At 36.4% G+C, this 72,089-nt stretch overlaps 4 protein-coding genes, 1 long non-coding RNA gene and 3 other non-coding genes across 9 annotated transcripts in view; 5 read left to right on the forward strand and 3 right to left on the reverse strand.

The window, feature by feature from the left end:
• Positions 1 to 4,029: 4,029 nt before the first annotated feature.
• On the reverse strand, positions 4,030 to 5,797 carry LOC130986649 (tubulin beta chain-like). The gene is made up of 3 exons (XM_057910112.1): positions 5,258 to 5,797; positions 4,921 to 5,190; positions 4,030 to 4,849 (listed from the first exon to the last, which is right to left on the reverse strand). The coding sequence occupies exons 1-3, from the start codon at positions 5,649 to 5,651 to the stop codon at positions 4,170 to 4,172; spliced, it is 1,344 nt and encodes a 447-aa protein (XP_057766095.1). The 5' UTR covers positions 5,652 to 5,797; the 3' UTR covers positions 4,030 to 4,169.
• A 2,430-nt stretch (positions 5,798 to 8,227) lies between these two features.
• On the forward strand, positions 8,228 to 12,299 carry LOC131025639 (uncharacterized). Its single transcript, XM_057955437.1, has 2 exons — positions 8,228 to 8,964; positions 9,035 to 12,299. Exons 1-2 carry the CDS (start codon positions 8,228 to 8,230, stop codon positions 12,297 to 12,299), a joined length of 4,002 nt encoding a protein of 1,333 aa, XP_057811420.1.
• Positions 12,300 to 12,708: 409 nt separating this feature from the next.
• On the forward strand, positions 12,709 to 12,809 carry LOC130987253 (small nucleolar RNA Z161/Z228). Its single transcript, XR_009089644.1, has one exon. It is a non-coding gene; the product is annotated as a small nucleolar RNA Z161/Z228 (small nucleolar RNA).
• A 73-nt stretch (positions 12,810 to 12,882) lies between these two features.
• LOC130987242 (small nucleolar RNA Z105) lies at positions 12,883 to 12,956 on the forward strand. The gene has a single exon (XR_009089634.1). It is a non-coding gene; the product is annotated as a small nucleolar RNA Z105 (small nucleolar RNA).
• A 4,017-nt stretch (positions 12,957 to 16,973) lies between these two features.
• Positions 16,974 to 17,076, reverse strand: LOC130987246 (small nucleolar RNA Z279/snoR105/snoR108). Its single transcript, XR_009089638.1, has one exon. It is a non-coding gene; the product is annotated as a small nucleolar RNA Z279/snoR105/snoR108 (small nucleolar RNA).
• A 13,836-nt stretch (positions 17,077 to 30,912) lies between these two features.
• Positions 30,913 to 32,158, forward strand: LOC130986650 (uncharacterized). Its single transcript, XR_009089335.1, has 3 exons — positions 30,913 to 30,988; positions 31,515 to 31,550; positions 31,814 to 32,158. It is a non-coding gene; the product is annotated as an uncharacterized LOC130986650 (long non-coding RNA).
• Positions 32,159 to 65,679: 33,521 nt separating this feature from the next.
• Positions 65,680 to 68,131, forward strand: LOC130986652 (thaumatin-like protein 1). Its single transcript, XM_057910116.1, has 3 exons — positions 65,680 to 65,918; positions 66,009 to 66,684; positions 67,775 to 68,131. Exons 1-3 carry the CDS (start codon positions 65,852 to 65,854, stop codon positions 67,989 to 67,991), a joined length of 960 nt encoding a protein of 319 aa, XP_057766099.1. The 5' UTR covers positions 65,680 to 65,851; the 3' UTR covers positions 67,992 to 68,131.
• Positions 68,132 to 71,172: 3,041 nt separating this feature from the next.
• The window catches only part of LOC130986651 (endoplasmin homolog), a 5,227-nt gene continuing 4,310 nt past the window's right edge, over positions 71,173 to 72,089 (reverse strand). For both annotated transcript variants that reach the window (XM_057910115.1, XM_057910114.1), the window contains exons 14-15: positions 71,714 to 72,089; positions 71,173 to 71,625 (exon numbers count right to left, since the gene is read on the reverse strand). The exon at positions 71,714 to 72,089 is cut by the window's right edge and continues 29 nt beyond it. In XM_057910115.1, coding sequence (XP_057766098.1) covers positions 71,359 to 71,625; positions 71,714 to 72,089 — 643 coding nt within the window. In that variant the 3' untranslated portion in view covers positions 71,173 to 71,358. The remainder of the gene's footprint in view (positions 71,626 to 71,713) is intronic.

Genomic DNA, 72,089 nt, shown 5'->3' on the forward strand with positions numbered 1-72,089 from the left:
TGCCACCCCCATCGCCGCCGCTGCCTCTCGCCTCTCCGGCCGCCGCCGCCTTTCGCCCATTCGGTCGTCGCCGCCTCTCTCCCTCTCTCTCTCTCGTTACAGATCTCGTGATCTCTCTCTCCCTCCCTCTCACCGTCGCATCCTTGGGCGATTTGGGGGATTCGAAGCTCGCCGCCCAAATGCGTGAGGTCGTGCGCCGATTTGGGGGTTAGGGCTCGCCTGCGCCGATTTGGGTGAGGTCGGCGCATCCTGTGTGCCGATTTGAGGTCGTCGTCCTCCCCCTCTCCCTCTATTCTCTTTCAGATCTAACAGGTTTGGGGGCAAGATCTGGTTTTTGATTTCTGGTGGTGGTGGTTGTTGTTGGCGGCGGTGGTGGTTGTTGGCGACGGTGGTGGTGGTTGTTGGCAGATTTGACGGCGGTGGTGGTTGTTGGCGACGGTGGTGGTGGTTGTTGGCAGATTTGACGGCGGTGGTGGTTGTTGGCGACGGTGGTGGTGGTTGTTGGCAGATTTGACGGCGGTGGTGGTTGTTGGCGACGGTGGTGGTGGTTGTTGGCAGATTTGACGGTGGTGGTGGTTGTTGGCGACGGTGGTGGTGGTTGTTGGCAGATTTGAGGATTGGGAGGGGGACAGAGGGAGACGAGGGTGGCGGCGACTTCGCTGGAGGAGGGGGTGGCTGATGCCGGCGACTTCACCGGAGGTGGGTGGCAGTGGATGAAGAAGAAAGTGAAAGGAGGAAGAAATTATTTTAATTAACTCAATAATTTTGATGGGCCGCATTCAATTAAAACATAACACTCCATTTCTTAATCTCCGTGTCGAAAAGAATGTGGCCACTTATTATGGGACGGAGGGAGTAATATCATTTAGTGACATCATCTTGAAAAAATACAAAATGAACTTCAAAAATTCCGAAATAAAAAGAAAGAAAAAAACAAAGTATTCTAGCTTTCATAGCACTGAACTTAGTTAACAAGAAGTCCTTGTGGACAAAGCTAGTGTCTGTGATAGGTTTATTCAAAAACTTGTTTACATCTACTTATAAAAGGCATGTAAAAATCATAGTTGCTCAGGTAGCCAAAGTTCTGTTCATCAAAATGCGAAAGGCCAAGTGTTGAAAGAGTGCTAGGCCCTTTCTCCAGGTGCACCTGTCAGCCTGAGACAATTCTATGTTATGTTTTTCTTATACTATTACAGTCAAGTTTAATTCTGAAGCTGAATCATAGTTATTGAATAATCCTATAGACATGCAAGGCACGTATTTGAACACAAGGCACAAAAATTTGAAAAATATAAAAGATGATAAATTTACATGGTAAACCATTGTAGACTTTAGAAGTGTTGGTAATAAATTTGAAGTAATCAAATCTTCATTAATTATAGATGCAGGTCAAAGTTAATGAAATCTGCCAAAAAATAAAAAAGTAAATCCAAAGATTGTTATGATGACAGAGTTTGGGATGGATTGATGATCTATTTTTTTGGGAATCTTTACTACAAGATGATTGAATTTGTCAGGGATTGAATTCTATCTTACGGGATCATAACTATAGCCCACTCGTTTTTATTCAGGTCCAAAACTCCAACATGAAGCTTCATACACCTTCACGTTTATTATAGAAAACAAATTTTTTAGGGTCTTATACTCAATATGTCCAACATTGAATGGCCAGGTATTCAAGTTAGTTGGATCTATGTGTTGAACAAATTCTATGTTTTGATTAATGCCAAAATCCAACGGTACAAACCTCGATGGTGACCAAAACACAACTGAAGGATTAGAAAGTTTCCACCGAAAATGCAGTATGCTGAAATCTAAGTCTAAGAAGAAATGACTTAGAAAAAAAGTCTATCAAGAAGTCGAAGGCTGCTGATATCCCAGCTGAAGATCATGCTGAGAAGAAATCCCAGCGAAAGATCCAGCTAATGAGAAGATCCAGACCGATGAAGAGATCTCAGTTCGAAGGATCAGCAGACTACCAAGTTGATCAGGTTCATGCCAAGCCGCTAGCACGAAGATTTCGCTAAGTATGAAACGCTAATTGATGGAAGCATCAGTTTACCCTGACTAACTGAAGGATCCAAAGCTGACACGTGCTCAGACTCATCAACGCTATGTCAACCCTGAAGTTAACAAGTTTAAAGCGAAATCAACCTTGAGAGCTTATCAAGCAATTCCAAACATTTAATGCCATAGATATCGCATTAAATGTAAATCCTGCTTTTAAAAATAATGAAGAGCGAAACAATGGTACTTAAACATAAAATGACGTTGTTTTGTGTAATGTAAGATTAAAAAAAATATATATCTAAATGCATTGTGTCATTCAGCAAGCCATGTCAATTTTCTAATAGTAAGCATAAAATAACATCATTTTTATGCAAGGAACAATATTCACATGTAAGGAAAAAATATCTACCACCAACTTAACAGTTTTATTTAGAGAAAAATAGGGAAAACACAACAAAATAAAGCACGCTAGTGCATAGCAACACGAATATAACCACAGTCGCATCTCATTCATTCTAACAATATCGAGACTTTCATTATTGAAAACTCTTTTGTTTCTGGCTTTCCAAATCTGCTAACAAACACATTGCCAAACGATGTTGCACATCAGACTTCCAAACTTGTTTCCGCCTTTCTCAACGGCCTCATAGAAGTGGTCCATGGTCGACGAAAAAGAAAAAGGGGAACTTTCAACCACTTACAGACATGCTTCCACACTGGATCAGAAAAAGGGCACAATAGAAGGATATGATCAGTGGACTCCAACTGAGAAGAACAGATGGGGCAGTTGTGGTCGCCATTCTCAAGCAAAATTCCTCTCTTCAACAAATTGTCTTGCGTTGGAATTCTGTCTTGAAAAGTTTTCCAGATAAAGGATGGGACTTTGCAAGGGACACATCTTAGCCAAATGTCTTTGAAGACAGCCGGGATGTTGTCCATGGAGAAGAGAGCTTTGTGAATATCTGAATACATCACTTTTGTTGAGAATTTACTTTCATATACCCGAAGATCTTCCCATAATCAAGGGATCTTCTAAACATAGTGGGATCTTCTTAAACCCTTTAATTCGGATCCTTTCGTCATTAAGCGATTTTCCCAACTTTAATGACGACATGCCGAAGGCCCAATGCCCAAGGCGTACGTATCTGCTGGTGGGCTTAGGCCTAAATACTGTGAAATATGTAAAGTGCTTAGCACATTAGAGCATCTCCAATGCATAGGGTCTTAGGGGGTGTCTTAGATGGTGGTCCCCACCTAAGACACACCCCTCACCAATGCATTAGGTCTTAAGGTGTGTCTTAGATCCCCATTTCCCCCAAATTTTCATATTTGTTCAACATTACAATAATTTAAATACAATACAATAAGTAAAAGTATTACAGTAATTTAAAATTAGGTTAAGAAATTAAAAGAAATTAAAAAAATACTAAATTTTAAAATTCAAAAAATAAAAAACAATAAATAAAACAAAAGATATTAAAAATATTAAAAAAAATCAAAATCAAACTTAAAAAGTAGAGCCCACCGCCCCCACGCCCCCCACATATCCTTTTCTTCTTCCCCCATCTTCTTCCTCCAGCCATCTCCAATCTCTCCTGTTTCTAATTTTTTTGAATTTTTTTTAATAAGGGTGGACGCGCTAAATTTCCAAGCTCTTCGCCCCGGGTCTCCACCAAGACACGGCCTCGCACCTGGCAACATCTCCAGCGCAGCCACCCTCCCAGTGACCCGGATTGATCCTCCCTTAGACACGCTGAGTGGAGATGCTCTTAGTCTCGAATATATTTTACTTTTTGGTGTTGTTTATCTTATTGTGGCAGTGTGACTGTGTGAGTAATGATGTAATGGATTGATGATGTACTATATGAGAAATCATTATATGAAGTTTGCTATAATAATAAATCACCAATACAAAACAAATGCAATAATCCATATTAGTACAACAACATACAAATAAATTACCACTAATGCAGAACAAATGTAAGAATCCATATAGTCCAACTACATAATCTGCAAACAACCGGCGAACAATTAAAAACTCATATATATGTCAAACAAAACAAACATAAAACTTGAGACAAACATTATTCAAACAACAACAACAAAGGCAACCAAACTAGCTAGAAAGAGAATAAAAAAACACTGCTACATTTAATGAATTAGTTGTCATCATAATCTTGAGCGGCGGCTCCGTCGTCATAGTCTTCTTCATCGGCGACGGCGTCTTGATACTGCTGGTACTCAGCGACAAGATCGTTCATGTTGCTCTCGGCCTCGGTGAACTCCATCTCGTCCATGCCCTCCCCGGTGTACCAATGTAGGAAGGCCTTGCGACGGAACATGGCGGTGAACTGCTCGCTGACGCGGCGAAACATCTCCTGGATGGAGGTGGAGTTGCCGACGAAGGTGGAGGACATCTTGAGCCCCGTGGGGGGTATGTCGCACACGCTCGACTTGACGTTGTTAGGTATCCACTCCACAAAGTAGGAGGAGTTCTTGTTCTGCACGTGCAGCATCTGCTCGTCCACCTCCTTGGTGCTCATCTTCCCCCGGAACACGGCCGACGCTGTGAGGTAGCGGCCGTTGCGGGGGTCGGCCGCGCACATCATGTTCTTGGCATCCCACATCTGCAGGGACAGCTCCGGCACCGTTAGGGACACGTAGTTCTGGGAGCCCCGGGAGGTGAGCGGGGCGAACCCCACCATGAAGAAGTGGAGCCGCGGGAACGGAATGAGGTTCACCGCCAGCTTCCGCAGGTCTGAGTTGAGCTGCCCTGGAAATCGCAGGCAGCACGTCACCCCGCTCATTGTGGCCGAGATCAGGTGGTTTAGGTCGCCAACTGAAACACAGACACCCCATTGTATTTTATTTTATATATATATAAAGTTAATTTAATTAATTAATACTGACAGCTGGGAGTGGTGAGCTTGAGAGTGCGGAAACAGATGTCGTAGAGAGCTTCGTTGTCGAGGACCATGCATTCGTCCGCATTTTCGACTAGCTGGTGGACGGAGAGGGTGGCATTGTAGGGCTCCACCACGGTGTCCGAGACCTTTGGAGAAGGGAAAACAGAGAAGGTGAGCATCATCCTGTCGGGGAATTCCTCTCTAATCTTTGAGATAAGGAGGGTGCCCATGCCAGACCCTGTGCCGCCGCCTAGTGAGTGGCACACTTGGAATCCTGCCCACATCATTCATATATCAATTAAATTGTCTAATGTAAATCGAGTTAAAATATAAATCCAAACCTTGCATGCAATCACAACTCTCGGCCTCCTTCCTAACAACGTCGAGCACCGAGTCGATGAGCTCAGCGCCCTCCGTGTAATGTCCCTTGGCCCAGTTATTGCCGGCGCCAGACTGCCCGAATACAAAATTGTCGGGCCGAAATATCAGGCCGTAGGGCCCAGCCCGGATAGAATCCATGGTGCCGGGCTCGAGATCCATGAGCACGGCGCGTGGGACGTACCTCCCCTCAGACGCCTCGTTGAAATAGACGTTGATGCGCTCAAGCTGCATGTGGGACCCGCCCTTGTACTTTCCGGTTGTGTCCACATCGTGCTCGTCGCAGATCACCTCCCAGAATTTCGACCCGATCTGATTTCCGCATTGTCCTCCTTGAATATGAAGGATCTCTCTCATCTTTCCTATGTTTTCAGATTTGTTAGCGTTGATGTTTTGATCAAAGGAAAATAATAAGGCGGAGAGGAATGTGAGGGGGGAGGCAGGTGTTGGTTATTTTCTCTTCAATCTCTATACGTTTGGTACATGTGCAAATCTTGAATAGCGGTTCTGAATATTTAAAAAATATTTAATATTCTATTGATATGTGTTTTTATGAATGATAATTTGCTCACCAAATATAGCAACTTTTACTTTATTATATATAGATATATAATCAGATGGGATCATCTGTCCCACTCTTAATTTATCTATTTATAATTATTTTTTATAAAAATAAAAAATATTATTATATTATAAACTCTAATTAATATTTTAAAAATTATATACCCTAACTTTGAATTAATGAACCCAAATTATCAATTATTAATTCAAATAAATATATAAAAAATAATTATAAACCCTAATTGGATGAGTGAACCCTTGTTAATTATCTTTTTATAATATTAAAGCATAATAAATTAAAATTGAAGAAATTATAGTTAAAAATTATAATAAATTAAGAGTGGTACACGATGGTACACACAGAATAGTGGGACAGGGGATCCCATGTGATATATAGGTTTATTTTTTAGCAGTGTTTACATTTACAAGTATTAGTAAAGTTGGAATTAACAAACATATAACTTGGAAAATCATTTGAAGTACTTGCTCAAACAAATACTGCTAATATTAAATAACATTAATACGTGAAAGAAAAGTATATCCCACGTAATTGAAGCCCTTAATTAATTTGGTGGTTGACTAAAATATATGATCAACATTATTTTGTTACTTTAACTGCTTCATGAAACTTATACGTCTAGTTGAACTTAGTTTATTGCAAACATATTCTTACTGTTCTTTCCTTTTTATTATTTATACTAAAACATGTTCATAATCATGGCTCTATAGGATCACTAATCTTTTTTTTTTTTTTTTTTTTTTGCTTTTTAAACTTAGAATTGAGGATCAATCTTCCTCTGAAACCCTCGCCGCCTTGGGGTTTTAGGAGTGCTGTCCTCTTCCGCTGCGGGAAGGTGTTCTCATCCCGTTCTTCTCCGGGAGTGTTGCTGTGTTCTCCTTTTGTTTTCCGGTTCTCTTCTCATGGACCCAGACGAAATTGCGAAACGCGTGGCCGAGATGCGTTTGTCGGCTGGTGAGCAATCAAAATCGGTAAGGATTTCGGCTACTGATGCTGTCAGAGGACAATCTAAGGTTAGAAAGATGATCATGGGGAAAATTTTCTCTGAACGAATAGTTAATCATGAAGCTCTTCGTGATAATCTCCCCAGTCTTCTTAAACCTCGTGGGACTATGGAAATCGAACTTATTGGGCGTAATACCTTTGCAATATCCCTGGATCTCGAATCTGATAGAGATCGCATAACTTATGACGGACCATGGCATTTCTTCAATGAACTTATGATCCTTCAACAAGCAGATCCTTCGAATACGGCAGCAAATACTACTTTTGAGCAAATTCCTTTTTGGGTTCAGTTACACAACATGCCTATCGCCTATATGGATCCCCACATCATACGGCGTATTGGCGAACAAATAGGCCAAGTGTTGGAGATAGATGATAACAGGGGTGGATCCTATGTTGGACGCTTTGCTCGTGTGAAAGTGTTACGCTCTATAAATAATCCCCTTATTCGCTATGTACCCCTAAAGTTTGATGGTGTTCAGGAGGATGGAATGATCTTAGTACTTTATGAAAAGCTCCCGGATCATTTTTGCTTCGCGTGTGGGAAGTTGGGGCACTACTTGAGGAATTGTGGTGTGGATGAGGAGCAGAAACTTAATCCAAAATTCGGTAATTGGCTTAAAGCAGGTCGTGGTATTGATTATCGCAAAGGCAATGCTCCTCGCTATGTGACTAGAATGGATTCGGGGGGGCCCCTGATACCCCCTAAGCAAAGTCGTCTCAGCCCGCGACCCCAACCTCAGAGTCTTGGTGCTGAGAGAATCCTCAATACGGGATCTCAGGAAGAGGAAAATGATGTTGAGGGAACTCTTGCGGAGGATACGGAACTACAGAAAGAGACTGAGGAAGAAGCAAGATAATTGACTATTGTTTTAAATTCGCCTTCTGTGGGCAACATCTCTGCTACTCCGATGGATAATGAGCCTATCTCGGATTTAGCTGTTACTCCTACATATAAATCAAAAAATCTTGAAAAGATCGGGGATGAAATGGTGATTGAAATGAGCCTCAATGCTGTGGACCTGGATATGGCGACTCAAACAGACTGGATATATAAAAGGCAAGCGAAGCGAGATGGAAAATCTGGGCTGATATCACCGGCTAAATCAAAATCAAATCCCAAAAGGAAAGGTTGGAAACGACTGGCGAGGGTTCTTTGTAACTCCTCCGACAACGGGCTTAATGGAGAACAATCCCCACACTTTGGTCAGAAAAGGGTAGGCAGGCTGGAAAATGGGGGGGATCGGAAAAAACTGAAAGCTATCATTTCTCCCCCTGTTTTGCAGACTCAAAATGACTTGAACGATGAGCAAACGGCGGAGGCTGCCGAGCAGCCCCGCCGATCACCATGATTTGCCTAGTTTGGAATGCGCGGGGGTTGGGGAGCTCCCACGCATTCCATGAACTCCGTCGGTTAGTTACCGGCTACTCCCCGCTTGTGCAGTTCATTTGCGAGACAAAAGTCACTACGAAGAAATGTAATTGGTGGCGTTCTGTCCTACATTTTGATGGACAACTGGTCGTTGATTCTAAAGGTGCGAGTGGCGGGCTTATGCTCCTTTGGAATGAACCTTGCGTGGTTAACGTGTCAAGTTTTTCCGACGGACACATTGATTGTGTAATACAAAACAATGATATTTTGTGGAGATTCACGGGTTTTTACGGCAATCCAGATGTGCAAAAGAGACATCATTCCTGGACTCTCATGCAAAGGCTAGCAACTAGTGGAATGCTTAATATTCCTTGGCTCATTGGAGGAGATTTCAATGAGATCACCAACAGAGCTGAAAGTTGTGATAGAAGCAGGCGGCCGTGGGCTCAGATGCGTGATTTCAACAGCGCTATAAAATTTTGTGGCCTTAAAACAATCCCATGTGACGCAGCTTTTTCTTGGTACAATAAGAGAAAAGGCGACGACGCTCGTTTCTTGATGCTTGATCGGTTCCTGTGTAATAGGATGATGGAAGACACTTTTGATTTTGGGGAAGTGAAAGTTCTGGATACACACGGCTCGGATCACAATCCGCTCTTGCTTTCGCTGTCAGTTCGCAATGATCATTTTGAACGGGGGAATGGTTACAAAAGGTTTTTCTTTGAGCAAAAATGGTTGCTAGATAAGAATCTCACGGCTGATTTGTTTGGTAAACTGGAGCAGCCAGGAGTGTCGACCACTTCATGACAGATTGGAGAGGTGTCAAAGTTTCTTGAAAGCTTGGTCCAGGGACAAGTTCGAGTCTCCCACTAAAAAGTTATCTGAACTCCGAAAAAAACGTCTTAAACTTATACAAAGGAGGAACCTTTCAAAGAATTTTGATGTTGAGCTCCAGCAGATTACGAAGGATATTGAGAAGATTACCGAAGCTGAGGAACTTCACTGGAAGCAAAGATCCCGAGCTAATTGGTTGGGCTTGGGAGATAGGAATTCAAAGTATTTCCATGCTTTCGTTAGCAAGCGAAGACAGAAGAATACTATTAAATGTTTGCGCAGGAGCGACGGAACGGAGGTTAGAAAAGAGGGAGAAATGGCAGATGAGATCCATGCTTATTTCAGCACCATCTTTCAGTCCAGTCTGCCAGAGCTCTCTTGTATTGATGAAATCACGAATACCTGCTCTACTTTCTTAGGGGATTCTGCTAAAGCCGAGTTGGCAGCCCCATTTTCTGAGGAAGAAGTTCGCAAAGCGATTTTCCAAATGCATGCTCATAAAGCCCCGGGGCCCGATGGCTACCCACCGTTCTTCTTCCAAAAGTTTTGGGGGGAAATTGGAGATGCCGTGACTAATGAGGTCTTAAATGTACTCAACGGAAATTCTTCTATTCGCCACTGGAATAAGACACACATCGTTCTCATCCCCAAAGTCAAGAAGCCCAAAGATGTTAAAGATTTCAGGCCCATCAGTCTCTGCAATACCTCGTACAAGATGGTGGCAAAAGTTCTTGCAAATCGCCTGAGAACGGTCCTCAATTTGGTGATAGATGAGTCTCAGAGTGCGTTCATCCCGGGCCGTCTAATTTCTGATAACATTATTCTTGGCTACGAGTGTATGCACTGGATCCGAAACAAGAAGTTGGGGCATGAGGCCTTTGCTACAGCCAAACTCGACATGAGTAAGGCGTATGACAGAGTTGAGTGGAGATTTCTGCGAGCGATGATGGTGGTCCTTCGTTTCCCTTTGCATTTGGTGGATTTGGTGATGCAATGTATTTCTACCGTGGAGTTTTCGTTTGTGATCAACTGTAAAGTCTATGGCTCGCTTTTTGCTTCACGAGGATTGAGACAAGGATGCCCACTTTCGCCATTTTTGTTTGTTTTATGTGCTCAGGGCTTCTCTTCTCTTCTCAAAAGCTACGAGAATCAAGGCCTGTTGAGCGGGGTTATCATGGCACGTCATTGCCCGTCTATCACAAATTTGTTCTTTGCTGACGATAGTTTGATTTTCTTCAAGGCGGAAGAAGAGGGAGCACGGTGTTTGGGTACTGTTCTTCAAAAATATGCAAAAGCTTCTGGACAAATCATTAATTATGAGAAATCTACTATTTCTTTCAGTCCCAATATGCGGCCCCCAGATACTGTTTTGGTGACGGAGATTCTTGGGATCAGTGAAACTACCGGCCATGCTTTGTATTTAGGATTGCCTACATTTGTCCCTCGCCAAAAGAAATTACACTTTGATTATCTGAGGGATAGAGTGTATAAAAAACTCAATGGATGGGATCATAAGTTCTTTTCGGCTGGAGGAAAACAAACTTTTATTAAATCAGTTATCCAATCGATCCCCACTTACGCAATGGCGTGTTTCCGTATTCCGGTTGGTATTTGCGCTGATATTGAAAAGGCTTGCAGCCAATTCTGGTGGGGTGATAGTGACAAGGGGAAGAAGATGCACTGGGCTAAATGGGAGCGTTTGTGTCAGCCTAAATCGAGGGGAGGTCTCGGCTTTCGGCAGCTTATTCCTTTCAATCAGGCATTGTTGGCTAAACAGGTATGGCGTCTCATTAAACACCCCAACTCTCTTTTGGCCCGGGTGCTCAAGCAACGTTATTTTCGTGATGAAGACGTCATGACAGCCAAGATCTCTCCAAACTGCTCTTTTGTTTGGAGATCGATTTGTTGGGGAAGAGAGCTTCTTGGTCAAGGCTTAAGGTGGAAAGTGGGGAACGGCAAAAGCATTCGTGCCTTTCATGATAGATGGAATCCCGGCTCTGGTATTTGGGATTCGAGCCTTGGTGAGGAAAACTCTAATCCTATGATGGTTGGGGACTTTGTTTCGACAAATGCGAAGTGGGATTTGGATAAACTGCTTAATTTCTTCCCCCAGTATGTTGTGGATTCTATCTGTTCGATTGAAGGTCTCAATGATCAAAAGATGGACCTTAGGTTTTGGGCTTTTGATGAGAGGGGCAGGTATGTGGTGAAATTCGGTTATTTATGTGCTACTAATTTTTATTCTCCTCATCCCTATTCGCCTTCTTGTGAACTGACTAGTTGGTGGAAGAAATTTTGGGCTCTTAATCTGCCACCCAAGGTTCTTCATTTTGCTTGGCGTATGCTCTTTAACATGATTGCTATGAACGGAAATCTTGTTTCTCATCACGTTCCGACTTTGGGTTTCTGTTTTTGGTGCAAGAAAGAGTGGGGTTCGACATCTCATGGTCTTTTGTGGTGTGATAAGGTGCGGGCAGCTTGGAAGGCGACTGTTTTCTGGGAAGATATTCGCTGCTTTAAACACCTTTCGATGGAGGACTTATGCCGTCTTGTAGCGGATAAAAAAGGGATCGATGGGCTGGAGAGATGGCTGTTTTTGCTGTGGTTTGTGTGGAAATTCCTTTGTGATATCAAACATGAGAACAAATCAGGTGATTCTGAACTGAATCTTTTGGTGGGGGATCGCATGCTAAGCTCGTTCCAGAAAGCTCGTCAACAAGTTTTTGTTGAGCAGCGCCTTTTGCCGAGGGAAGGTTCTCGCCTTTGGCAGCCTCCCCCTCAAGGATTGCTTCGGCTTGATGTGGATGTCTCCTATCACGATGCAGGTAGACGAGTGGGGATGGGTTTTATTCTTCGTGATGCGCTTGGGAAAATTGTTGCAGCTGGATGTCAGAGAATTGGCCATACAGCTACGGTCCTGCTTGGTGAACTTCACGCCCTTCTGCTTGCCATTGGGTTTTGTTTGGAAAATGATACAGGTCCTGTGGTTGTTTATTCGGATTCCTTGCTCGCCATTCACGTTCTTCAAGACTCTCACCATGGTTCGGATTCGCTCTGTGATGATCTTTGGGAAGTTTTTTCTCATGCTAGAACTTTTGTTGTTGTGGATTTTCTTCATGCTCGTCGTGAAGCTAATCGAGCAGCTCATGAGCTTGCTCGTCTTTCTGTTTCTGTCTCTGATGTAATGATCTGGAAGTCCGGTTTTCCCGACTAGCTCTCGGATATTGCTGTTGCTGATTTGGGTTAATATAAAGTATACTTTTCGCTTCAAAAAAACTTAGAATTGAGTCTTATTTTTCCTCAATTTTGATGATCATGTATTTAATCAGCGCAAGGAAATAAAGCCCAATGCTTGCTTTTTAACCTGTAAACCTACGGGCCTATAGGGCTAATAGCCCAAGGACAGGAAAGTAACTTCGCATAGAGGGAAAGTAAACCCTAATTCAACAATTCTCCACCTTTAAATCTGTTGAATTCTGCTACATTATTTAACAACTCTTTGGAGTTTCGATTCCGACGAATTCTTCAGCTTATATCTTATGGTCGTACATATATTTATTTCTTATAATTCCGTTGTTCTTTACATAAATCTTGTTTCACTTTTATGTTTATTCAGTTATTTTTCCCCAAATGATGATTTTGGATTGAAATATCTCACGACGATCGTCTGAGGCACGCTTTGTGTCATCTTTGATGTATTTACGATCCTTTTTTTCTGATGGTTGGCTATCTTTGGTTATTTTTTCCTAGAGAAAAAAAAATAAGATTTCTCGAAATTAGTTTTAAGTTTAAAATGGCTGGCTTAATGAGGATGAACATGAAATTATTCCGATAGTTTATGAATGGATAATTTACCTCCTACTCATTCTGAGAGCCTTCTGCCGTTGTTTTCACAAAATTTATTCTTTATTTTCATACATCCAAGTTTTTTTAACTATTAAAGCATTCTCTAGTATACAATTTATTAATGTTATCTAAGAATTATTGCCTTCATATTTGCTAATTTGGCGATTTGATTTTGAACAAAATTATTTAGTTTTCCTTTTTAAGATTTGATTTGTTTAAATAAATTTTTTGTGCTAATACTGATATAGCACAGCACAATGAAGAAATGCATTTGATGAGATCAGCTACTGATCTTTGAAGTTTTCTAACTATTGCACAAGTCCTTTTCATTCTGAGTGCTATTTCATTGCATTTGTTTATATCTTAATAATTAATGTTGTTTGAAGATGATTTACAATTTCTTTTTCTCAGGTTTCGTCTGTTTCAGTTTTTTGTTGTAAAGTAATAGACATATTCATAAATTTGAGTTCAGTCATTTCATTAAAATCTTGAACCGAAGAATATAATATTTAAAAAAATATATTTGCGGGTATGTCATCTCTTGCGCTAGGGAAAGTTTTCTTGCGGGTATTTTTCATGTTTATAGATTGTTTGGCTCAGTTTGCAATCTGAGTTTTGGACTAGCAATTTTCTGAAGTAGCTTGTTGCTATTAATTGAACCGATGAGCATGAATAAATACGACTTCTGTCTAAAAAGAATGTTTGCAATCTAAAGATTTGGGTGATTGGGGAATTCTTCTAAAAATATTATCCTATACTAACTTCACTATTAAATTATAATTAAGTGGCACCGTTAATTATGGTACAATAAATCTCAGGTTACAGAATTACATTGTTATTTATTGAGGTGTCCCTATACATTCCACCGGCGCCCCATCTCCAGCCACTCACGAGTCATGCTATTAACGCCTCTTGTCACCCAGCACCCGTTGGCGCCTCCTTTGCAACCCCGTTGGCGCACCCTGTCACCCCTATTCCAATCCTGCTAGCCTGCCAGTGCCCTTCTGTTGTTGTGTGGCCTTCTGGTCTCTTTTTTTCACGTCACCATGGTTAAGAGGTAGGGCGAGAGCGAGGAACTTGCGAGCTTCCAGCAGTGCCGTCGTCCTTGTTGGTGGAGGAGGCATTGGCCTTAGGCTTGGAGCGCTTGATTTTGCGGAGAACCCCGCATTTGGTCCAGCAGCAGTGGCAACTCTTGCTCAAGAATGAGATAGAGCTAAGGTTTCTCAAAAGTGGGTTAGTAGTTAATTAAGAAATTAAGTGGGTTATTTTTAATTATTGAGGTGGATGTATGAATAGCAAAATAAAGTAAATATTGAAGTTCATGTATGTACAAAAAGTGAAATGAGACTTTTTTCCATGAAAAAAAAGTAAAGGGGGCTAGTAAGACTTTTTTTCATAGACGGATGAAGTTGTTAAAGAAGTTGTTGATTAGTCTAGGTTTCTGGATTAGAAGTAGTTGTAAATTTATAGGAACTTTGTCATTTCATTCTTAATCAAGTGTCAACACCAAATTTAAAACATATGAAATTTGTATTATATGATCACAATTCATTATTCATAGCATTTTTTTTCCAAGGGGAGAAAATATCTCACCATATAGATAATATTAATAATGATAATTAATTGTATCGTGAGTGAAGAGAGAGTCTCACGCCATGTGATCTAATATAAGTTAATATATGAAAGGTAATATAACGTGGGATAATATTCATAAATAGAATGGAATAATTTTGTGAACATTTCAAGTGATAAAGTAGGAGAGCGAATGTAATAAAAGTGATAAAATAGCAGAGAGAATATAATAAGTGATAAAATAGGAGAGCGAATGTAATAAAAGTGATAAAGTAGGAGAGAGAAAATAATAATTATTATCTTATTTTAAAATGTGTCAAGATTCATGGGACGACCCAAAAAAAAATACATGTCAAGATTCGTGGGACGGAGGGAGTACTACTTTTTTTTGGGACTAAAAGTTTACATGAAGGCGTGCTCGTTGCCTAATGGGAGGCCCAGACTCAGGAAGTGAGTGGGTCAAATTTAGATTGGAATTTGATCCCAAAATTTTAGGCCATCGTTTAAATAATTGAGCCCAATTTTCAGCCTAACTATTTAAATTAAAGCTCATTCACTTATTTTAAGCCCAAGCCCGTTAAAAAAACCTTTCATTGCCTTTTTTTTCTCTCTTTATCTCCTTTCTTTTTCGGTTCCCCCATCCCTTTTGGCGCAGCTCCATTTATTATATTTCTCTTCATATTTCACTTCACACTCCAAGTAGCAAGAAAAGAAGAGAAGGAAATAGCTATTTGACTCATATCTCTCTTTCTTGGCGAACACACACCCCTTTTCTTCACCATCTCACCTCACTACCACTCTCTTGAGATCTTGATCGAGCCAAAACAGCGGGTAGAAAGAGCCAAGTTTGAGCTAGAGATGAGGATTATTAGGCGAAAAGTTAGAATGAAGAGAATAACAATAAGGAGCTTCTTTGCCTCACCTTCTCTTCGATTTTTCATGAACCATATCCCAAATGGTGGCCATGATAGGATGAAGATTAGATGGTGGAGGGAGCCTTGCCGGCTCTACATTTATGTTCAGAAGAAAGAGATTTTTGATGTGTTCATGAACATCTATGTTCCAATACTGTACATATATGAGCTACTCTCTGTATTGGTACGTTGCATACATAAATATAAGGTTTAAATGTGTTTTTGAATGGAAAAAATGGAGCTTAGGGTGCAGCTCAACATTTTCCGAAAGCAATGTTTTGCGAGGCATTTTTAGCAATGTTTTGGAGCTATAAAAGCAATGTTTTGCGAGGCATTTTTAGCTGACCAAATAAGCTCTAAATGTTTTCAAAATTTTACCTTTTAAATTTATGGCTTCTTCAACTTTCTGGAGCTATCGACCTCACTGTTTCTGGATAAGAGGATCGACCAGAAAAAAGTTTTGAAGTAATTTGACGCCCAATGAATCTTCAATTGAGTACTGTTGAGCCCAAAACTGTAGGAAGGAAAGGGGATTGAACCATAACACCTAATATGGGCCCAAAGCTTCATTGTTTTTAGACGGGTCCAAGTGTGTTAGTTTTATCTTTAATTTTGAACTTACCGATCTCATATTCAGTGCAAGCACCACATTTCAAATCTCACTACAGTTAAATCAATTTATGATTTGACATAAATTTTTAATTTACTACTCCCCGTCCCAACGAAATATTCTTTTTTTAATCGTCCCAACGAAAGTGGTGAATTTCTTTTTTTATAATAATTTTACACTTATGAAAGTAAAATTCTAAATTTTAAGTCAAGCTAAAAAAATCAAGGTAAAATCCACAAGTTTGAAGAAATAAGTTAAATCACTGTTTAAATTCAAGCTAAAAGTATTGCAATAGAAATAAAAGTTTGTGTCAATCATCGAAAATTTACAAAATTTAGATTTTGTTGTAAATTATAACAAAATGAAATTATATGTAGTTTCATACCAAAATTAACTACACATTTATAAATTTATAGGTCAATAAAACTATAATATGAAAGATTGTTAAATTTTTTCTGTGCTTTCGTAAATAAAGTGCTAAATCACCAGTATTAGTTAAAAAAATAGAATAAAAATGTAAATATTAATACTGTACTACTACTGTAATTGAGATTTTTTTTTCTCCCATGGAAATATTGGGAAAGTGAATAAAACAAAAATAGAGAAATGAAATAGAAGGAAAATAGAAAAAAGAGCTGGAGAAAATTTACGTTAAAGGAGTTACAGCAGTATTAAAACACTAGCTTTTCTATTAATTTAACTAATCAAACTAATTACAACAAATTACTATTTGCTAATACCAAACTTTTAAGACATGAGCATTTGTTTTAAACTTGGTGCAACTTAAACCAAGCAGGAGATTCATAAAAGGCAAACAAATGCCAAACCTGACATGTACATTTTTGTATTGGAATTGGAGTAATACACATGCACACTAGACAAAGAAAAGCAATAGGAATGGATTATTAAGGGAGAGAAGGGTAAAATAGAGATTTTGCAAGAAAGAGGGATCAGATTGGTTATGATGAGAGTGCCTCATTGTCGTAACAGGCGGAGCGGGCACCCATCTCGCATATTTAATTGCGAGCTTTTACCACTCATCACATCCCTTTCAAAACTTGCCTGAAGGATCATGCTTTACTCATTTCCCTAATTACCCCTTTTATACCACTCCCACCACGCTCTCTCTTCATATCATTCCGATGTGGGACTTTCTCTCTCATTTAATTTATTTTTCAAAAAAAAAAAAAAAATGGGGATGCTACAACAAGTAACAACTTTACTTCCTCAAAAACAAAAACAAAAACAAAATAGCAACTTTACTATTGCTGGGGATGGCTTCGATTTTGTTTTAATCTTTAAGGACTTTTTTATGACATTTGAGATAGTGGCATTTTATCTTTCAATTTATTTTGATTCCCCAGTTGAACCCTTTTTAATTGCTTTTGATAATCTTGTTTACTTTCTTATTTCTATAGGTAAAATAAAGTGGCATTATTAAAAAGTGGAATCATACATTTTATGAATTGAAACTTTTTATATGATCTTCATACGTATCAAATAATATATTTAATACATTTTATCAAACATGATATTAGTATGACATGATGATAAAAGAAATTGACAATCAAACATAACACATCTTATCTCATACCACGTAACACATCTTATGCTCATAAAAAAAAGTTTGTTTCTTTTGAAACTCACTGAATCCTTGTCCCAAATAAATAAGGGGGAATAATATTGTTAACACAAAAACGTCCCAACAGAGACATTGTAACGTCTAGCGTTTTCATCACTTAGAATCATTGACCTAAATTCACCAAATTTTATATATAGGAGTAGACTGGTACGGTATTGTCGAATTTTTTCGTCATACCGTATACTGTAAATTATGGTACCGTTGTCATATCGAACTCTTCAATATACTGAAGTTCGGCATACCAAAAATTTTAGTATGAACTTTTGTCATTCTGATGTCGTACCGATAGTGTGGTCTAACGTGTCAAAAGTTGGTATACCGTTCTTTACGATATACCAAAATTATTGGTATACTATTTCATGCATAAACAAAAATATTATTGTACACTGTCTATTTGTACATATAGAAATTATATTAAATAAATATAAATAACTTTATAATAATTAAAGTCCAAGTCTCAAACAATGCAACAATCAAACTCTTCAGCACAACAGAGAATAGAAAAAAAAAACGATACAATCATGTCCTAGCAAATATTAGAAAATCACTATAAGTCTAAAGCAACAAGTTCATAAACATAAATAAAATTTTCAAGTATTCAGAAAGTAAATACATTTAAATTTGCATGAACTCAACACTAAGTACTCAATTTGTTTACGTGTTTTAACTATTAATATATAGTATTTTTTAAGTTGTCAATAATTTTCAAAATAATTATGAACAAAAATTAATAATTTATCACTAATTACCAAATTTTCGATATTTATATTTTTTTTGATACAGTAAGTATGATATACCAATTTTCAGTATTTTGATCCACCCTAATTATATACTGTCCCAAATCCCGAAAAGAAATTTTATTATGTGAACTATAAAAGAGTAAGATGGTGTTTGGCTAAACTTATTTTAAAAAGTTTATAAATTCTTGGAGCTTATAAGATATATAGTTTCTTAAGAGCTTATAAGTTGTTAGAGTGTTTTGGGTAATTGAGCTTATAAGTTAGAGAGAGAAATTTTTAGTTAGTGAAAAATTGGAAAAAAAAATAAATTAAAATGATATATGGTGAAAATAAAAAATCATAATTGAGTTTTTTTTGTAAAATGAATGTTGCTTATAAGATAATGAAAAAATAAGTTATTAGAGAGCTTACGGCTTATAAACTCAGCTAAACACCCTCTAAATAGCATCGATGCAAGTTTTTCATGGAATTTAATTTTTTTCCTTTTATAGGAACCCCATCCAAGTTACCCAAACATAAATAGAATTCAATTTATAATTTAGTATTTCCACGCATCGATGCAAGTTTTTCATGGAATTTAATTTTTTTCCTTTTATAGGAACCCCATCCAAGTTACCCAAACATAAATAGAATTCAATTTATAATTTAGTATTTCCACATGCTGGCATATCACTATGAGGGTTTAATTCGTTCAATTTCTTTTATTTCTAAAATCTGATTTGGTTCGATTCGTCGAGAATTTCAATAATGGAAAAGGTCGATTGGATTTAAAATTCAACGAAAACGTAATACTCCGATTTTTTTCCTAAAAATAAATTTCAGAAGAAATATTTTGAATTTAGATTATTAAGTAGTTTCACGAAATAAAATATTACTTTTGAAATCCTAATATTTTTTTTTTATGTTTTACTAATTAAATTTATTTGATGTTGTATGCTTTGCATATTAATTTGAAAACGTTGAATGATTATGTGTTTTTTCTTACTTTAGATATAACTTTTTTTATCCTTATGATATTGGTGTTAGACTTTTTATTAACCAAATTGTATGACTAAGAATTTTGACCCGTATATAAAGAAAGAAAGAAAATATTACCAGCTGAAATTAAAGGCCAATTTTCTTTTGAATGAAACGCGTCTGCTAATTAATTTACAATACAAGGTAGAGCCGTATTTTTAGTTGTGGGCCTGTAGAATGTAATTTAAGCCCAAGAGGTATTAAGAGCTTTGGGCCTATAGTTACCGGGCCGATTTCTAAAGCCCGTATGTATTTTAATTTTCTACAGCCCAATGCCCGCACATCAGAATCCTTTCATGATTTCATCATCACCAAATCACCATTCACCAGCATTAAGTATTTTTCACATTAATCAAAATAACCAGTTCATGGCCAACAATTGAACCATGTAACCTCATTTTCTCTATTTATTCATCTTCACTCTTCAGTCACAGAAGGTGATATCTTCTTTTCCCATTTATAATCCAATTTGTTTCTCAACAAGCTTTAACTACTTGATTTATTTTATTTCATTTTCGAGCAATGTAACAACAACCAAAAAAATTCTGCAGCATCAAACTCAAAGGTGTTACTTTCGCCCAATACAACTTTTTGCACAACATATATATACCAACACAAGTTTCATATACATAACACAATGGTTATTTACTGTAAACTCATAAGCAAACATACTACATTTGTGTTATAATTTTCTGTAGTAGACCAAAATATTGCAAATGAGCATTCATATCTGCTTTTAAGAACGCCATCAAACTTGTGAGATATCACCACCGCTAACACTAACACACACAATCCTTAAAATGCATTATTTGTGATGTGTTTACTTGGACTAAAGTAGCATAACATAATAATCATAACACAAATTTGAAAAGAAGCAAGAAACTTCAACTTTGTTTCGAGTGTTGCTTGAAACTGTAGAGTAGATTTTGGGCGACGGAAGGGGCTCGGTTTTGTGGGTTGGGCTTTTATTAAATTGAGTTTTGGGCTTATAACACAATAAGGTTATGGGTAAAAGATTTGAGTTGGATTATATTTCTTATGGTTAATTTATTTAAGTAATGAGCTTGCTTAATTATTAATTGTGCTTTAATATTAGTTGAATAATTTAGAGATTTAATTATGTTGATTAAGTATATAATGAGAATCATTAGATTATTAAGTGATCTTTATTATTGAAAAATCGTAATCAATTTAGATTGGATACAAATTATTGTTCCAAGAATAATAATTACTTTTTATAAATTGATCAATGAAATTGCATCATAAATTTTAGAAACAATAGGGCCGAATGTTGAATTCGGCCCTATTCAACATACAACATCAAATTTTGTCCACAATTTGAAAAAATATAAAATTTGGCCATTTTTTGTATGTCATGACTATTCTACCATTCTCTCTCTCTTTCTCATCTCCATTTCTCTCTCTCTCCAGCGGCTGCTGCTCTCTCCTCTCTCTTTCTCATCTCCCTCTATCTCGCTCCAGCGACTGCCGCTCTCTCCTCTCTCTTTCTCATCTCCCTCTCTCTCTCTCTCTCCAGCGGCTGCGCGGCAGCGGCGCCGAGCATAAGTCACTGGAGCTCTCGCGGCTTGGGCAAAATTCGTCAGAGTAGAGGATGAGGCAGCGGCGATGGAGGAGATCCGGTCCTCTGAAATCGGCGGCGTGGAGGAGGGACTGGTCAGGTAGCGGAGGATGAGGCGACGGCGGCGGCGGATCTGATATGATGAGGCGGCGGCGGTGGATCTGATCTGATCGTTGCGCCGCCTCCTCCATCGGCAGATCTTATCTACGCAGCTGTCACTTCCTTCGATTTCAGCCATCAGCATATCTGATCTGATCTGTATTTGTGCTGCACGTATGGCACTTATGGCACTATTAGTGCCATAAGTGCCAAAAAGACCATTTTAAACACTTCCCCCTAGGGTTTAGATATTCCATTTAGGGTTTAGATTATTCATTTGGGGTTTAGATGTTCCATTTAGGGTTTATATATTCCATTTAGAGTTTAAATGATATTGTTGTTTCTGTATTTGTGCTGCACGTATGACACTTATGCCCAAATGACCATTTTACTTAGTTATATTTTGAATTTCCGTTGGCACTTGTGGCACTAAATAGTGTCATAAGTGCCAAAAAAGACCATTTTACTTTGTTTTATTTTGAATTTTCGTTGGCACTTATGGCACTATTAGTGCCATAAGTGCCAACGAAAATTCAAAATAAAACAAAGTAAAATCTTGGCACTTATGGCACTAATAGTGCCATAAATGCCTAACTCGACCCGACACGCGACTCGCGTGTCTGATCCTACCCGATCCGCCTCATTAAGGGTAAAAACGTCCAAATTTGTAAAATATGGCCAGAATTTAAGTTTTTTCAAAAAGTGGCCATAAGTTGATTTCCATGATTCATTTTGGCTATCTCAAAATTTTTCTCTAAATTTTATTATGTCTCTGAAAGAATAACTACATATGTATTGAACTCATTTTCATAATTGAGTTGATTTTTCAAGAGAAGTTAAACAAGGGTATTGTACTATTGTTGGCACCCTTAAACGAAAATTTAATTTCCATGATTTCTAATTAAGTGAATTTTAAAAACTCAGGCATAGCGAATAAAAAATTAGTAGCCTTATTTTACTTTTAACTACAACCAGTGTTACAAGACCTATTAAGATTAAAATATATTGCAGGCTCAGTTGATTGAGGTGTTTACTGACTTATTGTTGCTTACTTGAGATGAGTTTCCACATTCTATCCTTGAACTTAACTTATCTAGGTGGGCTTTATGTTTGAAAGTTATGTTTGAGTAATATAATCTTATAAATATTTTATGAACTGCTTACTATCCATTAAAATATTTTCTATGCATGTTTCTACCGGTTTAAGGCTCTTTCTTAATCGATTGAGATTCTCAAACTAACCAAAAACATCACGGGAGAATTGTGTGCACTTGGTTAGTATTAACTAGCTTAGAAGAGTTATTAGGGTGTTTGTTTGGATGTGCTCTAAAGCACATTTATGATTATGATCTATCAGGTGCATCCCATGATCAATAAATGGGGAAAACAACGATCCGACAGTGTCTAGAGGTCAGAGATCATAAAGAGTAATTCTAAAATGCGATATCATACGAATAATATTAATTTATATTTTGGTATGCATAGAAGTTGCTTTACTTTTAAAACCTTCTAAGTTATATTGTTCTAAGATTGGCGTCGCTCAAAGCCTTCCATTTTTATTCTCCAAAATATGAATACCAATTTTTAGGGTAAATTATATTAATATTTATCCAACTTCGTCAAGTTTCCCATTATATTCTGTTTTTTTTTTTTTTTACTATTGGGAAACTGGGGTATGGTAGAAGAACACACCATGCACATGTATAGTATATCATGATAAAACAATTATCAGGATTCAAGTGATAACTTGTATCAGAGCCTAAAATCCCTTATTCGTTTGAGTTTATGTTCTAGTTATTTGCTTTGCTAAAGATTGTGAGTGTTGAAAGTTTAAGTCTGTAGTGATTCTGATTGTTGGTGCGTAACCAGTGTGAGTCTTTAGGTATTTATGAGTGCAATCCTGAATAATTTCGTAAAATTCCTTTCTTTTTAGACTGCTAACACTCCGTAGCTTACTTGTGTATACTTCTTACAATAAACCTAACGTTGGAGTAGGATAAGGTGTAGAAGTGGGTTCCAACTAATAGGTAATATGCTACAATGAATAATAATATCTAAAGATTAGATACTCATTCTAGGTTTATAATGAAGAATGAAGAACACTTAGAATTTGTGGGAAACAATTGTAGTATTCAAGTAACTTGTATACGAGCCTCAAATCCCTTAAACGTTTGAGTTTATCTTCTAGTTCCTTGCACTACTAAAGATTGTGAATGTTGAGAGTGAAAGGTTGAGAGTTTAAGTCTGCAGCGATTCTGATAACTAATGAGTAACCAATGTGAGTCTTCAAGTATTTATTGTTGTGATCCTAAATAGTTATGTTTGAGAAAACTTCTTCAAAAATTTGAGCCTTGAGTCATGAAAATCATCTTGTTTGACTCAAACTACATTGCTTTTAGCATCTGCAACATCATGCTATGACATTCTGAAAACATTGTACTTGTTCTCCGTGTGTCAGAAGATATTGCGAATACGCTTAATTTTGTCTTCACTAAAGTATAGCTTGGTCTAAGGTTGAGTCAGTGTAAGTTCAGCAGATGTTGGTTTGCCGCATTTCTTTAGTAGACCTTCCTAGCTGATCAACTTTAGTTGATGCGGTAGATTGACTTATTCCTCAACTTTTAATCTCCACTTGATATTTTATCTTTAGGTGACCTTGAACCGAAACACCTCAATCGATTTATTTGTGATCAGTGGACTTCTGATAACATTCACTTTTCCATAGTTTCTAATGTTCCTATGATGTCAATATTGTAGGGAATTAAGTGTTTGATAATTGTTATGTGCTAATTATATTGATTTTATTTTGTGAAATATGATATTTGCTAGAACTTTGATGAAATTTACAGATTGATTAAAGCTGAATTTTGAAGCATGGTCTGAAATGAAGTTGTAGATCATCTTGATACAAGTTCGTGGGTGCAAACGGATCACAAACCAAAGTTTGGACGAGGAAGATATGGCCGAAATAAGAAAGTCGCATGCAACAGCGAAATGCCGATGACCCCGCGGTGATCATATGGCGACTGCCGACTCAAGAAGGATTTTTGGTTGGAGGTGGTGACCCGGTGGCGGTCGTCGGCCGTGGTCTCTGAACTCGTTGTTTGCTCCGTGTTTTTGTGAATATTTGGGCTTTTATCAGTATTTTCGAGTTTTGTACTGTGTTTTTCTCATGTGGCTATATCTAGGTCTTTTTTGACCTATTAAATACCTCTATTCTCTCTCCCTTTTTCATATTTTGCAATTTATAGACTTATAACTTTATTATTTTAATATATTAATTTTTTTTTTCTGCAAGATTGATGATTCCAACTGTTCATCCTAAATTCTTTTTGGGTTTTATTTATTTCAGTCTTTTCAATTGCTTTCTTTTAATTACGTCTTTCATTTATTTATTTATGTCTGACTAAGTTCTTTATCTAATTCTAGGTTTTGTACATAGTTGATTGAATATGTGTATTTGATTTATTGATATCATTTTTTCCTTCAGTTAGCTTGTGATTCGTGATTCCTGGTGCTTGATCTCTTGTGAATTATCTGGCCAATAATTTACATGTTTAACTGTTCAGTTTGAGGCTCTAATGTGATAATTGTTCAGCCGATTCAGGAATGTGTGATATGATTTTAACCTTGAGATATAGCGGATAGGGGTGGGAAGATAGGGTTCGGGTATAGGGTACCCGATTACCCGACCCGAAAAAATCGGGTATCGGGTACCCTATACCCGAAAATTTCGGGTTCGGGGTCGGTATCGGGTATTTTGGGTACTAAAATATCGGGTATCGGGTATACCCGATCGGGTATCGGGTATACCCGAAAATACCCGATTTTTTCAATTAATTAATAATTATATATTAAATTATTTAATTAATTAAATTAATTTCAAAACACTTTCCCACCCAGCCCTAGACTTCATTCCTTCTTCCTTCTTGCTGCCCGCCTCCCTCTGTTCCAAACTTGAAACCTCCAAGTTCTAAACTTTCCTTGCCCTCCCTCTGCCCGCCTCCCCCAGCCTCCTCACGCGGCGCGCCGGCGCGGGCCTCCGTCGCCCCCAGCCAGGTCGCGAGCCGTCCCCAGCCAGGTCCGAGCAGACGCCGCCAGCCGCGCAGGACGCAGGACGTAGCTGCCGCCATCGTCCCAGCAACCGCGCCGCCTCCGAGCTCCCAGCAGACGCCGCCAGCCGTCCCCACTCCCCAGGTACGATTCTTCTTCTTCTTCTTCTTCTGAATCTTCTTATTCTTCCTTTTTTTTAAATGACTCAATGTGTTATGAATTCAGTTGGCTTTAGATTTCAGTTGAGTTCAGAATGTTTGATTCAGTTGAGTTTGAATGTTTGATATAAATTAGCTAAATCACATCTGTTATGCATCAATTTATTACCAGCAGAATTTAAAAAAAATCGGGTATTTTTTGGGTATTTTCGGGTATTCGGGTACCCTAATACCCGATTAAGCACAAATCGGGTAATTCGGGTACCCTAATACCCGAAATACCCGATTTCACAATTTGACCTCAAAAACCTAATTTTGACCGGGTAATTTCGGGTACCCGAATACCCGACTCGGGTACCCGAGTCGGGTATTAGGGTACCCGATTAATTTTCGGGTTCGGGGTCGGGTGGCGTTTTTCTGGCATTTTCGGGATCGGGTACCCGATTTTTTCGGGTAGGGTACCCGATCCCGACCCGATTCCCAGCCCTAATAGCGGAGGTAGGTGGATCATAGGAAGTTATTCTTACGTGCTTCTAGGAGTTCGTATCTTGTGTTAGGTTCGGAGGGTCTCGAATAGGTGTATGGGGGGAATACACCTATAGACTATTTTTCTCCTCTAAATCAGAGGGATCTCAAGATCGAGATCAAAACGACATGCAAACTTAGACGCATGTTGACTGAAAGGAGTTTTGACCAAACAGGGTGAACGACTGATACTGAAATACTCTTCAGTAAGGAGTTATCAGTTAAGTCACTGGAACTTAACTGATGCACATTAAGGCTTCAGTCGAGTTTGCTAAAACAGAGATGTTACAAGTCTTCCTGACTATCATAGGAAATATCAGTCAGACTGATAAGATACGCAGGGAAAATAACTTTGTTTCGTAATAGCCTCGGTTGAGCACATTGTTAGTCTTAGGTTTCTCTTTGTAGTTAACCAGAATTCAGTATATCAAATGTAAGAACACAAGTATGAATGTAAAACTGAAAGCTGTAAATAACACATAGAATTTTACGTGGTTCGGAAAACACTTCCTACATCCACGGTCGGTTGATCAGACCAACAATCCACTCTGCAAGTGCTTAACTGGTGCACTGCAAACTTATCTGTGTGCTTAGCCGGGTGCACACAACCGAACCAACTGAAGATCCAATCTTCAGTACCAACACTTCAATCGCGTTGGATTTCTCACTCCTAGCACGACCTTGCACTAGAATCTCACGGAGTCAGAGTACCTTCCTGAACTCCTTTTCAGCTCAAACACTCGATTCTGTAACTCGAAGGGAGGTTTGAAATCTTGCCAACTAAACTTCAAAGAACAAGTTCTTTGGAGTTAGTTTTGACCTAGGCTTTGGGTAAACAGAGATTTGCCTAAGGTATAAGAGAATGTATATAATTAGCAGTGACTGATTTTTGGCTTTGGTATTCTCTTCTTCGATTCAAGCTTTGGAGAGGTTAAGCTTTGGGCCGAGTCGCAATTTTGGCAGAGCTTCAGCTTGAGTTGTTGAATCGGTGAAGATTGAAGTGATCCTCGAGCGCTATTTATAGGAGATGTCTTGAATAGATCCGTTGGCGGAGAACGTCTTCAAGATTTCATCCGTTGGAAAGCTTTTCGAATTTGGGATGAGGCTTCAATCTTCGAGGTTCCTTGTTTGGTGAGAACGACTATGTTGAAGAGCAGGAGATGTGACGTCTCTGATAAAGTAGCCACCAAATAGGAATGACCTCTGCAGAGAGGGATGATCCTGAGATCTCTGCATTTAATGCGGCTGTACTTTTGGAGTACGTGGCTTCCTTTGAACGTTGGAGGTTCAGTCCGAGGAAGAATGTTTAACTGATACTTGACTTTAGTATCAGTCCGCTGAATCCACGTGGCACGCATTAAGTAATCAGTTCCGAACTGATTCTTCAACTGATACTTCAGTCGGTATCTTCAGTCTTCAGTCTTCAGAACCGCAAACTAAACTAGAAACGAACTCTAACACTTGAGTTCAAAAGGTTCTAATCTATTACAATTAAGGCCTATGAATTTTGGTATCATCAAAACAAGGATTAGAATATTTCAATAATTTCCCAACATCTTGATACTTACGATTGATAGAGAGTATATTAATTAATCTACCGTCATAGATTGATCTTACAAGAATATATGGTGAGTTTTGTGATCTTTCATTAGGACTTGATTAAACTGGTAAATTTGGATTAATAGGTTAATTGTGTAGATTTAATTAACGAAATTACATTCCCTATATATGATTAGTTTTTCATTTATCTGATTTTATTTGTTTAATTTAAATTTTGTTTTTTATTTTCTCCGCCATATTTTTGGTTTTGCCTGGATATTGCTATATGATTTATTAGGATTACTTAGAGTATTTTCGTTTATCAGTCCCCGTGAATACGATACTCGTTTATTATTTATACTTCAATTACAGTGTGTTAGTTGGGGTATTTTGTTACTAATAAATTAGTGATCAACTTATTTCTTCATGCACTATTAGTAGACTTGATCCATTCTCCTTCATTCGAACTCTGATTTGTGCACTGTTTTTTTTTCCCACAAACTCACATCGAGAAATACTTTGACCCCATTGAATTCTCTCTCTCATTTTTTCTCCATTTTTCCTGAAATCTCACCGAAATACCACAAATGACATGTTTGTTTGACATGAATTATGGCCTGGGAAAATAATCTGATTCCTAATTATTAAATTTATGTGTTTGATTTAATTATAATAAAATAAGGAAAGTAATCTATTTCCTAAAATTGGGAAAAGTTACGTGAAATTTCAGGATTCTTATTCCCTAGCCCAACCCAGGTATTCTTTTTCCCTAGTCTAGGGATTTTAAAAGATACAGAGAAAAAAAAAGACGCTCTCCCCCTTATTTCTCTATTTCGCTCTATTTTCTTTCTCTGCAAGTCTTCTCTCTCGTTCTCTTGCTTATTGCATCGTCAACAGTTTCTCCTCTGAATTTAATCTTGTCTAGGTTATTCATTAAACCCTCAATTTATTAAGTAATTTACAATACATGTATGAATTGATTGTCAAATTAATTTGTTTTTCTTTTAAATTAATTTCTTTTTCTGTGTATTCATCGAGTTTCGAAACTATTTGTGGTGCAAATTTCAACATCTATCAATTTTAACATTGTGGGAGTCGTGTAGGTGTGATTAATCAAGTTAATGTTCGATTAGTTTTTGGAAGTTGCCATTAATTGTTATGACCACAACTTAAAGTAGTCTTAATTTTATTCGAAATTGAATAAGAAAAATCTATATATTATATAAAGAACTAGTTGCAAATTTTTAGCATTAAATTTTTAACAGCAATTTACTTATTATTTAACGGAAGCATACTCACTACTACAAAAGTTTACATACATAACAGTGCATAGATAACGGTTTTTTTCAAAAACCGTTATGTATGAGCGCACTTTTAGGAATAGATAACGGTTTTGGAAAAATCCGTTATCTATGTAGTGTTGTCTATATGCATAGATAACGGTTTTTGAAAAACCGTTATGTTTTTGCGTTATCTATTAGTTGCATACATAACGGTATTACAAAACCGTTAAGCCACCGTTATCTATGACCATCTTTTATAACGGTTTATTCATAACGTTAAAGAACCGTTATGTATAAGAGTCATTTATAACGGTTTTGGAACCGTTATGTTTGAGCGTATCTAAAAACTGTTATGTATAATTTTTTTTAATTTTTTTAATTATTTTTTTTTAATTTTTTTAAAACTTATATTATATTATATCATTTGAAACTTTCTCTCAAATCCCTCCAAGATCGAGCTCTCCTAAAAATTTACACAAAGAACATTCTCTCCCTCTTATCTTTCAAGCTGAGCGGACCAGCTAGGGCTCCGCCGCCGCGGCCGCCGAAGTTCCGGCGAGGAGCGCCGACCTCGCCCACCTTATCTCTCATTCTTTTGACTCAATTCGGGCATTCACAAACTCACACCACCACCCAATTTCTCAATCTCCGGCGAACGGCAGTGAGGCCGCCGCCACTCTCCCTCAAAATCTCACTTAACCACCGCCTCAATCTGAAAAGGTTCCAGCCGCCACCACCGCCTGTATCTCAAGAGGCGGCGCCGCTCTCTCCTCTAAACCCTAGATCCCTAATTCCTCCGTCTGAAACCCTAGGGCCCCAGATCTAGACTCCACCCTCTCCGGCCTCTGGCATCAATAGCAGCTCCTCGCCGCCGTATTTTAGAGTTTCTGATCACAACTCGCCTGCAAGTCCGCTCTCTGAGGTACTCAAGATAACTAGCATCTTCTATTTTTGTACTAGAAGTAGAAAGCAAAGTGAAATGCTGATATTCCTCTGTGTATTGAAGAATCTATTACCATGTTGTACAATGAAATCTTGTACCATGTAATGAATACTTAACTTCTGTATCATATTAATCTAAAATTTAATGATTTATATTCCTCAACCATCTATCATGATGCATGATTGATGCGGCATTTTATCTGTCAATCTAAAATAGTATTCCTGTTAAATTAATAATGCCTTAAATTCAACTATTGCTATTGATAGCTCTTGCATGTTTTGCTAAATTAATTTATGCTGCAACCTGCAGAAGAAACGTCTGACCAAAGTTGCTGAGCTCGAGTCGCAGATTTCTCAGCTAGAAAATGATCTGAAAAATGTGAAGGATCAGTTATGCTCATAAGAAAAATCTAAGAAGCAAGCCCAGAGAGATGCAGATGAATCCAACCAAGAGCTCTCAGTCCTCTCCTCAAAGCTTGAAGAGTCAGAGAAGAAACTTCTAGAGCTTTCAGCCTCTCGGAATGCTCTTACAGTAGAGCTCTCTGAGACAAGTGAGGAACGAGACAGGTCATTGCAAGCTGAGCTGGAGGCTCTGCAGAAGCAGCAGTTGCAAGAATCAGCTGCTTTGGCCTCTGCATTAGATGAGATCGAAAGGCTCAAAGCTCAGCTTGCAATGGTAGCTGCGTCCGAAGCTAACAACTCAGAATCTGCACCAACCGAGCTCCATAACCTAAACGAGGCACTTGTGGTCGTGGAAGAAATGAAGAAGAAGCTATGCGACTCCAAGAAATCAGAAGCTGAGGCACAAGAACTCGTTGGTGAGACACTTATGCAGCTGGAAGCAGCGAAGAAGATGGTGGAGACGCTTAGGTGGGATGGATGTAAAGCTGCAGCTAGTGAGCTGGAACAGTCGAGGGCTCGTGTTGAGCTTCAGATAACTGTTCCACAGCAGTGCATCTAATTGTATTGCATATTTGCAGAATGACCTGGTTCATGGATGGGGTTTGGATTTTGCATTAAGAAGATGTGTGGATGTAAGTGACTTGCTTGTTTCTCCCTCCCCCTTCTCTTTGATACTGACAAACCACCTGATCTGCATCGTCATCGTCACCCCCCCCCACAAAAAAAAATAGAAAAAAATACTTAATGGTAAGCAAAACGATAATACCCAAATTTAGGGGAGATTGTAAAGGAGATGTCATAGGAAAAGGAGGTGTCTCCTCCCAGCTTTTGGCATATATTTCATTGGCTTCTTGGAGGACATGAGAGTTCTTTGTTAACATTAATAACTTCTCTTGCCCTTCTGCCGCCTGCGCATGAAAAGATTGGTGTTGTCGATTCCCAATGGATTGTGCATCAAGTGATTCCATCACTTGGAAGTCAGGTCAAACAACAATAACTAGCTCACTTTTGGCATAATCTCTTTCTTATATTTTTGTTACATGCATTTAGCTGTACTGTCAAAACAGTTTCTTAGATATGATCTTTGTGCGTGTGGGTACGTGTACGAACCGGATTTGCTCTGTGTAGGTGACACACATGCTTTATTCCATATATAAGATAAAAAGTTTCCATGGTTGTCTTGCAGTTGTTTTATTTTGGATGAAGAAAATTTATTAAGGGCTTTGCCTTTAGTGTGAAAATTTATGGTTGTTTTATCATGCAAAATGATAACACAAATATATCTATTTGATGGTAACCAAGGCAGGTTGAGGATATGGTGAAGAACTCATCTTCTTAAATATGGCTATTCTCTATGCTTTCACCTCTTGTTGAATAAGATTTAGCAAGCATTTTTGTTGATGATCTATTTACTTCCTCTTTGTCATTCACATTCCTTCTTGTTCTCATGGGGTGGGGTCAGATTTCTACTTGTTCTCTAAATTCAATCTTTAATGATGATTATGTAGGGCGAATCTGATAATGGAAAAGCTCCATGGCAGGGGGTATGTATATCCATAACCAACCTTGATATAGCCATATATATAGTTGTCAATCCTCTGTATTTTGAAATGACTGAAATACGTTAGCTGTTGCTAGCCCTTGTTCAGTAGACTCAAACCTGGGAAACTTTGTGGATTTCAGTTGCCATGGAGGATTTGTTTATGATCTACTCTTTCTGCTATGCATTAGTATCAAGCACTGATTTTAGATGTTTAAAAAGTATTGTTTCCTAATATGGCTTTGCTGATATTTTCTTTTACTCTAGGTACGAGATAGATGCAAAAGTGAGTGGGCGCTCTTTCAGGATCGCCTTGCAAATGCAGACAAGTCATATTTTTCACAAATCCAGCGCCCTTGACTAAGAGCAGATATCATGTAAATTGCTTTGTTTATTTCTTCGTTTGTCCTCACATTCCCTGGGAATGGTTTTGGTGGCTCGATTGTTTCATGCGAGTTACATCCTTCTATAGTGTAGGATATCCTGTATAATGAGTAGCATTGACATGATTAGATTCTTAGAAAGAAAACTTTAATTGTTTGTGCAGAAGTAGAAGTAGGTTGTATCAGTTTGGTGTACACTAATGGACATCACTATATAGTTGTTTTTTTGGTCCTCAAGTAAATACCTAGTTTTACAGAGCTTCATGTTGTCTTATACTTACATATGCAATGAATGTAGCAAAGCGATTTTCTGTTTATTGATACCTTTGTCATTTCTGGTTCTTGCGTTTGTCTTGTAAGTAATCAGCCAAATTCTGGACCCTCACATATTCAATTGTACTCCCTTTTCTATATTTTCCGAATACATGGATTTCGTTGCATTCAGCGCGTGCGTCCACGTGCATCTGTACATGAGCTGGAACACTTTATGCGTTGTTGGCCTTGTTTTATGTAGCTTGCAGAGATTTACTTCAGCCATTCAATCCTGTTCCGAAGTTCATCATAATCAAATCTGTAGTATTTCTTACATACTGGCAGGTAAGCTGTAAGCTTAGTGTAAGCTCAGTATTTCTTACCTATTTTTAAGATGGTGAGTGTCAAAGTTTTGAGCTTTATTTTGTTTCTTTAATGTTCTGTATTTTTCTTCGTATATGTCTGTCTTTTAATTAAAAAAATCTCATGTTCTGTTTGCAGTGTGATGTAGTGGACATTTCAGATGATGAGGATTCATTTTTGCTGGAAAATGATGTTGGAGTTATACCCAAGGATGAGAATTTGGATTATGATTTACCACCGCCGAAAACATTCTCAATGCCAAGGGAGGTATGATTCTCCTTAATAAAATACAGCAAATTCGTTAAGGATTGGGGAAAATCATGTCTTGGTTAAGTTTAATGCTGAAAGAGTGAGATTGATTCCACTACCGTTGTAGCTTTAGGACTTGAAGGACATGTTTTCTTCACCTTACATTTTAGGTGAAGAAAACAGCGAACTGATACTGGAAGCTCTTTTTTCATATGATGTAAGCGTTAATCCTCGCAAGATAAAAGTGATAAACTACCATATTTTCAATCATTTGACTTTTTATCCTTACATCTATCATGTTAATAAGTTATGGCTGACTGCTGGTATTTCTATGAAAGACTTCTTTCCTTTTGCAGCTTATAATGCTTGAATTAGACATGTTTTTCCCAATTGAAGTTAGCCTTTTCCTTTGACTAGGATGCTGAATTGTGCCATGCATATCAACACAGAATTTAGCCTTTTTTGTTTAACTCTGCGTATGAAGTTATGCTGTCCATCCCTAATTGAACAGGCCCTTCAGAAACCAAAGAATGAAGTTCTCTTGATAATAGTTTTTCTGGGGAATGCAGTGATAGTTTAGCTGGATAACCTATCTCGTGTGCCTCATCATAATGAAAAGTGATGCAGGAGAACCAGTAAAGTACATGGGCTGTGGGGACTGCGAGAATCTCAGTAAAGTACATGGGCTATGGTAGCTTGGGATGGCTTGAGGTCAAAAGACAACCAGAGAATCATAGCAGGTTGATTAACTAGTTCTTGAGGACTTGGTGCTGGAAACATTGTATGATAGATTTTTGTTTTAGCTATAAGGTAGTTGGTATTTTCAATTTTGAATCGGAATATGCAATGATGATGTATACTTGATATTTGGTTCATTTGTATAATAATGTATGAATTTTTTGGATGATATATAATATTGTTATCGTTGATTTTATCATTTTGTCGTTTTATAAAAATTGCAAAATTTAAAAATATACTACAATTATATAAAGTGCAAAAAACTGTTATAAAAGGTGCAAAAAATCGTTATGTATTCTAATTAAAGATAACGGTTAAAATCGTTATAAAAACTGCAAAAATCGTTATAAAAAGTGCAAAAAACCGTTATGTATTCTATCAAAGATAACGGTTAAAACCGTTATAAAAAGTGCAAAAAACTGTTAACTATGATTAAAAAAAAAAATTAATACATAACGGAAAAATCTTAATACATAACGGTGAAAAACCGTTATGTATTCTATCAAAGATAACGGTTAAAACCGTTATAAAAAGTGCAAAAAACTGTTAACTATGATAAAAAAATAAAAAAAAATTAATACATAACGGAAAAATGTTAATACATAACGGTGAAAAACCGTTATGTATTCTATCAAAGATAACGGTTAAAACCGTTATAAAAAGTGCAAAAAACTGTTAACTATGATAAAAAAAAATAATACATAACGGAAAAATGTTAATACATAACGGTGAAAAACCGTTATGTATAACCTTTATAGATAACGGATGCGTACTGTTATGTATGACACATCGTACCGTTATCTATGCTACTATACATAATGGTTTTGAAACCGTTGTGTATGACGTATAGAATAGATAACACCACTATACACAACGGTTTTTTTGCTCATAGATAACGGATAAAAATCCGTTATCTATGAGCGTTTTTCTAGTAGTGACTCCACAGAGTCCACACCATTCATGCATCCCACTAACCAACACTATTGACCCACTAAAACATAACTATAAAAATCAATCTCATATTCATCTATCTATATATCAGCCCAATAACAGTTAAGTTAATTTAATATATATATATATATATATATATATATATATAGGGAGAGGATCATGTGAGAACTTCAATTTTTTGTGAGAAATAAGAACTAATTATAGCCCTTGATTCTTGTCATCTAACGGTTGATATCTACATTAGTAATTAGGCTTTATTTTCGTGGGAAAGGTTGATTCCGTCATTTTCTTATTTTTTGCAATCGTTTTCCTCCAAATATCATGCAAACATATCTCTTATTTATGGAATGTTGGATTTTGACCATATCATGCATTCCCCACTATCTCACATCCGAAGATTTGGTATTGTGGTTGCTTCGATTTTGTCATTATTCACTCAATCTTGTTTGAGTTTTTTGTTTATTGAATTCCATATCCATTATTCACAAGCCGTCATATTTTCGATTTCAAATATTATCCACTCAAGGTTCTTGTTCATGTAATTGTATTAATTGTTCATTTTTAAAATGTTTTTATATTTTATTTTATAAATTAACAATTCAATCATTTCATGTGTTTGAATTTAGTAGTATAATTTTATTATTTAAACAATTGAAGATAATATGTATTTTATGTCATTGAATCCATATCAATATGTTTGCACTTCACGGACAATTAAGATTTTCGTTTTGCAGGATTTGACTATGAACCATATTAACCCGTGAACAATAACATGAATGAACAAAAAAAAATATAGACATGAACAAAAGTACTTAACCCGTTGAACAAAAAATTTAATAACACACATTTATTCTTTTCTCATAAAAAACAAATTCTTAATGAAGACCAAATGAATAACCTTATGAACAATAATGTCATATACTTTGAAATTAAACACAAATTGTTGAACAAAATAATTACATAAATGAAGAAAAGGAACATAGGCATGAACAAATCTTATTAACCAGTGAACAAAAAATTATAACGCGTAGATTATTCTTTCCCATAAAAAACCAAATGCTTAATGAAGAAATGAACAGCCCACATGTGATAGATGAACACAAATATAATATTATGAATACCAATTTTTACAATAAACATAATAAAATATAAAATATTAAATGAATAAGCTTATGAACAGTAATTTCATATAGATAGAATATACAATCCCATTTCATGTAATCATTGAACATTGTTAATAAATCTAATAAATAATACTCTCAATTTACTGACTTGAAGATTTAAGTTCAAACTCATAGTACGAACATAAGATTAACAATCACAACAAATAAGAATCTCAAATATGACAATGTTGTATTGTACACAAAGTTCAATGTTCATGAATAAAACAATAGCAAAACTTAGGATCCATGCACAATTTGCGATAATTCACATTTGCGGACTACGCGACTTCTTATTTGACACAATTGTAGTCACAATATAGAATCGATGCACAACGTTGTAATCTCATAGCTCTCTTCCACATGAATCCAAAGACGGTCCTAATATTTAGTCGAATGTTTCAATGATCTGTAAGTCAAATAAGATTGTTATTAAACAACGTACATAGTAGTGAACGAGAATCAACACTTAATGAATGAATTCTTAAGGTTATTAGAACATCAATACATTATTATTAAATAATACATCTCATGAACAACAATGTTAAGGCATATGAACAGACAAATGATATGTATATGAAGCATATGAACAACAACTGAATAATCAATGAACAATTTCAAACATCAACCAAACCACACCCTGTTCATCCAATAATATAAGTATATCATTAGTGTCATGAATGAACATATACCGTGAACAATATCCCATGAACATTTTCACTACTGACGTGAATTAACATACACTGTAAATAATATCTAACATCACACTTTGAACAAAAACAACACTGCCGTGAATAATAACCATATTCAAGTGAACATTTCACTAATTGAATGAATGAGCATATATCGTGCATAATTTTCAATATCTAATGAACATATTCCAAAGTGAATAACGTCTCACACACATGAATAAAATCTACCTAACATGTGTTCATTTCTATGAACAATACATTTAAATTCGTGAACAAAGTGGAAAAAATTATGGAAAGAACCAACAAATACATTATCAAAAATCCAAAAGAAAATCAAATATGTTCATAAATTCTCGACGTTTCGCCAGAAAGCGCTAGAAAACCAAGGGTTGTCATATGCTTCACAGTTTTTAGGGAGATAAAATTCAACACATACATTATCTAAAATCCAACAAAAAATCAAATATGTTCATACATTCTCGACGCTTCGTCGGAAAGCGCTGGAAAACCAAGGGTTTGTTCAGCATTATCGGAAACTCCACCGGTTGTTCATTTCGTGAAATTAAAAAAAAAACCGGAACACAAGCCGACGAGATTTCAAAAACGATACAAACCTTTTTCCGAGGTCGACGATGTTCAACGATCTGCTCTCTATTATCATTCTCCTTGCGTTAGATGAAGAAGTCCGACGGTGACAATGAATAGCCAAAACTTCACTCTCTAATGGTAGATAATTAAAAGACTTGAATATGACTATAGGTGATAGGCTAGAAATGACAACGATAATTGTGGGATTGTACCCAATCTTTCAATTCACACGGTTTTTAACTTCTAGTTAAATACCCAAATTACCCATATTCATATGATTCGGCTGATTTCTAATTAAAATGGTAATTATAATATTAGCGCCTAACTACTAATCTAAACCGTAGGATTAATAATAATCTAGGGACTAGAATGGTTCTTAGTTCTCACAAAATCATAAATTCTCACAGGAAAAGTGTTTTTCCCACTATTTCTTTCTTCTTTTTTCACTCTCTTCTCCAATCAATTTTTTACTATTTTTAATATTTTAATTATTTTCTAAATATCGTAACATTTGATTCTTGAAAAAATATTCAATATACATCTTAAATTTAATATAGTATAAAATAATCAAAAATAAATTTAAAACAAATAATTATTTTTGATTATTTAATAACTATAAAACATATTTTATACTCCCTCCGTCCCACTTATCTTGGCACACTTTCCTTTTTAATTTGTCTCATTTATAATGGCACTGTCCACAAATAGTATGTAGTACCTACCTTCTCTACACACATTAAACAAATGGTCTCTACCCACTTCACACCATTAACCCCTTATTCTTAATTTCCGTGTCCAAAGTAAAAGTGTCAAGATAAGTGGGACGGAGGGAGTATTTATTTATGTTTTAATTTTATTTAGTTATATTTATCAAAATTTGAAACTTCGAATGTTTTCAACTTCATATTTTTTATTGAGATTGTGTTGTGATGAATAAATGCATAAATTATAATTTAATATAATAAATTAAACATAAATGTCATAATTAAACACACAAATGCATATAATTTAATAATTATTAGTATTTTAAATAAAATATATTATGAAGACATAAATTGTGGAGTTTAGAAAAATAGGGGCTATGATGTGTTTTGCTATATTCTCCCACTATCCCAGAAGAATATGTTTAGTTTGTTCGACACGAGTTTTAATATACTCCTTTCGACCCATTATAAATGTCCAATTACTTTTGAGCACAAAGATTAAAAAATGTGTAGAAAGTAGATAAAAATAACTTGGTGAAAATTATTTAAATATTAGGTATAGCGAGAGAATATATTATCAAAAAAAGAATGAGACATCCCATTATAAAAGTGGGATATTTATAATGAGACGGAGTAAGTAGATGTTAGGTAAGTATATTGTGAATAGAGAAAAGAATCCACTTATGTTAATGGTGTGGAGAAATATTAATGGTAGGCCATATTGATGAAGTTGAAATTGAAGATAAAAAATAAAAAAATAATAATATATGGGATTATGTCTAAAAATAAGTTGTACATATTCTTGTTGAACGCTCAGAAAAAGAGTGTGAGAATACTCTTCTAAAACGGAGAAAGTATAATAAATAGATAGATTTGTTATCATTCCTTAAAAGATTATTTAATACGAAATGTGATGTTGTCAAACTAATAATAACAAATGAATTCATCTTTTTTGAAAAAGATAATACTTCCTTCGTCCAAGTGTGATTTTTTTATAATTTTTATTCATTCATAATAAGTATATTTTTTTCATTTTAAAACATATATCCGTATATTTTTACCTCCATTCACATACTATTTACAAAATATTAATCTCACACTATTTATTAATTATTTAACAAATTAATTTGAAGGATTTCTTTCTTCATTTTATTCATATCTCATAATATTTTTTAGGGCAAAGGTGCAGATTCCCCCCTGTAGTACACCCCCTAGAGCTTTTAGCCCCCCAAAGTCGGTCAAAGCGCGTTGACCTCCCCAAAGTCCCGGAAGAAGGGTGAAATTAAGTCCGAAGGCCTTAATAAAAATAAAAAAAAATAAAAAAAAAACTCTAGGGGGTGTACTACAGGGGGGACTTAATTGCACCCTTCTTCCGAGACTTTGGGGAGGTCAACGCGCTTTGACCGACTTTGGGGGGCTAAAAGCTCTACGGGGGTGTACTACAGGGGGAATCTGCACCTTTGCCCTATATTTTAAAAATCTGTGCTCTCTCACCCACACCACACTTATACCACACTCATCGTGAATATGGAGGGTGTATCAGAGCATCCACATTGGTATTACATGATAGCTTACTTTATGAGGATTTAGGGGGGGACCACATGGTGTAAAGTACATGATAGCCTACATGATTTTTTTAGTTTTGATTTATCCATTTTTCATTTAAGTTTAATTGCATAAATTTAAATCACACAATTTACTTCAAATTTAAATTGTATTAATTTAGAAATCCTAAAATTACATAAAACTTAATAAAATTTAAAAAAAAAAGTGAGGAAGAAAAAGGAGGAATAGAGGATATAAAGAGAAGAAAAAAAGAAAAAAAAAATCGAACAGTCAAAATGGCACGCAAACAGAGGCAGTCAAAATTGCCTTCAAAATTCAAAATTCGAATTTTCTATATATTTTTTTTAATGGCGCGTGTGAAACACGTGCCTTTCATCAATGGACAAAAGGGCTACACGTTAGAACGTATAGCCCTCGTGTAACAAGCGGCTGCATCGGCTTATACGATAGCGGCCTTACACGAGTAGGCCGCATCGTGTAAGCGATGCGGATGCTCTTAATTTAAAAACAGGATGAACTCTTTTAAATCGCATTAATTAATGGATGCATCTTCCAATTTTTCCATCCGACACAACCCAATAGTCAGTTTCTAAAATTAGTAGTACAATGAGTTGGTGTTTGCTATCATGGTTCGTTTGGTTTTCAGTAAAGGATTATGTAGGATAAATTGTAACCAGAATATTTAGCGTGGATAATCACAAATTATTAATACTGAGTTGGTGTTTGCTATCATGGCTAAATACATAATATCATAGTTTAAGTTAATCTTAGGGGGAGGTGGTATTATTAATCCTAAGAAATCTGAATTAATAATACTGGGTCGTGGAATTAAACCGAATCATCCGCATTATTATTAAATAATATCAAACACTAAACTAATTTGTACTAAATTAGCTAATACAATGTATTAGCCAATATCAAACACGCCCTTTATGTAAACGAAACTGATACTGATATAGATATAACTCAAAGATGTACACAGAAGAGAATAAGTCAAATGGGATAATTTTTCGTGCATTCCCAGATTGACCAAGTCATTGTATTTGTAGTTGTATTAATGCTGTCTGATTCAGATAAGATAATGACCATTTTTTAAGCTCGCTTTATTATGTAATCAAATTATATGGTAATCCTGGACCTGCATGTAATTAACCTTTTCTTCAAAGGTAATCAAATAGCTACTTTTACGACCAGACTGAATATATATACCATATCATATCCTAGTATATTATATATATATGGAGGTCAAGTAAAAATCACTAAATAAAATAAGAACAAAAAAAAAAAATAATAACTCTTCAATCATCAAGTTTTATAGAGAAAGGACCATTTTATTGGACGAATACATCACCCAAATTCAAATATTAGAAGAAGCGAATTTTGTTTTTTTCGAGTGCATTAGTTTTAATAATAAATACATTAATTTTTAAAACGAATGCATGAATAATAATAATTCTCACGTTTTCACGAAAAATATGGTTCTCACTAAAACCACACCAGATATACACACACACACACACACACACACACACACACATATATATATATATAGGGTAGGGTTAATATAAAAACCCCACTTAAGATGAAAACTATGAACCAATTTAAAGCCATTGATTTAAATAAAATATAGGGCTGAGATTAAACTACAGATGCACAATTTCGATTGCATAGATGCACAGTTTCAATTGCATAGATGCACAATTTTGATTTGCTTGAGTATTTTGCATTGTTGGTTTCAATTGCATAAATTGCATATTTTTTAAGTGCACAGTAAAATATAATAGATGCACAGTTTCTTTTGTTGACTAAATCCTAACCATTATATCTAATATTTAAAAGGTCAAGATTAGGTTCCTAGTTTTCATTTTAACAAAGGTTTTTATTAGAACCTCTTCCTATATATATATATATATATATATATATATATATATATATATATATAATGGAGAAATATTGAACATGTCAGTAAATGCAGTTGAACATACCAATAATTTTATTGAACATTTAGGGTTTTTGGGGTTCGAATCCTGTATACATTCAACGCAATTCTCATCGAATGTTAAACGAACGAACGCTGACCGTTAAATTAAATAAGATCAACGAATGAGATTTGATCTTCTTTCTCTGAAAATATTTTTGATTCTATTGAACTTTCTCATATATATATATATATATATATATATATATATATATATATATATATATATATATATATATATATTGTGCGTGTGTGTGTTTACCAAAAAATGCAAAGATGAGGACAAGGCGACAGATGACTTAGCTTAGAAGAAATTGAATTGGAAGATTAATTTACACATTCTTTTAACTATTAATGGGAGCAAAAAGTATTAATTAAAATAATATAATGAAATTATCCGCCATCGTCCATAACTGTCACTTTGCTCACGTACTTCGACTTCAATTTTGGATTTTAATTAATTGAATCTAGTCGTGCGGTTATAAATTAACTATTTATCACAATACCATCCATCTAATTGTGATTATATCATATGAGAGGTATAATATAAAGGTTAAATTAAAAATATGCTGTATAATTTATTACAATTTTTAAAGGCATATAACCGCAAAAATGATTTATATATGCTGTATAATTTATTACTACAATTTTTATAAAAATATGCTGTATAATTTATTACAATTAAAAATATGATTAATTGTTTCAATATGCTTGGTTAATTAAATAGTAGGGACTCATTTTTAATTAGTACTGAAAAATGATTTTGTCTCAAGTCATTTTGTTAATTAGTTTTAATTTGTAGCATTTAACTAATTTTCTAAATATAAAACATTATATATTGTCATACCTCGATTTTGATCTCCTACTTCAGTATATAAATAGAAATTATAATTAAAATAGAACTAGAAAGAATTAGTGATGGATCTATAAAGGAGCTTCGCGAATGCACTATATATATAACTAAGATCTAAGAAGTTCCACGAGATTAATAGTATTAGCTTTTTTCCATGGATGATCTAAATCTTTTGTAATATGATAAAGAAAAAGAAAAGGGAAAAAAAAGTAAAAAATCTGACAAAAGATAATGTAAAAAGGGGGACATATAATCCTAGAGAGGCCGACATGCCCATTCCAGACTTCCAGTGCACACAAAATTAATTTGGAGGGAGTTCAAATTGAACTTATTAAAATTAAAAATAATAAGAAAATAAATATTGGTTTGAGGTGCTTCAGCTGACTCGAGCACCTTTTGGATACGCCACTAAATACACGTATGTTCCACGTGATATCCAGCTGTCTTGCTTTGATGGATCAAAGTTTCGTTTATATATTGAACTTGCTAAAATATATATGACCTGTAATGTGTGTATTTTTACATATAGAAAATATATCTAATGCTATAAGGATCGGACAAAATAAAAATGTATTCACAGTTTGTAATTATATTTTAAAATGAGTTTGTAGTCTAATCCTACCTATTCAAAAAATGTTGTCAAACACATTCAAAATTAACGACGGATTATTGACGGAACAACAATGGAGTTTAAAAAGACGATATTAATGATGGAATCATCTACGGCAATCCTCGCAAATTTTACCCGCAGATCATCGTCGGATTTGCTAGCGGCGTAATGACGGCTACAAAAACAATGGACCATTATCCGTTTGCAATATTGATTTTTTTTCTAATACTCATTTTTTGTTTACCGACGTGGTGAAGTATGATTGAACGGATATAGATTTAATCGGTACATTATTGTTGGATTTCGAATTATACCTAGTGTTGTTTGGAAGAATGAGAGAAATGCAAAGTTGAGAGCACGAAAGTCTAATTGCTGTAATATTGCAAGTGAAGATAACGTAGATTACAAAGAGCGTATGCATGGCTATTTATAGATTACAAGTTAAGGGTAAAATAGTAAATTCACTGCTAAAACATGCGCCTCGCGTGGTCGAGGGTATAAGAGTAAATTTGCCCTCAGACGGGAGATTTCTCCGCTTTTTTGGTGATCTCTCTGGCGAGGGCCATTTCTCTGGCAAGTGTGGCTTCTTTGGCGGAAGCCATCTCTCTGGTGAAGACCGTTCCTCTGACCAAGACCGTTTCTCTGGCGAGGTCCGTTTCCCTGACAAAGGTCATTCCTCTGCTCTGCATATATTACTCCTCATCACGACGAATTGGTGGCCTTCGGTAACGTCGACCGACTCTGTCATAGGTTATTCTGTCATTGTGTCCTAATTTTTTTAAAATTAGTTAGTGGACTTGCAGCCAGCTTCAATAGTGAGGAGACGAGTGGAACATCTCACTTCCACGGGCCTTCTATCGATCCACAAGACCTCATGGGATGGAGCAGCAATTGCAGGGGGCCCAGAGACAAAGAGATGACTTCATGACTCGATTCAAGGCTCAGCAGGAGGTCCAGAGACAGAGAGATGACCGACAACAACAAATGATTGAGGCTATGCAGGCTCAAGTGATGCAGGAACGTCTAATCGAGTGATTGATTGCATTGAGACGTCCACCTTTTGATAGTTTGAAGATATTTGAATACTTGTTTGATGGTTTTAATTATATTGTATGATGTTGATTAATTGACGTTTTGTAGTATTGATGGATTGTGATAATGATTGTTTGTAACTCTAGAGCTGGTTGTCGATAATTGGGTTGAAATTACAAAAAGTATATATTTTTATTTTTATAAAGATAATGTCGGAATAGAATATCATTAACATTGTCACTTCTTCATTAGAGAAATAGCGATCGAAAAAGGTCTCTCGGTAATAGGTAACAATGATATCCATCGGCCACGCCGTCAGTAGATGAAAATGACGTTAGCGACGTCAAAAACTCACTGACGGACATTCTGCCTAGGGGTGAGCATAAACCGACCCGAACCGAAAAAACCGATCGAACCGATCATTTTTGGTTCGGTTCGGTTTTTAGATTTTTGGGTCGGTTTTCGGTTCGGTTTTTGAAAGTGTAAACCGATCAAATGTCGGTTCGGTTTCGGTTCTCGTCCCATGGTTCGGTCGGGAACCGAACCGAACCGATGCATACATATTTTTTATTAAATATATTATTTATAATATATTTAATATACGAAAATATAAATACATAATTAACATTTGAAAACCCTAAGTATTGTGAACTATCCGCCGCCCCACTGCCTTAGAAGTCCTGTAACTTTACTCAGCCAACAGCCTCCCTTCGTCCTCCTATCCCTTCCTCCTGCAACTGCGGCGCCGCGCCGGGCGGGCGACACCACTCATCCTCCGCCGACGACTAGCAGTAGGCCAGCGCAGGAGTATACCGGCGACATTGACGCTGACGCAGCAGCAGACCAGCGAGGCGGCGGCTCTGCCCTTCTCCCCCGGCTTTTCCTCCGCCAGCAGCCCGCGTCCGATGACGATGCCCTTCTCCCCCGACTTTTCCTCCTCCGCCAGCCTGCGTCGACGCTGCCCTTTCACCCGGCGTTTCCTCTGCCGCCATCCCGCGTCCGACGACGCTGTTGCTTGTTTATTTTTTTCTGGGTGATGCTGATAGGTGATGCAATTTTTTATTTTATTTTGATTTTGTTTAGAGATGATATAATGTGGCTGAACTTGGTTGAAATTGCATGATTGAAAAGAGAAAAGAAAGATAAATAATTTGGTTTGGTTCGGTTACCGACCGAAACCGATCGGTTTAGACCGGTTCGGTTTTGGTCGGTTTTTGACCTTTCAGCGGTTCGGTTTCGGTTTTTATAAATTGGGTCGGTTCGGTTCAGTTTTGAACCGATGCACAGCCCTAATTCTGCCAGTAAAGCTGAGGGGTAATTCACTGACGTACGACCATTCCTTCGGTAATTTTATTACCAACCAAGAAAAATGTGATCGACTATCTCCGTCGGCGTTCCGTCATTTTTTTCTTCTTATTGATGAAATACAACCATTTAACAACGGACTATTTCGTTGGTGTTCGATTAATATGTTGTAGTTAGGGGTGTCTAAACGGGGCGGGTCGGGTACCCGACCCCGAATTTTACTCAAATGTTAGTCTCGATACCCGCCCCGCCATGTACGTCGGGTACCCTAATACCCGACACGGGTACCCGGCGCGGGTATTAGGGTACCCGCAAACCCGATCGATTTTCAATTTTTTTGCTTTGTTTGTTTATTATTTTCTTTTTTGTTTTTCGATCAATTATGTAGGCTGTTTCCTTTCTGCTATTGGTGCTTACAGTTTGCAATATTGTTGTAAAAGGAGTGGAACAATTCTGACCCAATTCTCCATTAACACAAATTACACAATTCTTCATTTAGACATATATAATCTATGAGCAATTAAGCATGCAAATTACTATCAACATTTGATTTCAGACCATAAAATGTTGAAATGATGTACATCAGTGCGTGATTTAGGGTAGGGATTTCATTTTTACGTCTGTAGTGAATTAGGGTAGGGATTTAATTTTTAGTTTTAGTGTTTTACTATTATTAAAAATTAATAAAAATAAAAAATTTATAGGGTATTCGGGTATACCCGGTACCCGACGGGTATACCCGATGCCCGCGAAATTTCATAGCACGAATCCCGATCCCGACCCGGTTCCCGTGAATTGCGGGTATCGGGTACCCGGTACCCGGTCGGGTATCGGGGTCGGGACGGGTAACCCGATACCCGCATCCCGTTTAGACACCCCTAGTTGTAGTGTACTCTATTTTTGGAGAATACAAAACTCAAATTCCAAGGTTGTAAAAAGCTGAAATAGCAGGGCTGTAAAAAGTAGTGTCAAGGCTGTAAAAGCTGAAATATCGATGCTATAAAAAGTAATGCCAAGGCTATAAAATGTTGACTTTTTATATCAAGGCTGTAAAATGTTGAATTATCGGGGCGGTAAAAAGCTCAATTCTAAGACTATAAAAGCTCCAATGAAAAATGGAAAATCCCTTTATAAGGCTGGATGCAAGAGACAAGATCACTTAGTGATGGTTTTCAAAAGTAATTCCACATTATACCTCAAAATTATTTCAAAGAAAGAGAATACTCAGTTGGACACATAAATAAACATGTCCACCAGATTTGGGGGAGCAGCTGATATGGACGTAATTATGTTCACTTGCTTGGATCAACAATAACAGGTATAAATGGGAGCAAAGAATTAAACTTGGCAGCTTAGTCTTGACAGCTCAACTGTGACATGTTAGCCTTGACAACTCAGTCTTGGCAGCTCAGCCTTGACAATTCAGCCTTGTCAGCCGTGACAGCTCAGCCCTGCTACATACTTGGCAGCTCAGTCTTGCCTAGGGTTGTAAATGAACAGAGCTACTCGCAAGCTATTCGAGATTCGGCTCGAAAAAAGCTCCTTCGGAACTCGATTCAATAGTAAACGAGCCGAGCTCGAGCCTGATTTCTAGCTCGAAATTTTTATCGAGCCGAGCTCGAGCTTGATAGTACTCGGCTCGTTGAGCTCGCGAACATGTTCGGACTCGATTGTTCGCAAACATGTTTGCGAGCCTGGTCACGAACCTTCAGTCGAGCCTTCAATCGAGCTATTGTACGAGCCTTAAACGAATCGAACTCGAGCTCGAATAACATTAATTAAGAAGCTTTTCCCAAATTTATAAGAAATTCGAGCTCGAATATCACATATACAAACATTTAACGAGCCGAGCTCGAACTCAAGCTCGAATTCGACATTATCGAGCATCACCCGAGCCGAGTTCGAACCGAGCTCGAGCTTGGTAAGTGGATTACGAGCCGAGCTCGATCAACAAGATAAAAGCTTGAATCGAGCTCGAGCCGAGCTCGAACACCCGAATATTTAAACGAGCCGAGCTCGAGCCTGCTTGTATTCGGCTCGGCTCGGCTCGTTTACAGCCCTAGTCTTGCCCCATATTTGACAGCTCAACCCTGCTTCAGCCTGCCACTTAGCTAAGTCGAGCGCCAACCTGGACGACTCAACTCCAAAACAAAGATTATAAACAAGACTTTGGCTCAATTACCTCGATTAATGGGCATTATGGCTAGATTTATTTTGATGCTTATAAATAGAAATCTCATGTGTAAATTTTGGGGGTCATTCGAGATATATCTACAAAATTTTGTGATTGTAATCTCTCCACTGACAGTGAATTTTCTCTGGCGACCTCCGTGGATGTAGATCTTTACGATCAAACCACGTAAAAATCTTGTGTTATTTAACGTTTTTATCTTTTGCTATTGAAATTAATTCCAGCTCAACATGTATGCATATATATACATATGGAGTGATTATTATACAAACTAAACTTATCGTATAAAATAAGTTTATTATGAATTCGATGTGAAAAATTATGAATTCATAAAAATGAAATTAATTTTCACCACCTATGAAATTCGAAATCTACACCGTAAATTCATTCAACTAAGTTGTGAATTCACCATAGATCTTCACGATCTAAGAATTCAAAATAGAACTTATTTTATATGATAAATAGCTAACTTATCTAATCACTTCCTATTTTTTTTTTTTATTATTATTATTATTATTATTATTATTAAAATCGTGGGATCGAAAATCCCAACGCCAAATGTGGATTTGCTTATATTACTTTTATAAATCTGGTATTTAATAATAATAATAATAATAATAATAATAATAATAATAATAATAATAATAATAATAATAATAATAATAAATGTTAGGTCATGTTAACTATAAATGCTATAGCAAAATTAAATCAAAACAAAAGGCTGGAAAAAGTTAATAATAGTGGGAACCGAAAAGTTGGATAAATGATTTTAAATGTCGCGATCGTATACATTGTTACATAGTACAAAGATTATCCTATTGAATAGTGAGTCCATGTAAGATTTGAGGATTATCAGAAAAGTAGAAAAAGATAAGAAAAGGTATGGCTGTCAAAACGGGATGTGGGTATCGGGTTACCCGTTCCGAACCCGATACCCGATCGGGTACCGGGTACCCGATACCCGCAATAAACGGGAACCGGGTCGGGATCGGGAATTAGGATTTGAAATTCATCGGGTATCGGGTATACTCGTCGGGTATCGGGTATACCCGGATACCCGCATCTACTAATAAATTATATATTTTTATTAATTTTTAATAATAGTAATTAGTTAAACTTAAATTTCTACCCCAAAATCACTACAGTACAGACGTGAAAACAGAAAATTTCTACCCCAAACTCCCACCGTCCAAGCCAATCTACCTCCCAACTCCCACCCTCTCGCCGTGAACATTAATTCAAATGTGAACATTAATTCAAAATTTAATTACTACAGTACAGACGTGAATATTAATCCAATCACTACAGTACAACTAAAATGTGAGTGGTGAACAATCACTACAGTACAAACATCAACATTAATCCAAAATTTGGATTCCAAATGTGAGGGGTGAACAACTAAAATTTAATAGGATAAGAAGAGAAAAAAGGGGTAAAAATCGAAAAATCAAAAATTGCCTAAATATACACGGGTATGCGGGTACCGTACACTATGGTCGGGTCGGGTATCGGGTATCATATTTTCCAAAATATCGGGGTCGGGTACCCGACCCGCCCCGATTTGACACCCCTAAGAAAAGGTAAAAGTAAAAGAAAGAAAACAATAGCATTTTACAATTGGTACACGTACAGCGGGACAGCCTGCGTCATTCCTGGCATTAAATTTTGAATACCTTTAAATACCTTTTATTTTAGGGGTTATGAAAAAAAAATACGAATTTTATGTCTTAACTAGTTCATCTTGTGAGGGAGACTCGTACACGCTTATATTTGATGGGTCGATAGCTTGCATGCTGAGTGAAAACCTATTAATCCATAATAGTCTAGTAACCTTTGTGTTATTAGCTTGAGACTTGTGAACTCTTATGTTTGATAGGTCAATAGTTTGTTGTGTAGAAATCTATTAATCCATTTAGCTCAGATAGTTTAGAAACCTTTTTAACTGTTTTGTGTAAGTGTGTAATTGTTATGTTCTTTTCCTCTCTCTTTTCTTTGTATTGAACTCTTAGGTACTTCTGGTACCTCATTTTATTAAATGATTTCTCTTGCCTGATCAAAAAAAAAAGTTTAGAAACCTTTTTGTTGTTAATTTTACAATAGGTTAGAAAAGCTTTCTATCACATTGTAATTGTCTTAACTAGTTCAAAGGAATTCTTAGAGGGTGTTTGACTAAACTTATTTTAGAGAGCTTATAAGTTGCAATAACTTATAAGATGTTTTAAGAGCCTATAAGATGTAAAGTTTTAAGAGCTTATAAATTGTCAAAGTATTTAGATCATTGAGCTTATAAGCTAGAGAGAGAATATCGTAATTAAAGAGAAAAATTCAAAAAGATATGAAATTTAAAATTATGTATATGTTAGAAATAACAACTGATAGTAGAATTATTTTTGTAAACTCATTGTTTCTTATAAGATTATGAAAAAAAAAAAAATAAGATTGAGAACTTTATTAATTTTGCGAGTTTATAAGTTATTGAAGTTTAAGTTATTTAAGAGTTTAATTTAGGGTTATTTGCGCATAAATACACTAACTTTGGACCAATTCTGATTTTTAACATGAATTTTAAAAAGTGTCAAAAAATACACCAACGTATTGATTGTAGTAATTTTAACACGAACCTATTTACTTTCATACGTACAATTCGAGACGAACCAAAATAAATGTCTTATAATTTAATATAATCTGACAATTCAATTTAATGTTAAAATTAGCATTTTGGCAGCTTAGTAAGCTTTAATTTGGCCGAAATAGAATTTGTGTGTTAAAATTACTACAATCAATAAATTGATGTATTTTTTGACATTTTTTAAAGTTCGTGTTAAAAATCAGAATTGGTCTAAAATTTGTGTATTTTTATGTCAATACCCCTTTATTTTACCAAATACTACTTTTTAAGAACTTAAAGCTCCTAAATAACTTATACGTACTTTACTATTTTTATAACACAAATTCTCTTGTGCACCCGGGTGCACGGTGCCGTGCACCCGGGTGTACAATGTCATTTTGATAACATGATAGTGTCATTTAATATTAGTGTCATTTCGCGACAGTGTTATTTATATAACATGATAGTGTCATTTGTAAAACAAAATAGTGTTAGTGTTAGTGTCATTTAGTGTAAGTGTTAGTGTCATTTGCACCCTGGGTGCATGGTGCACCCGGGTGCACAAGAGACCACCCCTTTTTATAATAGTCATCTAAATGAGTCATGGTAAATAAGATAGTAATAATTTACGTTATAAATTATTTTATTGTATTCATATTTACTTTCCACTACTTTACTATTTTTATAATAGTCATCGAATTCTTTATTTTGTAACAACTAGCCCAATATATTATGATTTGCGTCAGCAATTCCGTATTCATCACTATAAGTTCTACTTAATTAAGAGTATTTACACATGTTTATAATAGTTATTGAATTCTTTATTTTCTATCAACTAGTCCAACATATTATGATTTGCGTCAGTATTCATCACTATAAGTCTACTTAATTAAGAGTATATATTTACACATAGATGACTCTCAATTATTTCAAGATCGAAATATCCAAATCCAAATGTAGTCCAAATTAAAACTCCTCCACAATATCCTAAGAAAGAAAAGAGAAAACATTCTATAAAGCTGATTTGTAAGTGCACCACAATTAATGAGATATGAAGAAATGTATGTGTATCTATCAACATGCGCAATTCCTTTTGATGTGTAAGCAGCCCTACTTTTCATGTCACCACCTACTGATTCTTGACTTCTTGTCATGCTTTTTTCTTTTCTTTTTTTTATCACAAACCAATAACAAACATATACATAAAAAAGGATTGCATCATCTTTATTGAAATTCTATGTTAAAAAATGCAATCTTTTGTACACCTCCTTTATTGAAATCTTATCTTAAATATAAAGGGTATGCATTGAAACCAACTATATTACATGTTGACTCTTATTTTATTTTATTTTTTCTGATAAGAGCTGTTTCATTCTCAGCAAAAACTGCATGTCCGGCCTACAACTTGTAGTGGACATTTTATTGAGATAGTTTATAAATGTTATCCATAAACTTGATCGACTGCAAATTGAAAATACATTAGACTAACGTTGTAGGCAGGTAGTCAACCCCGTACCTGAACACATGCTTAAGATGATGTCGTTTAGGGCCCTAAAATTTTTGAGGGTTCATTTTTTTAATTTCTTTTATAATAGTATATATGTAATTTTTTTTCTTAACAATAAAATAGAATTTCAAAACATATGATGATATGCAAAGTGAAGGTTCTTTTTTGTTATTTAAATTAGGGTTAATAACTAGTAAATCCATGAGAAATTCCCATTTTCTGGTTTATATTATGACCCTAAAATTTAACATCCAAATACATCAATTTATAATTGAGTCGCCTTTTTTCCACGGCGAGAATCTCAGGCCAAATTAAAACTGACGTGTCTCCTACATGGCAACATTGAAACTGATATGTCAATTTATTAGACAAAACGATATATTTTCGTCAAGAATTAAAAACAGATTATATTTAATTAAGAATATGTCACCCTCCCCTCCCCAACCTGCCGCGTCTTCTCCAGCCACCGGAGAGCTTCGTCACCACCACCAACCTCATCCCCCCACCCCCTGCCGACGCCCCCAGACATCGCCTTCCCCAACCTCCACCACCGCCAACCATGCCTTTCGCCGCCACCCCTTCCCCAACCTCCCAACGCCCATTTTTCTCACTCTATCTTCACCGTAGATCCTTCCCCATCTTTCTAGTAGCCACCGCCAAACATCCTCCCCCATCTTCCCAGCAGCCACCACCACCACCAATCATCCCAATCCTCAATCATCCACAATGGCCTCGCCAAACAAAAGAAATGTTAAAAATCGAAGAAAAAATTCAGAGGGAGGTCCAGAAATTGAGACCCACAAACTAAAATCCTAGATTTTCAAGTTTTGCAGAAAGAAGGCCGGAGGGCGGTTGGTGCGTCGATTCTCCAGACTAAAATCCTATATCCCCAATTTTTGGAGAAATCGAGCCCCAATTTTCGGTGCGTCAGTTGGTGCGGCGGAGGGGCAGAGTCTGGCGGGGGAGGGTGGCGGAGGAAAAGAGATTGCTAGGGGAAGGCGGCAGAGGCCCTAGGGTTCATGGCAGAGGTCGTGGAAGAAAAGGGATGATTGTATCGAATTATATATAGGGTTAGATTCAATGGAGAACACCAAATATTCAAAGAACAGAGAACATTGAACATGTCAGTAATTCCTGTTGAACCTTAAACGTTCGTACAAATAATTTTATTTAAATATTTGGGGTTTATGGGGTTCGAACCCTGATATAAATCCGTTCAACGTTCAATAAAATTATTTGTACGAACGTTTAACGTTCAACGGGAATTACTGACATATTCAATGTTCTCTGTTCTTTGAATATTTAGTGTTTTCCATTGAACTCTTTCCTATATATATATATATATATATATATATATATATATGGGAGGGCTACAGTGAAAACACTTCTTAAAATATAAATATAAACATTTTTTAATGTACGAATTTTATCCAACAGGGTTACGAATTATGAAAAAAATAAATTTTTGCTACCTTTGGGATTCGAACCCAGGACCACGAATTCATCCAAAAGGGTTACGAATCAACCGTAGATCTTGATGATCTAAGGGCTGAAAATTGTTTATATTATATATTTTAAGAAGTGTTTTTATTTTAGCTCTCCCCTATATATATATAGGCGGTAAACAAACTACGCACACTCTTCGTATAAAATGAGTTCATTGTAAAATATTATAAATTTACTGTAAAAAGTATAAATTAAAAAAAAATGGAATATTCATTATTTACGGGATTTGAACCATGAATCATGAATTTATTTAGTAAAGTCATAAATTCACTTTTTACGATCTAAAAATTAAAAATAATTTTTATTTTATACGATAAATACCTGAATTTATTTGAATCAGTACTCTCGGTATGTAGGATTGGACCCTTTCTTTTTTAGAGCCATATAGGATTGGACCTTGACGTCCCTAAATTAAGATCCATATTCCATAACTAAGTTTAGCCAATATATTACTAACAATATTAATTGTATACTTTATTTTAGATGTTAACATAACATGTGATTATTCAACTCGGGAAATGAAGCAAGAATTGACGAGGAGCTTCAATTTAGGGGTGAACAAAATAATCAAACATATCTAAATCAAAATATTAAAATATATATGATTAGATTTTGGGTTTGGTGATGTGAAAACTGAATAAAACTGAAAATCGGATATATAAGTAATTTATATAGTATAGATATATATACATATTTTGATATCAAATTACAATTTAATTTTGCTTTTTTCTTATTTCTGTATTATTTTCATTTTTTTTCTATTTTCTTGGATTATTTGATTTTTCGATTTGATTCGGTTTATTAGATTAATTTGGTTGGATTTAATTTTAACAACAAATCGAACTAAAATCGAATATACATCCTTACTTGAATTGATGCAATGCTTTACACGACAGCGGCATGTGTGTTCATATTCAGTAGGATATCTCTCTCTCAATATCTCTCAATATTTTCTTTTCCTTTTTCTGGAAAGCGTTAGAAAAAAATACTTTTTCGAGTCTGGTCCACTGGATATTTTCCCTATCTCAGTAAATCCGTTGGTGCCCAAATTTAGCAGTGTGGGCCTTATTAATTATCGTTAACCTGTTGAAGACCAAGAAAAATGATTACGATATTTAATTTAGACAAAAAAATTCAACAATTTTGGGTAGAGTCTATTCAAACCATGCACCCTTTTTCAAAAATTAAAAGATATCGTTCTATTTCTACACCTCAAAATATACTAGTAGCTTCGTATTTGATAAATCATGTCGTACCGTTCTATCTCAGATTCTCGATCGATCATGTAGTTACTACTTCCATTTTAATTCAGTTTGTAGTACTACTTTGTTTCTATACAAATTAGTTGTTAAATTTGCATCCGTCAGATGCACGAAAGATATAGTTTTTAAAAAATAAATATTATTTTGAAGTAATATTTATATTTAAAATTCAATTATTTATTAATGATATATGGGTCATATGACTATCAAAAAATATTTACGAATTGAGGCGGCAAGTCATTGCTCAATCAAAATTTGGTGACTTAACAGTAGTTGCAAATTTGAATATCAGATTTGTACATATTAGGCCGGCACAAGAATAATCATGATATTTGATTTCTTATTTTCAAAATATAATGTTGTTTCTATTTCATCGATGTACTCATTCCAAAGACTGCACATGAACTTCTAATGTCTTTTAAAAATATAAAAATCATACAAATATTTTAAAAAAAATTTACATCATAATATCGTTGGTATTTTGATTGCACATAATAATAATAATAATAATAATAATAATAATAATAATAATAATAATAATAATAATAATAATAATGAAAAAGAAAAATCAAGCGAAAAGAAATTATGGTAGCAATTGTGATTTTATAAAGCAATGATTGTAATGTATATAGAGTGATGAATTATACTCACTCATGTCTCAATTCAATAAGCGACAAGGTTTGAGAACGGATATTAAGAATTGAATAGTTTATAATAAAATAGGAGATAGAAATTAGTTTTTTTTTTATGATAAATTTGTGAAAAAATAAGAGAGAAAGAAAAGAAAATATTAGTTTTTTTTAAAGTAAAATAATAGATAATTTTGTGTGCGTCACAGTGATATTTTATAGATTTAAACATGTTCAAGAAATTAGTAGGTATATATGAGTTTGAGATGAAAATAGATAATAAAATTTATTTTTAATCAGGTTTAAGACGAGTACGAGCATATATTTCTTAAAGTTATTCGAACAACTAAAACTATAATTAGCGAGTAATACAAATGGGTTAGGGAGTGTTAGTTATTGGTTGTGACAAATAGGCATGCGACAGGGGTATCTAAGCAAATACAGAAAGCTGAAGGTTTGAAGTGCAAAAGGGGTTTAAAACTGATATAACAGAATTTCAGTGCAGCGGCGCATCCTCAACCATTGGATCATATTTCATTTCATTCGATGGCCAAGATCAAGTGCAGCTGTTAGATTAGGTTTATATCTTCATTCTTGTTCAGATTAGAAGTTAAGCTTAGCTATCAATAACTGAGTTAGAGTGAAAGAAGAAGAGTTTCTGTATGAGAGTTAGAGTGAATGTTCTCTGTGATTGAGAGCTTGATTGCAGCTGGTATTGCTGTGTTTCTTGTACTTGTAGTTCTCGTTTCTTCACTCAATAAAGACACCAAAGAGTTGACCCTCCCGTGGATGTAGGATCGAAGATCCGAAACACGTTAAATCATCGAGTGCTTTACTGTTTTGTTTGAGTTGTTGTTTGTTTTCTTTGCGGATTGAATTTGTGAGTTCAAATCACAAATTGGCGCCGTCTGTGGGAATCAAAGATCAATCCGCAAATGGCGACTCGATTCGATGTTGAAAAGTTCACGGGAAAGAATGATTTTGGTCTTTGGCGCATCAAGATGCACGCGGTGCTGGTCCAACAAGGTTTAGATGGAGCGATTGAGCATGGATCGGTCAAGAAGGAGGAGGATCCGAAACTTGAATCGCAGAGAACAGAGATGATAAAGAAAGCTCGATCTGCTGTCATTCTTTGTCTCTCCGATCATGTTCTGAGGGAAATCTCAAATGAGACCACCGATGTAGGTGTTTGGGAAAAATTGGAAAATATGTATATGGCTAAGTCTTTGGCCAACAGATTGTTCATCAAGCAAAAATTATTCTCATACAAGATTGTTGAGGATAAAAGTATCAGTGAGCAATTGGAGGAGTTTAACAAATCGATTGATGATTTGGAAAGTATAGATGAGAAGATGAGAGATGAGGACAAAGCAATAATGTTGTTGAATGCTTTGCCCAAATCTTTTGACCAACTCAAAGATGCCATGCTTTATGGCAAAGGAACCTCTATATCACTGGAAGAAGTTCAATCTGCTCTAAGATCAAAGGAGCTGCAGAGATTGAACAATGGAGCACAAGATAATGCTGCACAAAGTTTGAATGTTAAGAAATTCAAAGAGAAGAAATCAAAGAAGGCTTATGATGGAAACAAGCAAAGCCAGCAGAAACAAAAGGATGGAGAATCAAAGGAGACCAGATCTTGTCACTGGTGCAAGAAACCAGGACACCTCAAGAAGAACTGTTTTGCCTGGAAGAAAAGGCAGGCTGAGAAGGATCAAAAACCGAGCTCAGCTGATTTGGCAGAAGCTGCAGACAATGCAGAAGTCTTGAATGTGGTGGAGAAAGCTATGGGTGAAGAATGGATTATGGACTCAGGATGTAGCTTCCATATGTGCCCACACAAAAGTTGGTTTCAAGATTTAAGGCATGAAGAACAAGGTTCTGTCCTCCTGGGAAATGATCAGGTATGCAAGGTAAAAGGAATAGGCTCTGTAAAATTAAAATTACATGATTCTTCCATAAAAATCCTTTCTGATGTTAGGTATATACCTGGTCTGAAAAGAAACCTTATATCTCTTGGCATGTTAGAGTCTAAGGGGTGTTCTTTTAAATCTAAAAAAGGTTACATGCATGTTATAAAGAATTCCACTACTGTCATGATTGGAACTAGGAAGAATAGTCTCTATTATTTGAATGGTGAAACTGTCATAGGTAGTTCTAATGTTGTTAGAAACGAATCTATTGAACTATGGCATAAAAGACTAGGACATGTTAGTGAAAGTGGAATGCAACATCTCTCAAAAGATGGTATTATTGTTCTTGATTGCAATACTAAACTTGATAACTGTGAGTCTTGTGCTCTTGGTAAGAGCAAGAAACTTGTGTATCCAATTGGTAAGCATACTTCAAAGGCACCTCTTGATTATGCCCATAGTGACCTGTGGGGACCTTCACAAGTAGAAACAATAGGTGGAGGCAAATACTTTATGAGTATCATTGATGATTACTCAAGAAAGTTGTGGGTTTATGTTCTAAAAGACAAGACTCAAGCTTTTGAAAAATTCCAAGAATGGTGTACAGAAGTTGAATCAGAAAAGGGTACAACACTGAAATGCTTGAGGACAGATAATGGCTTAGAATTTCTATCAGAAAAGTTTCAAGAGTATTGCAAGTCTAAGGGTATAAAGAGGCATAGGACTGTACCTTCAAATCCTCAGCAAAATGGAGTTGTTGAGAGGATGAATAGAACTATCTTAGAGAGGGTTAGATGTATGCTCCTGAGTTCTGGTTTACCAAAGAAATTTTGGGGAGAGGCAGCATCTACTGCAGCAATTCTGACCAACAAATGCACATCATCTGCTATAGATCATAAGACACCAGATTATAAATGGTATGGCAACACTGGAGATTACTCAATTTTGAGAGTGTTTGGCTGCAAAGCTTATGCTCACCTCAAACAGGATAAGTTAGAGGCAAGAGCATTAATCTGCATCATGCTTGGATATCAAAAAGGTGTGAAAGGATATAGGTTATGGTGTATTGAGCCTGGCAAACAAAAATTGATAATTAGCAGGGATGTAAAGTTTGATGAAGCCAACATGCCATACCTGAGAAATGAAAAGGAAAAGGCTCCTGCTCAACAAGGAAAGAATCAGATTACAGAAGTTGAGGTGGAGCCTAGAGAAAAGAAAGATGACACTAATGATGTTCAAGAAGAAAGTGCAGATCAGGAAGAGATATCAGATGATGAAGGCCTTGATAGCTATCAGTTAGCTAGAGATAGAACCAGAAGAACTATAAGGCCACCATCTAGATATGCAGAAGCAGATATGATACATTATGCCTTAAATGTGGCAGAGGATATAGAGTATGCTGAGCCCAATTCTTATAAAGAAGCAGTAGAAGGAAAGGAGAAAGATAAATGGATAAAAGCAATGCAGGAAGAGATTGACTCACTCATAAATAATGGAACCTGGATTCTAGTCAAGAAACCTAAATCTCAAAAGGCAGTCAGTTGCAAATGGATATTCAAAAAGAAAGTGGAGTCAGCTGCTGTTAATAGGATTAGGTATAAAGCTAGATTAGTTGCAAGCGGCTTCACTCAAAAGGAAGGTGTTGATTTCACAGAAGTTTTCTCACCAGTTGTGAAGCACAGCTCCATAAGGATCCTTTTAGCTGTTGTTGCTAAGAATAATTGGGAACTACAGCAACTTGATGTTAAAACCGCATTTCTGCATGGTGACTTAGAGGAAACTATATATATGATACAGCCAGAGGGTTTTGTGAAACCTGGAGATGAAGATAAGGTTTGCTTACTGAAGAAAAGCCTTTATGGGTTGAAACAAAGTAGCAGACAATGGTACAAAAAGTTTGACGACCATATGTCCAAAATTGGTTTCAAAAGATCTGAATTTGATAGCTGTGTTTATATTAAGTATAAAAATGATATTGTTGTTGCTTACCTTTTGTTGTATGTAGATGATATGTTAATTGCAGGAGCTAGCATGGCTGAGATTGAGAAAATCAAGCAGGACCTTCAAATCAGTTTTGATATGAAGGATCTAGGAGATGCTAAGAGGATTCTTGGCATGGATATTATAAGAAACAGGAGCAAAGGTGAGTTATGGCTCATTCAACATGACTACATTCAAAAAATATTAAAGAAATTTAGGATGCATGAAACTAGAGAAGTATCAGTGCCTTTAGCTCAACATTTTAAATTGTCTAATGATCAGAAACCTAAATCTGAAACTGAGAAAAGAAAAATGAGTTTAATTCTTTATGCTAATATCATAGGAAGCATTATGTATACTATGATTTGCACTAGGCCTGATGTTGCTCATGCTATTAGTGTAACTAGTAGATACATGTCTGATCATGGTAAAGATCATTGGCAAGCTTTAAAATGGATAATGAGATATATGAAGGGTAGTACTAGATGTGGTATTCTGTTTAAGAATAATGTTGATGATAATAGTGATGCTCTTGTTGGTTATTGGGATTCTGGTTATGCTGCTAACATAGACTCTAGAAAATCTCAATCTGGATATGTTTTTACTTTATATGGATCTGCAATTAGCTGGAAATCTTCTCTACAGTCAGTTGTAGCCTTGTCTACTACTGAGGCAGAATATATTGCTCTCACTGAAGCTGTTAAAGAGAGCATGTGGTTAAGAGGTATTGTCAAAGATTTTGGTATAAATCAAAGTCAGGTTGTAATCCATTGTGACAGCCAAAGTGCATTGTGTTTGGCAAAGCATCAAGTGTTTCATGAAAGATGCAAACACATTGATGTTAGGATGCATTTTATTCGGGATGAAATTGAGAAGGGAGTTGTAAAATTGATGAAGATTCCTACTGAGCATAATCCAGCAGACATGCTCACAAAATCACTGCCAGCTGCTAAGTTTACTTATTGCTTAGAGCTGATCAGTGTTCTTCCTCACTAAACAAGTATGAAGGATGCCCTGTAATGGGGCAAAGGTGGAGGGAAAGCTCATGTTGGTGTTTGGTGTTGTTCATTGCTGCAATTGTCACAACCAAGGTGGAGATTTGTTAGTTATTGGCTGTGACAAATAGGCATGCGACAGGGGTATCTAAGCAAATACAGAAAGCTGAAGGTTTGAAGTGCAAAAGGGGTTTAAAACTGATATAACAGAATTTCAGTGCAGCGGCGCATCCTCAACCATTGGATCATATTTCATTTCATTCGATGGCCAAGATCAAGTGCAGCTGTTAGATTAGGTTTATATCTTCATTCTTGTTCAGATTAGAAGTTAAGCTTAGCTATCAATAACTGAGTTAGAGTGAAAGAAGAAGAGTTTCTGTATGAGAGTTAGAGTGAATGTTCTCTGTGATTGAGAGCTTGATTGCAGCTGGTATTGCTGTGTTTCTTGTACTTGTAGTTCTCGTTTCTTCACTCAATAAAGACACCAAAGAGTTGACCCTCCCGTGGATGTAGGATCGAAGATCCGAACCACGTTAAATCATCGAGTGCTTTACTGTTTTGTTTGAGTTGTTGTTTGTTTTCTTTGCGGATTGAATTTGTGAGTTCAAATCACAGGGAGCATATATTTCTTAAAGTTATTTGAACAACTAAAACTATAATTAGCGAGTAATACAAATGGGTTAGGGACCTGAGCAAATAGTAAAATTATTTTTAATCTTCTTTCGAACATGTAGGAATATATAAGTTCTTAATACGTGGAATTTTGTGATTTTTTAATTTCTATTTATCTAAAATCTTTGGTATCACGTCAAACTTTTAGTAAATTTTTATCAACTAGAGTACCTATATAAAATGACACACGGAGTATTTTTTAGTATTATTTTAATTTTAGTCTTTGTATTTATCTTCACCAAGTAGAGAACTTATACTTACTTTGTCCCACAAAAATAGTCATAAAAAAAGTGACACTAGTTTTAATAAAAGTGGCTCAATGTAAGTGAAGAAAAGGTCCCACCTTAAAATAGTGCTAACAATGATTATTAAATGTATTGTGAGTGGGGAAATTAACTCACCTTAATGAACTATATGTCATAGAATAGGTAAATGAGTCGATATATTAAGGATAATATATTAATTTGTTGTAGGATAGCGTTTATAAATAGAAATTTATTATTTTTTGTGGACGTACCAAAATGGCAAAAAATGATTATTTTTTTAGGACAAAGAGAATATATTTTCAATATTATTTTAATCTTTATGGTCACATTTTATTGTATATTTTCTCAAATGAAATAAATTTTGTGGACACTACAAAAAAATGCGTATTTACCGGCCAAAATTACCGGCGGCAACGTCGCCGCCGGTGAAGGAGCCAACCCGTATCTTTAAAACTGTCGGCGGCGTTAACGCCGCCGGTGAATACCGGCGGCAGTGACGCCGGTAATAGTTAAATAATTAAATTATATAACCGTTGGTAATTACCGACGGTAGGCTGCGCCGCCGGTAATTCATGAGCGGGTCGCCGATTACCGACGGCATTTTGCCTCTAGTAATGCTGAATTAAAATTAGGGCCGTTTTTCCAATTTCTGTAGAACATGTCACACCCCTTACCCCCTACCCCCAGCACCCGCCATCGACACCGCCGCCAGTCGGCGTCACCTTACCACCGTCGCACAAGGAGATATAAAAAGTACGATCGCTTTGTTTTAGCGAGTCAAGTCGTTCAAGTGTTTTACTGCCCCTATCCCAGTATGAACCAATCAAAGAAAAATTGGTGGTCAGCATGCAAAGTCAACGCAAGATCAAAGGTTGAAGTCTCTACAGATCAACCGTTTCAAGAAGAGACTGCTACTATTACGTGTACCCACACAACTATAGACGTCGACCCGCCACTTCTTGTTCATCCCCTTTGTGGAATCGTTGACATTGAAGATGGCGATGAACCAGTGACTGATCAAGACATAGACACGTCATCTGATGACGACGGAAGTGATGGTTAGGAAATAGATTGGTGATATGATTAAATGTAAATGTACAATTTGGCATATTTGGCAATGTATTTGTTTGTTATTTTATGTGTTATGTTTGTTATTTTATTTGTTAATGTATTTGTAAATTCACATAACTGGTTGAGTCAAACACTTAGTAGTTATGATAGTGGGGTTATGCTGCCGAAATTTCGTTTGATTCAAGTAATTTATGATAAACAGATATGTGTATATGCTTATCTGAATCAATTTGAAACAAGTAACATGGCTACTCGTAGAGGTTTCCTTTCGTTTGGTCGGTCTGATCGGGATGAGCAGCCGACTGGTGACACATCAGAGACTCCCCAGGCCTCTTCTAGTTCACGGGCTAGACCAGAGGCCCATCAGTTGCCGAGATCAGGCCCGCTGGACTAGGGACGGAGGGAGGATGGTCTTTGAGAGGATGCCTATTGTGTAAGTATTTTAATTTAAATCATTATTTTTCGTATAACAAATAATTCCTTAAATTAATTTTACACAGTGAGTTGAAGGAGCCACCGGGCCTCTCCACCGCCTGCACGTAGGGATGACAATCGGGTACGACGGGCATCGATAGTGACTATCCATACCTATACCCGCGAATTAAATGGATAGTGAATTTTAACTACGAAACTATCCGTGGATATCAAATGCTATCCAAATCCGCCACCCGCGGATACCCGCTACCCGTCGGGTATTCGTCAACCCGCTATCCGTCGGATACCCCCACCCGCTATCCACTGGATACCCGCGAAACATAATTTAAATATAAATTAATAACAAATTTAACACAAAAAAAAAGAAATTCACCACAAATCACATAGTTCAAATCCACATCTTGCATTGATGTTCAGATTCACAAACCATAATTCAAATCCACATTCATATTTTAAGGGTATTTTGTGGGTATTTTACGGTTATTTGGTGGGTATTTCACGGGTATTTTCGTGGGTATTTCACGGGTAAATGGGTTTTGCGGGTATGGATAGTAAGTATCCAAACCCATACCCATGAACTAAATGAATAGTGGATTGTAACGACGAAACTATCTGTGGATATCAAATGCCTCTCAAACCCGCACCTATTAGAGTCGGGTAGTCGCATATATCCATTACCCGCGGGTAAATTGCTATCCCTACCTGCACGAGAGCATTTAGGAGGATTGATAACCTTGACGAGTACACTTAGCGGTTGACTCAGCCAACGGCGAAGGAGGCGTACTTTTAGGAATTAAAGGTATAATTAAAGTTCTAGTACATATAAATTTATCATTATATATTGTTAAAATGTTAGTATATATTAAATTAATTATTTCTTTCAACAGAAAGAGTTTGTTTGGTCGCATAAGGATGAGCCTAAGGTTATGTCGATGTGGGAGCCATAAAGCCAGCAAAAGGTACAGTGACATGATGAGCGACTACAAGAGAAAGCTCAGGGCGAAGATCGAAGCAGGGAAGACTATGGATAGACCCCTGGGCATATTTGACGATTTCTGGACTAAGCTCCAGGCACACTGGGCGCGAGAGGATGTTATGGTGGTTTTTCAGCAAGCGCGTGCGAACCGTATGTTTGAGCCCGATGGACCCGGTACAGGGATCAGTAAGCACGTTGGAGGGTCTCAGTCCACTCGTATCCTGCAACAGAGTCTAGTTAGTAATTATCAAATAAGTTCATAAGTAATATATAATATCGCAAATAATAACTTATTTAACTTATATACATGCATGAACAGAGCTTGGAGACTGGACTCCCCCCGGCTGCACAGAACTATAGCACATTTATCCACATCCACATGTGTGAGGATGGAAACTTTTTGTCACCGAGGGATGAGAGACTAGATGTAAGTGTTTAAGTTTAATCAAATATTAGTAATACATAGTGAAATGTATTTATTTTCTAACAATTATGCATTGTTATGTATGAATTAGGCGGAGATTCGTCGCATTGCTATTGAGACTGGGCGAGAGAACCAGCTGGATGAGATCTACTTGGAGGTCGTACAGTCCGACAGGTCACGGCTCTACGGCACTGGAAGTGCCGGTCGGAGCCAGGTTAGTAGGGGGTCTACTCATAGCACAGACACTTCCGCGATGTCTCAACAGATGTATGAGACACAGATCTCCACACTGGAGGAGCTCCTACAGAAGGCTAAAGAGGACAATGCTACAGAATTCGCAACACGTGAGGCCCTTGAGCAGCGTATGGCTCAGTTCGAGAAGTTCATGAAGCGGTCGGGTCAGCTACCTTGACCAGCACTTCTACGTATTTATATTTGATTGAACTATTTATTTTATGTTTTGGAACGAAATTACACTTACACTTTCTTTTTACATTTATGTTTTCTTGAATTATTTATTTCATATTTTCAAACAACATTGCACTTACCTCGTTATTCATCCCCTATTTATTGTGATTAAATTCAACGTATGCAAATGAATTCAAAATACATTACAATTACCAAATTAAAATACTAATGGTGTATAAACTAGATTGATATAAGAAAAAAATAATATTAATATTAATAATAAATTAATAAATAAATGTTTTTTCGACATAAAAATAAGGACGTATGCAAATAAATTCAAATAAAATTACAATTACCAAATTAAAGTACTTATGGTGTATAAACTAGATTGATATAAAAAAAGAAAAAAATAATATTAATAATAAATTAATAATAAATATTTTTTCGACAAAAAAATAAGGACGCATGCAAATAAATTCAAAATACATTACAATTATCAAAATTAAAATACTTATGGTGTATAAACTACATTGATAAATAATAATAATAATAATAATAATAATAATAATAATAATAATAATAATAATAATAATAATAATAATAATAATAATAATAATAATAATAATAATAATAATAATAATAATAATAATAATAAATTAATAAATAAATATTTTTTCGACAAAAAAATAAGGACGGAAACGAGACCGATCCGTAATTAACAACGTCTCTTGGATATCATCTCGACATATTCTAAGGTTATGAATATATGATATTGTATATTGAAATAGACTTTAAATGAATTAATAGGTACTAGATATATCAATAATACTAGTGACCACTCGAAAGGAACTTCAAGGTTAAGCGTGCTTGACTTAGAGCACAATTAAGATGGGTGACCAACTGAGAAGTTCGTCTAACATATGCAATACTGTATAAATACGAAAATACTTGTGGAGTATAAAATAAATAAATAAAATAAATTAAAAACAAATACCGGCGCCGCCGCTATTACTTCGGCCCTTCCGGCGATCGACGCAACTACCGTCCGGTCAATACTACCGGCGGCCGTCGTCGCCGATAATGTCCGGCGAAGCTCCGCCATTCAACAGTGACATTCACCGGCGGCGTCGCCACCGTTATTTACCGGCGACGGTCGTTTACCGCCGATAAATGAATCACCGACGAGGATATTACCGGTGGCAATCCGCCATCGATAATTGTTATTCCGGCGGCCGCCTCATGATTACCGATGGCAACGGCAAATGCCGCCGGTAATCACGCGTTTGTTTGGAGTGCGCGATACAATTGATAATCAATTAGACTCATGATTAATTGTTTAATCTTAAATGTAATTTACATAGACATAGATTTCTACCATTTTAAAAATAATTATGTTATATAAAGTGAAAAGTCAAATTAAAAATATTACTTTTAAATTTAAAAAACTGTAATTTTTAATAAATAACTTTTTGTCAATTTTCGACTAGCAACATATACTAGTATATAATACTCCATTGGTCGATAAAAATTTTGTCATATATGGACGATAGAAATTCCAATAAAATACGAGTAAAACAAAATTTTCATTTTAAATGTAAATAGAATTGTGTTGATTTTATTATTATAAATAAAAATAATAAATTTTTAGCGAGCAAGTCAATAAGAAATTGTAGTATATTTTTTTTGTAAATGGAGGTTATAATAATAAGCAAATGAAAGTGTCAGCCACACTCGTACATCTTTAATTTTGTCACATGTGTCGTATAAATAGGACGGACACGCATAAATAGAAAAACTTAATTAAAGTCACAGCATGCCACAAATAAATGTGTATATATATAGGGCTTGTTTGTCACTTCAATCTGATTTCATCATTCACCCTTCTCCCAAAACCCTCCTCTCTCTTGAAGAAATTCGTATGGGCTATTGCTCTTTTCATCTCCATCAAATTAATATTTTTGCTTCCATCACCACAACACATTTCCCTTCTAATTTTCCCTAATATATAAACATTAAAAAAAAAATCATAATCCTCCAAATGCTGTCGACATTTTCTGCTTTGCACGCTCTCTATGTCACCCTAATATTCCTTATCATGGTCAAAGGTACATATGTATTAACTCTCGATTTCATCGATGTATATATTTCATCAACTATAGCCGTTACTAATCTTCATCATGTGATATATTTTTCAGGAAGTTTAGGGACTTCATTCCTATTGGTCAACAGATGTGACTACACAGTTTGGCCCGGAATACTATCAAACGCGGGCAGCTCCGGTCTAGACACCACCGGTTTCGAGCTCCCGCCCGGTGCCACCCGGTCCATCAAAGCCCAACCGGGCTGGTCAGGCCGGTTTTGGGGCCGGACCGGCTGCTCATTCGACCCAGCCACCGGCCAAGGCCGCTGCGCCACCGGCGACTGCGGCTCCAACCAAATGGAATGCAATGGCGCAGGGGCGGCGCCGCCGGCCACCCTAGCCGAGTTCACGGTGGGCTCGTCGGGGAGTCAAGATTTCTACGACGTGAGCCTCGTGGATGGCTACAACTTGCCGATGATCGTGGAGGCAAGCGGCGGTTCGGGGGCGTGCGGGTCGACCGGGTGCATGGTTGATCTGAACCGGATGTGCCCGGAGGAGCTGCGGGCAGGGGACGGGCAGGGGTGCAAAAGCGCGTGCGAGGCGTTTGGGACGGCGGAGTACTGCTGCAGCGGGGAGTTTGGGACGCCGGAGAAGTGCCGGCCGTCGCCATATTCCGAGATTTTCAAGAATGCATGCCCGAGATCGTATAGCTATGCATACGACGATGCTACCAGTATATTCACGTGTACCGGACCGGATTATACGATTACGTTCTGCCCTTCCCTAACAAGGTATGCAACCTTCATTTCTTGCTAATTTTATCACATCATTTTTTTTGCTTCTCATTTTTCTCCAGAGAGACAATATGCTAAAATGTTATAACGTCAGAAAATGGTGAAAACATTTTTAACCTCTAAAATACTAGCAGGTGAAATAAAAACCATTTTTAACCTTTGTATACAAGGTTTGGATCAATTATTGTTTGATCTATATCTTCTATGGAAAATATAGTCGTCATTGTAGATTATTTTTTTGGGGGATTTTTTTTTGCTTTTGTTTTCTTGAGAAAACTATTTGTTTTGTATAGTTTTATTACTATATATCTTGTTATATTAGTATTGTACTTGTTATATATAAACCAGTTAGCTCTTACATATGTTTTGCCAAAATTCTATCGGCCGCGCGCGTATTAGTAAATGGCTACTATATAATTTGTTTTGACAACACCATTAAATTTATGTATATGTATAGTAGACATTTCTGCACGCATATATATTTTTCTTTAATTATATATCTTGAATAATAACAAGATTTTCTTTTTTTCAAAGTCTAGATTGGTGGCTATTCGTTAGTATTTGCATTCACCATATTTAGTTAGTTTTTTTTTTGGACAGATTAAAGTTAGTCGATCGTATCTACGATTGAAGATAATATATTTTTCTACACAAGTTTACGATGATGAATAATTTAATGCACTTGTTTATTTATGATTGGTGAATGGAAAACTGTAAGCAGTACTATATATATATAGTGCTGGAAAAATGAGAAGAATCTTTACTTTTACTTTCTATTGTATTATTTTACGTACGTTTTACTTTGTGCCCTTTTTCCTGTCTTGTATCGATATTATATTTTAGGTATTTATATAATTCAATCATGATATGTAATTATGAAAGTGTTCCTCATAAAATACAAATTCAAAATATTACTATAATGCAATCATAAAAAGAACGTTTATCGCATAATTCATCCCTTTGCTCCTATTTTAAAAAATCTAATTAACCATATAGAAAGTTGAGTCGGCATTTCATTTTAGTATCAACGTGAAAAGTTTTTGTTTAAGAGATTCGATTTCATTATATATCTATCGATTTTTGGCAGTAAAAAATCTTCAAGTTGGTCAGCAACCACAAATGGGCTACCACCACCGGCGGCGGCGGCGGCTAGCGGTGGCTCACATTCTCATCCTGCAGAAGATAGCCTCACAACGTGGCTCCCAAATTTTGTGACCGGAGGCTCATCACATCTTGCGTTGAACCCTAATCACATTATTTGTGCAGCGTCGACAATAATATTCTTCATATTTCTTCTGTTGTAGGATTCCTATTTTCGTTCAGCAAATTAATTATTAGGAAATGGAGCACATTGCCAACAAAACAAAATTTTGTGTACAGAAACTCCGCAATTATTATTTTGTTTTTGCAAATTTTAATTGGGATGCATGTATTCAACATATTAGCTAGTGGTGTATTTAAATATTTAATTTATTTTGTAGAGTTTTTCTGACTTGACAAGAGAGAGACTAGGATGCATGCATAGAGATGGAGAATTTAATTAGAATGTTTAGCATTAAGAAGCAGTCCGAGATGATGAAGGAAAATGCAGCTAAACAAGAAAAATAGAATCAATACAACTGATATTTAAAATAAAATAAAGGGTTAATTGCATGAAAATTCAAAAGGTTTCGGAATTTTCGCGACATTCGCACGACCTTTCAATTTGACGTAGCAATCCATAAGTGGTAAATTTTTTCTTAATGTTCCCAAAATTAAAAATCCGGCCAGATTACATGGCAAGCACTAATGACGCGTCAATTAGGTCAGGGGTTCAAGTCACTTAGAGGGTTAGAGTGTGAGTGCGTTTTTCCTTTATTTGGTTAATAACAATTTTTTTAAAAATAAGCTATGACATGTCATTGTTTTATTTTTTTAATAATCTTATTTTAAATAAAATATAATAATTTGTTAATAAATTAATTTACAAAAAAATAAAAAAACCTACCCCTTCCCCAAACACCCCCCAAACCCTCCACCTTCCCTGTCGCCGCCCCCTTCCCCTGTCACGCCGATCGTCACCGCCGCTTTTGAAGGCCGACGAGGCAGTAGATGTAGCTCCCTTCTCAGTTCCCGCTCTTCCCCTCCTCCCACCCCCTCTCAAGAATTTGGGCCCTAACTCTCCTTCCGATTCAGGCAAAAATCGTCGTTGCCGTTTCTGAGGACCGGACCCTACGCCGTCTCATTTACCTTAGGGCCCGACGAGCAGCAGACCTGCGGTCACCGCCGCTTGACCTCGTCCGTCGACGGGCTCATGAATTCGCGCGACTCCTCATTTCCTTTTCTAAAATCCGCCGCTGATGACCTCAGTCTTTCTCTCTCTCATCTCCATCAACCCTCTCTGACAATTGTAGTCCACGACCTCAGTGGCAACAGTGACGAGCATAGTTGAAGACCTCAGTGGCGGCGGCGCACAGAGAAGAATGAGAGAAATTAGGGTTTGCGACCGTCGCCTTCCACACTGTCCGCCACGCCCTACACACCACCATGATCCTCCGCCGTCCAAAACCACTGCGCCATCTCCTTGTTCACCACCAGAACGCGATGCGCCACCGAGATTTGGTCCCAACGAGCTTGAAGCTCTCGCCGGCGGAGAGACTTCTACTGTTGTTGTTTTATTTTTAATTTTTATTTTTTAATTGTAGTTGAAAATCAAAACGACGTCGTATAAGTTAAAACAAAATGACGTTGTACCGCTAGCCGGTCGGCATCGCCACGATGGATATTCCGATGTCTGTGTCAGCTTAAAATTGGCAGAATTTTTTAATTTTCGGAATAATAAGAAAAAAATTACAATTTATGGATTGCTACGTCAAATTGAAAGGTTATGAGAAAGTCGAGAAAATTTCGAAACCTTTTGAATTTACTGGCAATTAACCCTAAAATAAAATATTCCCTCCGTCCCACTTATCTTGGCACTTTTACTTTGGGTGCGAAAATTAAGAATAAAGGGTTAAGAGTGTAAAGTGAGTGGAGACCACTTCTTTAATGTGTGTAGAGAATGTAGAGATCACATACTATTTTTGAAAAGTGTCATTATCAATTAGACAAACTAAAAAGGAAAGCATGCCAAGCTAAGTGGGACGAAGGGAGTAAAAATTATAATAGCAAATTGGTACATTCAACACACATATGCTTAAGACTTTTTTTTTTTGATAAATTGTACAAATAAATAAAGAAATTTAAAGACCGCACGATGTTGGACTCAAACCCAGGACCTCAAACGTTGGGCATTAACCACCTATCGCTAGGTCAACATATGCACACCATAGCCTTAATTACGATTTGATTCATATAATGTTGAGCTACTTTAGAAATCAAATATCGACTTAACATACATGATCCGACAAACCCCACAAGTCATAAAAACATCACAAAATCTCCTGTACACCCGGGTCGTACCCGACCCGAATCTTAACCTGGATCTAACTCAATTGGACTATCCTACCCGAATGTCAAGTGTTAGTGTCATTTCGATATAGTGTTAGTGTCATTTTCGAAATAATGTCATTTGTATAATAAAATAGTGTTAGTGTTATTTTCGAAATAGTGTCATTTGTAAAATAAAATAGTGTTAGTGTCATTCCAAGATCGTGTTAATGTTAGTATCATTTCAAGAAAAAATGAGTCAAGATAGTTCAACTGAGTCGGATACAACCCGAGTGTATGGGAGACCACCACTAAAAACACAAAGGGCTCTCAGATCTAAACTTTAGATTGATATAAATCTGGAATTAAGAAATACTATAATGAACCAACATCTGAAAAGTATTTTACTTGGTTTTCAATTTTTGGAGAATATCTTATTACTTACTTGCTTCACTTGGCATATTCCTAGACAGATAGACTCCAACTCCGTAGACAGTCGTGATTTGTGAATCATCTAATCTTATTAATTACGAATCAGAGCCTTCTTTTGGCGCTCCTCCCACATTGCTGATTACAGAGTTTTTTTTATCGGTGGACGGTTCCAATTAAAGCCTTCATTTGTGCGTAACATAGTGCAAAACCAATCATTCTATTTTCATTAAAGTTTTCTCACTCCAATGGGACTTTACATTTTTTTTTATCCTTTATGCTAATTAAATGCAGATCAACACGTCAAACTAAAAAATGTATATAAGTTATAGATCAACGTGTGAAACTAAAAAATGAAGATGCTAAAAATATCCCAAGAACTAGTGAAAGTGAATTCGGGAGTTTAAATTGAAATTGATCAAGTTCAGGGTGTAAACAAACGATGGTTTTGCACCCTTGAGGCAAAATGAATCAAATTACGTTGGCACATCCGTTTATTCTTTTTGAAGGATGTCTCGTCTTGACTGAGTAGAGCATATATATTGATAATAATTGGATATTGACACCTCATTTCTGCACAAAATCAGAACCTCGTATACCAATGGGGACCAACCATTAGTCAGATTTTAACCTCCCAAAAACAGTGTGTTGAATAAAAGATGATACAGCATTGTAATAAAAGCACTCGCGTGTCACGAGAATTCGCACAGCATAGCTCGGTTAAGCCTGTATTTGCACTATGGTACTAACCAGATAAGAGAATTTCTAAGACAGCAAAATGAAAGAGCAAAATTAGAATCTCCTATCCAGATTAAAAACATCATTCATCACGCCCTACAACTCGTCTTTCACGTCCTCATCGTTCACTGCCTCCTCAATTTTGGAGGAAGACCCCGTTTCTTTAGAACTAGTCTCCGCCTCCGTCTCTGTCTCCTCCACATCATCGTCCTCGTCCACTGCTACATCAGGGCTGATGTTGAGGCTGTTTTTCACCGAGCTGTATATCCGGGAAGCAAAATCTTTGGGTTCGTTGAGAATGAAGCCACTCTCCATGAGGGCCGTCTGGTACATGAGCTTCGCTGTTTCCTTCACGCTTTCATCCTGAACAAGAGGAACCGATTACAATCGAGACGAGACGACAATGTAAAGGGAGGGAAGAAGCTATGAGTTGGTGAAATGTAGATAATACCTCAGGATCCTTGGCCACTCTGGCTTGAAGTTCTTTGATGATGGGGTGTCGGGGGTTGATTTCAAGGACCCTCTTGCCACGCATGTAGGCTTGCTTGCTGGCGTCTGAGAGAGTTTGAGACTGCATGATTCTCTCCATATTTGAACTCCAACCATATTTTGACGTTACCACCACGCATGGAGAGTCTGCCAAACGGTTGCTGAGCTTCACGTCATCCACGTTTTCACTAGCTAGAGCACCTTTCCACCATTTGGTCAGCTCCTTGAAAGACTCCTTGAGTTGCTTCAGTTTCGATTCCTTCCCGATTTTGAGCCCCTCCTTGGATACATTTTGGAATTTCTTGTCTTCGTAATCCATCAGATATTGCATCAAGTAT

This window comes from Salvia miltiorrhiza, chromosome 5 (assembly GCF_028751815.1).
Source record: "Salvia miltiorrhiza cultivar Shanhuang (shh) chromosome 5, IMPLAD_Smil_shh, whole genome shotgun sequence".
Classification (NCBI taxonomy): Eukaryota; Viridiplantae; Streptophyta; class Magnoliopsida; order Lamiales; family Lamiaceae; genus Salvia; species Salvia miltiorrhiza.

What these genes read in the sequence shown, in the direction of transcription:
- LOC131025639 (XM_057955437.1), top strand. Translation starts at nt 8,228, where the DNA reads ATGATTTGCCTAGTTTGGAATGCGCGGGGGTTGGGGAGCTCCCACGCA. An exon ending in CGGGGGAATGGTTACAAAAG is followed by an intron (nt 8,965 to 9,034) that starts GTTTTTCTTTGA and finishes AAACTGGAGCAG; the next exon opens with CCAGGAGTGTCGACCACTTC.
- LOC130986652 (XM_057910116.1), top strand. Translation starts at nt 65,852, where the DNA reads ATGCTGTCGACATTTTCTGCTTTGCACGCTCTCTATGTCACCCTAATA. An exon ending in ATTCCTTATCATGGTCAAAG is followed by an intron (nt 65,919 to 66,008) that starts GTACATATGTAT and finishes TATATTTTTCAG; the next exon opens with GAAGTTTAGGGACTTCATTC. An exon ending in TTCTGCCCTTCCCTAACAAG is followed by an intron (nt 66,685 to 67,774) that starts GTATGCAACCTT and finishes GATTTTTGGCAG; the next exon opens with TAAAAAATCTTCAAGTTGGT.
- LOC130986649 (XM_057910112.1), bottom strand. Translation starts at nt 5,651, where the DNA reads ATGAGAGAGATCCTTCATATTCAAGGAGGACAATGCGGAAATCAGATC. An exon ending in GAGTTGTGATTGCATGCAAG is followed by an intron (nt 5,191 to 5,257) that starts GTTTGGATTTAT and finishes TGATGTGGGCAG; the next exon opens with GATTCCAAGTGTGCCACTCA. An exon ending in CAAGCTCACCACTCCCAGCT is followed by an intron (nt 4,850 to 4,920) that starts GTCAGTATTAAT and finishes TCTGTGTTTCAG; the next exon opens with TTGGCGACCTAAACCACCTG.